This window comes from Panicum virgatum, chromosome 9N (assembly GCF_016808335.1).
Source record: "Panicum virgatum strain AP13 chromosome 9N, P.virgatum_v5, whole genome shotgun sequence".
NCBI lineage: Eukaryota > Viridiplantae > Streptophyta > Magnoliopsida > Poales > Poaceae > Panicum > Panicum virgatum.
The window spans coordinates 69570348-69640129 of NC_053153.1; the positions used below are offsets into that span (position 1 = coordinate 69570348).

Sequence of the window (69782 nt, forward strand, 5' to 3'; positions counted from 1 at the left end):
GGCCTACTTGATCAGTAATGTTAATGTGGACAAAAAAAAAGTAATCAGAGAACAACTCCTGAGAGAAAAAAAGTAGTACATTATATAGTTCTTGCAAAGTCTAGGAGGAAGCTTGTTTCCTCAGCTAATAAAGTTTCTTTTGCAGATCTGGCCAAGAAATGTTAACATGAAAAAAAAATCTGTAATCAGAGAACAACCCCAGTGAGCCAAAAGGAGTACATTCTATAGTTCTTGCAAAGTCTAGAAGGAAGGTTGTTTCCTCAGATAATAAAGGTTGTTTTGCAGGTCTCTTTCAGTGGGCATCATCAATGTTGTACAGCAAGAAATGTACTACTCAATAAACCTTGGTTTTGTTTCATCTGTTCTAAATGTAATCCACACGAAATCAACAAATATTTCCCAAATGTTTTTATTCTAGATGTGAAATTAAATGGTTAAGATGTGCAAGTACAAATGAACCCGCTTTCAAGTACGATCTAAAGAGACATTTCATCGAGCAAGTTGCAAGCATAAAAGTTCCTATGAGCATGAGAGCATCCAGCAAAGGGGAAGCATAATGTTACCTTGCTGCAGCAAATAAAAAAAGAAGAAGAAAACTTAATCCATGCAGCCTAATCATCTGCAAGAAGCAGCAAGGTGGAGAGAAATCCATGGCATAAATTGCATCAGATGATGTCATGGCCTCTCAAACTGAACGCAAGAAGAAAAACAAAGCAACATGAATCTGCTGATGTCCAATGTCCCAATCAATGCAAGATGAGTATGCAAGAATAGATTAATGAAAGATCGCATGTTTGCAGCGCATTGATGTTGGGAGCGGGTGAAGCCATGGCTGCAGAGCACATCTCCCAGCGAGGCCTGCACCTAGCACGCCATTTCCTTTCTGGAGCCCCACAAAAATGCGGAGGGGGAGAATGGAAGTCAAGAACTCGTAGTTGTGGTGCCCGTGGTCGAGGCCGGTGAAGATGAAGGGCGGCATGGGAACCAAGTTCTTCGGCAGGTAAGTTGTCGGGAGGCCCGTTGGGGCGGAGGATCCCGCACGCGTGGGAGTCCTCGTCACAGACGGCAAGGCCGGACAGGACGAGTTCCCCCGGCAGCGCAGCGGAGACGTTGGCAGACGCGGCGGTGGAGTCGGATACCGAGCAGAGCATCGCGCCCGAGACCAGGACGCCGCAGGTTCGGGCGCCCCCCGCGGTGAGGTAGCGGACGAAGGTCGCGTCGGCGAAGGCCGCCTGCACGGCGCTACCGCGTGGGCCCCAGAAGCGGACGGCCGCGGAGGCGTTGGCCTCGACCGCGCAGGAAAACCCATCGCCGGAGAGCGGTGACCAGAAGGTCCCACCGGCCTGCTCGGGGAACCGCCCGCCGCGGCGGGGACGGCGACAGCGCGGGATAGACGACGGCAGGACGATGAGGCGACGCAGAAGCACGGCGGTAGTGGGCGCGGAGGGGTGCGCCGGGGAGAGCATCAGGTGCGCGAGGCAGGGTGCGTTCAGCGCGGCGGCGGCGACGGCGGCGCCAGGCGCGGACGGTGAGCGAGGATACGAGAAAAAAAGGAGAGAAAGGAAGAAATGAATAACGCGCTCGGGGTTCGAACCGCGGAGCGAGCGTATACGGCAAGGGGTTTTTCGCAAAAGCGACGGAGGGCGGGTTTTTGCAAAACTACCGTGAAATTGGAAGTTTCGCTTCTTCGTGTTCAAATATTTTGGATATCAGGGGGCTATACGTAAGGAAAAAAATGAAGTTACTGTGCACAGAGGGGTTATCTATGTTGTGGGTTAAATTTGTTGAAGTCGGAGGGTTGTTTTGCAAATTTCCACGCTCCTGCCTGGGTGCACCAGACGGACGGGATCGCGGCCGCCAGTCGAGGCGACGTAGCGGCCCTCCGAGAGCGTCAATCCCAGCCCAAATAGGGATTTGGATTGCGCGGCACTGCGGCAGGTTTGTATGAACGGCCCACAACTCACTTCGTCGTCAGCTTGGCAGCAGCTCTTTCGGCGATCCGCTCGCTCCTCCTCCCAAACTGATTGGCCCATTCCGCCCAACATCGAAGCGAGCTTTGAAGGCCCGCCCAGTAGCTTGTCGTGGTTCGGGCTAATGCTCTTCGCCTCTTCGGATGGGCCTTCCCAATTTTGAAACCTCTATCTTTCCTATTTCAACAAAAAGGGTCTGTATTTTCCCGTCTTGTCCAGGAATGTGCATGCCGTGCAGGAGCAGCCAACGACGGTCCACCGGCCGGCGATGTCCTCGCTCCCTGGAAAAGCAGCTGTTAGCGCCACCCGTCGCTGCCGTCGGCGCTCGCTCGGCTCCTGGAGTCAAGCCTGCCCGGTTGTCACGCTTTTTTTTTGTGTGTTCACCCTTGATCTCGTTGCTATTTTAAGCTCGCGGATCACCACCTTCCATGAATCTGAAGGTCGATGGAATGGATTATGGAATGTAACCGTACGGATACGATCATCGTTCCATTCCACAAGGGGGGAAAAGAAACGATGGACCCGGGAACGATGCTTGCATCCCAAACGGGCACTCCAGTGGTGTAATAGCTGTATTTGGCACGACCTGCAGGGCGTCCGGGCGTCAGCCCGGTGAGTGTGATCTTTGCATTCCTGGCACGTACGCGGAAGAGTCAAGTCGGCGTACACCACCAGCAGCAGCAGCGCAGTGCTCGGCACGCGGCGCGTACGCTAGCTTCACTACTACAAAACAGGCCTTTGTTCCAGGCCATTTGTCCCGGCAATCTTTGGGCCCGGGACAATAGGTGGCTTTTGTCCCGGGTCCAACGGCTAGCCGGACTAGCGAGAGGACAGAGGTCTTTTGTCCCGGTTGGTGACACCAACCGAGACAAAAGAGAGGCCTTTTATCCCGGTTGGTGGATACAACCGGGACAAAAGGCTACGCGGGCCTTTTGTCCCGGTTGGAGACACCAACCGGGACAAAAAGCCCCCTTTTTGTCCCGGTTGGTGTCTCCAACCGGGACAAAAGCCTCTTCACGGACTGACTTCGATTGACATCCGTTTATTTATTTTCACCGCTCCTCTCTCTCCATCCCTTATCTCTTTCTTCTTCCCTCGGCATCTTCTCCCAGTGAACTAATTTCCTCCCCTCCCGCACTCACCCCTCCCACTCCTAGCTCCCTTCGATGCGCCCCTCCCCGGCGCGGGCAGGGCCTGGCGAGCCGCCGCACGGGCGCGGGCGGGGGCCGGCCAGCCGCCGCGCGGGCGCAGGCCGCCGCGCATGCAGGACGGCGAGCTGCCGCCGCTGCAGGCCGATGGGGATGGCGCGGACGGGTGCAGGCCGGCGGGCGCGCCGCCTTGGACGGGTGCAGGCCAGCAGCAGTCGTCCAGACCGGCAGCAGCAGCCTTGGACCGGCCAGCAGCCGTAGGCCGCCAAGAGACGACCAGACCGGCAGCAGCAGCAGCCCAGACCGGCGCGGGCTGGGGCTTGACGAGCCGCTGCCGCAGCGCGTGGCCAAGCGCAGGGGGCGGGGACTCCTGCCGCCGTGGGCCGGCGAGAGCAAGGACGGCGACGAACCGCGGGCTCTGTTGTTGATTTTGTTTGTTTGTGAATCTTTGTGATGTGAATCAATAATTTTAGATCTTGTGTTTTCTTGTGTGTGAGATAAGCATATTACTTGTGTGTTATGTGTTGTATGAAGTACTGATGCGTGATGTGTTATGAATTTTAGATCTTGATTCTGAGATTGCTTAGATCTTGATTTTGAAATTACAGTTTTGGATAAATTTTTTGATTTGGAGAACCGGCTTGCAAACGCGGAAGCGGGAGCTAGCTATCCGATTTTTTTTTGTTTGTGAAAAAAGACATTTGTCCCGGTTGAATAGCTGCCGGGACAAAAAAGACATTCACATTTGTCCCGGATGGATAGTCCCGGTTGAAAAACCGGGACAAAAAGTAGTTACCAACCGGGATAAAATAGCGATTCTGTAGTAGTGCTTGTGGCTGAGTTGGGGCGCCCGGTCCTCTCGTCTCCTCCATGAAAGCAACTCCGATCAGCGGGCGAGTCCTCGGCCGGCCGACTCCTTGACCCGGGCAGTTGCCTCGCCCCTGCGCCAGGATGCACCCAGCAAGGGCCGGGCCGGGCGGATGCATCATGCATTCATGTGCGCGCATCCTGATCAGAATTCAGACACGGCTGCGGGGCCGGAGGTCGTCACCCCGGGCGCCCCGGCTCAGGGCGATAGGGGCCCCGAATTAACTGCTATCGCTTTCTGATCCGAACGTCTGATGCTACGCTTCATGTGCGGCCATGGCCGCCTCCTCACTGCAAGTTGTTCTTGCCCGTCTACTCGTCTCTCAGAACCTGATTGATTGGTTTTCAAAATATGCGGTATTGAAACGTGGGCATATCCATGTTTTAGCATGCTAATATTTTGGTATTGATTGGTATAAAAAAAACACCCCACCGAACCAAATGCTGTTTTAAATTTGCCAAAAATTTATTTAAAACATAGGTATATCCATGTTTTAGCATGCTAATATTTTGGTATCTAACTAAACAATACCTCACTTATAATCTGGTGCTAGATCACGCGTCTTAGCGTCGTTCCGAGGCTAAGGATGGCTGTCCCTTCCTCCATCACAGACCGGGTCTTGTGCATGGTGGAGTCGTCCAAAAATCCGCACGATGACAGAGGCCCCTGCGAGGACGTGTACACGCCACGCGGGCCAGGAACAACGGGACTACTGGTACGAGACAGTAGCTGTCAGCAACTGAATCGACCTACCTAGTATATATTATATATAGTACGCCACATGCGGTAGTAGATGGAGGCAAAGATGACTGTATAGCTCCAGTAACAAATTAAACGTTTCCACTGTCCTCCTCGTTGCGAGATGGAGATAATAATTCCCCACCCCATTTTAAAACGAGTGTTATGCACAAATAGTATTGCTACCCTTGGAAGCTTCTCGAGCTAACTAAACACGCGAACGCCTGCTCGTCACCAGCCCCCGGTCCCCGGCTGGTACGCAGTACACGCGCGCGCACTCATACGAACACGTTCCTGAATTCCCCCATACGTAATCGCAAAAAAAAATCAGACGCCAGTAATCGTTGGTTCCTGCGGTGCAAGGTAGCTCGCCAGCCACAACCGCAGGGGACGACTTCCTCGATCGCTCGCTCTCCCCTGACAGGGACGTCCCGAACTCCCAACCGATTCCTGAACCCTGACGACGCCCCGGCCTTGACGAAGCGAGTAAAAGCGACCACGCGCGCAACTTGCTGCGACTATCACACACGCACCTGTCACCTGGCCGCCACTAACCTGCATCGCCCTCTACCGCGCGGCGCGGCGCGCCACGGTTTTTCTCGACCCCGCCGGCGACTTCCGAGCGCGCGCGCGCCCTGCCTGCGAATGCGAAGGCTCGTCGAGGGTGAGGAGGCATCGCCGCGCCGCCGCCGGAGCCGAGGCCCGAGGGTGGCAACAACCAAAAGGCGAGCGCGACTCGGAGGTTTCCGATGTGATTCCGCGGGGGCCGGCGGGGCACGGGCACGGCACCGTGATCGGCGACTCGGCAAGCGTCTCCAAAGTTTCAAGCCGGCCGGTGGGGGCCCTACCAACGCGTCCCCATCGCGTGCCTGTGTTTCGCACAAATCCGTGGCGGGAGCACTGCAGCCGCACTGTGCTATTCGCTGGATAAATGATTGCGTCTTGTTGGATGTTGTCACCAGACACCAAATAAAGCACGCACGTATAAACTAGAACCACTACTTAAATCCGAGAGAGCGTATTCATGTGGCTGTATGTAGTGCTGGGTGTCACATGTCGTACTCGTTTAACTGGAATGCTTAAAATCGATAGATACTAGTAGCACGCTCCACAAGTTGAGCTGAATAAACTGGCTGTACTGAACAAAATACGGCTCAAATTAGGAAAAACTAGAGCCAATCTGTGTCGTACTTCTCCAAATTGGAACGCCATTTTTTTTATTCACACTTGATCTGATTATTTACTATAGAAGTTCCTCAGAATTTGCGTGTCCCAAAAATTACTACAAAGTTGCATATAGTAGCAAATATCTTTAGCCAACTGATGCAATTAACATAGCGGGGCCCATAAACAAGACCCGTGAAAACAGTGAAAGAAGGGGGCATAGTTTGACATGATCGTAAGTAAACCATAAAAGGATCTGAACGAACACCTTTTTGGTGACACTGTACATTTTTGGACAAAAACACAATCAAATCTTTTTGTACTAGTACTACTCAAAGACGGAACTTGCAAAATCGGAAGAAGAGACGAAGGCGTGAAGCGCATGGAAGCAAAAACATGGGGTAGAAAAGAGAAAAGGGAGAGTTTTTTTTTTTTTAAAAAAAGAGAGAGAGAAAGAGAGAAGAGGGAGATGGAAAGAGGCGCCTTGCCCCTCCATTAATGAGCTAGACCGACCCCACGGTTCACCCCACCACCACCACCCTCGCTCGCAGGCAGGCAGCAAGCCCGGCCAGCTGCAGCCATGATTCTACATCTCCTTCCAACCCAGCAGAGCAGCGAAAGGATGACACCACAAGCCAAATAAACCCAGGCGTCCTACTGCTTCTAGCTCCCTCCCTGCGGCCGGCCGAGGCGAGGAGCTAGGAGGAATCCAGCAGGGGAGCGCCACGCGCGGCCGCCTCGCGTAGGGGTTTTAGTTGGTCCTCTTTGTTCCTGATGGGGAACTGCGCCGGCGTGGAGGGGAACGCCGAGATCAACCCTTCCTTCAGTGCCCCCAATTCGTCAGGTACTGAAATCTCGTTTCTTGGGCACTCGGAGTGAGCGTGGTTGAACCCTCCATGTTTACTCTGTTGTTTCTAGCAAAGATTTTCTTTGTTTTCTACTGGGGGGATGAGCGTTTACTGGGTCCTTTTGTTGCACTTGGAAAGAACAAAGAATAGTCGACCTTGATTCGAATAAATTGCTATGTTTTCATGCCATCCCGAGAATAGAACAATCTAATACTCCATTTCGGGCTTATTATGTCAGAATTGGTAAGCGAAAATACTCTTAGGTGAAGAAAGTAGAATGCTTTCAAGACGATTGCAACATTTTCTTTACAACAATGTGAGATTTATTAGGCAAGAAGTAGTAGCGCTTCAATTCTGGAAGCATAGCATCTGAAGGGGCAGACTAATATAGTAGATGCTTGTAATCCAGGGACCGGTTCTAAGAACAGCAGCAAGAATGCAACCGACACCAGCACCTTTGGTACCAAGACATCCGGCTCTTCATCGTCGGTGCCACCTACTCCTCGTACGGAGGCAGAGATTCTGGAGTCATCAAATGTCCGAAAGTTCACCTTCAGTGAGTTGAAAGGCTCCACAAGGAACTTCAGACCTGACAGCCTGCTCGGGGAGGGAGGCTTTGGCTCGGTCTTCAAGGGATGGATGGATGAGCGCACGCTTGCACCTGTGAAACCGGGCACTGGGATGATTGTCGCCGTGAAGAAGCTCAAGCTCGACAGCTTCCAAGGGCACAGAGAATGGCTGGTTGGTGCACCCCCCCCCCCCCCCCCCCCACTCCTATTGCATCTGTTTGACTCGAAGGTGGTCTTGAATTGTGTCTGCAATTACTTTGTAGGCTGAGGTAAATTACCTAGGGCAGTTGTCCCACCCTAATCTTGTGAAACTTATTGGGTACTGCTTGGAGGATGAACAACGGCTTCTTGTTTATGAGTACATGCCAAGAGGGAGCTTGGAGCATCATCTTTTCAGGAGTAAGCTCTCAAGTTTTCTTTTGCGAAGTCCTTCATTCTTGCCTTCGTGCTTATGAGAAGGACTGAATGCTATGATATTACAGGAGGGACGCATTTCCAACCGCTCCCGTGGAACTTACGGATGAAGGTTGCACTTGAGGCGGCCAGAGGCCTTGCTTTCCTGCATGGCGACCAAGCTAAAGTTATCTACCGTGATTTCAAGACCTCCAATATTCTTCTCGACTCGGTCTGTATGCAAATCATTCACTATAAAATATGTGCAAGTCAATTGAACTTTGATCTAAAGATATTTAATTCTTTATTTGACTTTTTACAGGAGTATAATGCAAAATTGTCTGATTTCGGTTTGGCAAAAGATGGTCCAAGTGGTGATAAAAGTCATGTCTCTACTAGGGTCATGGGGACACAAGGATATGCTGCCCCTGAATATCTTGCAACAGGTAATCTTGCAGCATGATTTGCCAGCCAGTAAATATCGGTTTGCTGTTGTTTTGACACTTTATAATTAATATGCTGAGAAAGTGGGTAAATGAAACTTTGGTGTTTCATCATAACTGATTCCTTTTTAGTTATTTTGTATTTCATCAATCCTCATTCTCTTTTTCATTATTTCTCAATTTCTCTGATGTTGAGAAAAGAAATATTTTGAAAGACAAGGATACTGATTGTGTGCATGCAATTTGTATTAGATTCATTTATTCAATTTTATATGGCATGGTCCTGCATTGTGCTTAGATGTACCTTTTGTTTAAAGCAACTCATTTATCAATTGCAATTGGGGAACATAAAATAATTTGTGTCATCAAAGAGCGCAGCATGTTGCTGTACAGTCCCTTCTTGATTGGCATTTGTTGTCTTGTTCGTGTGCTCCTTACGATTTAAAAACTCAAAGAATAAGTGTATGATGTATGGCATCCTGTAAAGGGGGGAAACATCGAGGCATCACATTATGCTACTTGAAAGGCACTTTATGCTGTGCAATGCCTTTGATTAGTCCAAAAAAAAATACAACTAGATTCTGTAGCTGGTTTCATGCATGAACTACCATGAAATCAGAAGTTATGGTACAAGTCAACGCACGAATTCTGATTACTCGACTGCTTCCAAGTTGCTATTGTTCTGTAACCTACAAATTTGCGCACATGATCTAATGGTTTAAGTCTACATGGCTTGCATATGTATAATTAATGGCAACGTCTATTGTGTACAGGCCATTTGACCGCGAAGAGCGATGTGTACAGCTACGGTGTTGTTCTTCTGGAGTTGCTGTCTGGGCAGCGTGCTCTGGACAAGAACCGCCCACCTGGCCAGCACAACCTGGTGGAGTGGGCTAGACCTTACATCACCAACAAGAGGAGGGTGATCCATGTCTTGGACTCGCGGTTGGGTTCCCAGTATTCCCTTCCTTCAGCGCAGAAGACCGCAGCCCTAGCACTGCAATGCTTGTCGATGGACGCACGATGCAGGCCTGGCATGGATCAGGTTGTGACCGTTTTAGAAGGACTTCAAGACACCAAGAGTGCAGTGAAATCTGGGAAGTAGGAGAATTGCTAGTTACGGTTGTCCTTGCCTCTCTGAAGAATCGTCGTCTTGTAGTACTCCAATGGAGTAAAACGGTGAACGGATGAGGGATTTCTGGGGCAACTAGCTTCTGAAGAGTGTATAATATATCTTGCTTTGTGTATAGCTAGCAGCTTCGTTGGTGCAACTTTTTCCTCTACATATGTATATTTTAGCAGTCCACTTGTGTTTTATCGAAGTTCAAAAATAGTTCCTTTTTGGTCCAGCTGCATTTTCTTCAGATTCTTGAACTGCTTTGCTGCAGAATCGTCACTGCAAATTGCCTGCCAAGCAAACAATACCTACCAATACTGTGCTACTAAAAAGTAAAACAACAGCGAGAATGGTTTTATTATTTTGATTTCAATAAACATGTACTTTTATTGCTTCAGAGAACATATAACATGAATGCATAGCAGAGAAACAATGACATCCGTATTCTCTGGTTCCTCCACAAATTACAACTAGAAGGAACTCAATACTAACATATCAGTGACATGGATTGTAGAACAGGTTCTACAGGCGTTTAGGTTTCAGGAGATTGAAACAAAAGCTTCTAAAGCATCGAGTACATCACGGCAAATTGGGATAAGCCGTGATGAGCTCAACATGTGTGCAACTAATAAACACCTAAAATCTCCGGCCACCAGAACTATAAGGACGACCACCAGGGTACTGGCTACGGTGTTCAAAACCACGACCCCGACCTCCGCCACCACCATGGAACTCTGGGTAATCAGGTCTATCAGTGAAGGATTCATACTGGCCATGGCCAGAAGCATAACCCCGATGAGCTTCTCCATAAGCACTTCCAGCTGCAGCGGCAGGTGTGGCTGCTGCTGCTGGATGATAACTATGCTGTTCGCCAGGCAAAGCTGTTGGGTGATAACCATGCTGCTCCCCAGCCACGGAGTTATTGGCATAATGGCTTATGCTGGCCTGCTGGTATTGCTGCTGGCGTGCCAAGGATTCCTTACGCAGGAATTTATCTCTATAGTTTGCTTGCCGAGACCGAAGTGCTAATAGTTTCTCCTGGTACTGCGTATTTATCTCCTTCAATCTCTGCAAAGACACATAGGAAGCATGAAACGATGGTTGTCTTGGTTTCAAATAACACATATAAGTACCAATAAACAGAATGCAACAGCAACAGCAGATAGTTCAATCAAATATAGCAGCTCCAGATTCCAGAGTGCTGTAAGGGTCACAACATTATACTAAATCCCTGTGGCGATTTCCATTTCCCACAGATTACTTGTTGAATATTAGAAATGCATATGATCAGCAAGCATACAGTGTTTTTAAGAAAAACATGGAATTTAAGTTCACGTGGACCCGTCACCTTCAGTTAGCTGATTCGTCCATTATTATAGGAAACAAATCCAAGCATGAAGATCCCTTGAATCACAATACAACAACAACAACAACAACAACAACAACAACAACAACAACAACAACAACATAGCCTTTTTTCCCAAGCAAGTTGGGGTAGGCTAGAGATGAAACCCGAAAGAAATAAGTTCAAGGTTCAGGCACAATAATAGGAAACAAATCCAAGCATGAAGATCCCTTGAATCACAATAATAGGAAACAAATCCAAGCATGAAGATCCCTTGAATCACAATAATAGGGTAAGCCAATGAATATATGGACAACCATATGAAGGGGCAAGATTACAATTCCAATTTAGTAAGTGAACCATGCTAGCTTTCTAGGTGTGGGATGTTCTTATATATGTCATACAGATGAAAACCTGAATGGTAAATCTGCTTAGTTCATTGCAAGCAGTTTGGTCATGCTAGCATGTACAAGCTGATATATTTGCATGCAAGTTGAAAATGTGCATAAAACTGACCAAGTTATGAGATACAAAATAAAAACCAATGGTGTTAAAGTAGCAGTTTACCAGCATCAACATATGCATTTGTTTTCCTCGAAAGGCCAATTGTACCAAATTGAATTAGATAATGATATCACTTGGGTCTTGAGAAATGGACAAGGACCTCATTTCAATGGTCAGAAGGAAAATAAAAAATAGGAGTAAACAACAGCAAAGCATTCAAGCAAGTTGATCAAGGCTAAAATAAAATTCAGGACAATTCAATGAAAAACTAATCAAACAATTAAATCTGTATACTGCAATGCAACTATTACTAGGTAGGGGACATAGGGCAGAATCATGCATTACTTCAGTCGTCGCATACCAAAGGGGGAAAATACTGTACATTTTGGCATACCTCCATGTGTCTAGAATTTTCAGCATCCTCTGCATCCTGTAGTTCCTTGGATAGCATCATAATGTCCTCATGAAAACTTTGCTCTAGACCTTCAAATGTCCGAGGAAGATTATAATCCTCGTATCTTGTTTCAGTCCTATCTGTACGGGGCTGGTCCCTAGTTTCCTTGCTGGGCTGCTTTTCAAGACCTACCTTTGGATCAGATCTCTGTCCATCGTAAAAGGACTGTGAACCCGCAGCACTTCGACCTACATCACTAAAGGTCAGCATAATATCACAGAACTGTAAGCAATTGCTTACTAGTTACTTCTGCTTGAACATTCCCAAATAGAATTACCCACTCTATGATTCCTATGCAACCACCACTTCAACCCTCCATCAAATATATAGGGTGTGCCAGTGCAACTAGTTGTATTTTGCAAGTGATAAAGCAGGACTATATGATAGAAAAAAGAAGTAAAAGTATCAAACTAATAAGAAGCAGTACTTGCCTTCCTTATATGCATATGATGGAGCCTGGCTTGGCATGTCTGGTCCACCTCGATCCCATTGACTCTGCCTCACCTTTGGGGGAGTGTACTGGTGCTCCCCAGAAGCTTGCGCAGGATCTCTTCCAGTATAGCTGTTCTCAGGGTGTTGCTGCACCCTTTGCTGTGCCTGGTAGTGATGCAACTGGGCAGCAACCATGGAATTGATGTCTTCTTCACCGTATTGTCCCTGTCGCCTCATTCTATCCTGCATCTCTGAAACAAAAAAGTACCAAGGTTGGCAACAAATTGTTTGAATTTCAATTAAAACAGAACACAGTTCGTGGGATAACCAATTGGGAAATCTAGACTAAACAAACATATTATGCACCATCAGATATTCAGATCATCGTCCCAAGAGCCCAAAACTAACAGCTTAGGCTAACATGATTCGATCCAACACCGAATTCCTCACTACTGCAGCGATATCTCCAAAGACCTAAAATGGTGAAATTTTCGAGTAAAGATTGGGCCACGTCATCAAGCGTCCATTCGATCTCCAGCGAATGAATCGGATGTGCCGCTACTGCTAGTAGATGGTGTGTATTCCACACGTCGAGACGGGCTTCGAGTCTCTTCGTCTCCAATGTAGCTCGTCTGCTTGTGCCTAGCGTCGCCCACCTAGTCTTCTTTCCAATACCCAAGCAGACAGCGTAGCAAACGATCTGTTCTGTGGCGCGCCGGCCATCTCCAATTCTCCATTGCCGCCGCCACCCTTCTTCCCCGACGGTCCGTCACCAAATTCGCCGTCCTCGTAAAGTTCCACTGCAATTCCTCGCAACCACGACCTTGCTGCCCCCTCTGCGACCCGTTTTGGCCTTAACCCCCTCCTTTAATTCCCCCAATCATGGAGGGCCCATCGCCGGAACTCTCTCATCGCCGCCGCCATCGTTTGTCGCAAAATCTCTCCGCCGCGAATCCCTGGTGACCGAGTATTCTTGCAGGCCCCTCGCTCAGCCTATCCGCTCGCTACAGCGCCACCCCCGACCCATTCCACCCTACTGACCGAGCCTAGGGGTAAGCTCCCAGGCCCCTCTCGCGCAGCCTGTGCGCTCGCTACCTCGCCGGCCCCGACTACGCAGCGCATCCTCGCCCGCGCTCTGGGCTTTGGCTGCGGTCAAAGCCGGCTTGGCCGCGCCTTGACCCGACCAGCGACCAGGATCCCTTGGTTACCTGCGAAAGTAAACATGCGAAAGCTTCAAAAACGTGTACTCTGCTTGAAAACTTCTTAGAACTGTGCTGCGCTACTACTTTTCCTGTTGTGTATACAGAAATGTTGGAAGTATTATCTGTATTTAGTAAGAAGCAATACTAAACATTTTTACTCTAACTGAAATTATTTCAGGATTTAACTAAGGGTCTGCTCTGTTCCAAATCAGCATACTACAATTCAACACATATTTACTTCTACGCTTTGTACTGATCTGTTAGAGCCAAGATATTGAGATATATGAAGGCAAACCTTGTCAGTATTAGCATAATCGATCTATTTTAATTTCAGTGGTCATGTAGTTTCCATAGGGCCCTAATGATATAACTGAAACAAAATATGATCATGACTAACAACCTCAAGTCAGAAACTCAAAGATTATTATCACTGTAACTCATTCCTAGAAATTGTTAAATAATCTGGAAGATATCATATACTATAATCTTACAAAAAAATTATATTTATTTTTTGTGTCTATTTCCAATACCAGACTTTAGTATTCAAAACAATAAAGATGCTCTAGATATTACAATATTATACACTTTGTAATGAAAAATTGTACTTCCACTACAGGCCTGAAAAATACAAAGGAGCAAACAAAACTGAAGACTAGAGATAACCACGTAACAAAAAGGTGTGCTCTAAAAAAATGTATATATTTATACTTCATGTTATCCTTACATCTATTACAACTGATCTAGAATAATAAAAAATTTTAAAGAAAATTGTTGCCGCAAGCATATTGTCTATAAAAGATCAAATAACAGTTTTCTATCCTTAGTGTAATGCAGTGGGGACAAAATATATTAGGGTATTAAATAAATAAATATAATTTATTTCAACTACTACAACTAAATTTAAACAGATTCTAGAGTTTCAGTTAATGTACTCAAATCTGCCACATTCAGGTCCGGATATCTCCAGATTTTGCTACTGAACATTGAAACTCCCAAGTCAAAGATGTAGAGGGTACTTTCCTCTACACTTTTCGTTACATGCTCTTCCTTTCATCACCCAGTATCATATTTAAAAATCACTCTGAACATAACTGTTTTTACTGGAGTCCAGTGTTTCAGCTAAAACTGTCAACTTTAGGTTCACATTTCCTCTACACTTTTCGTTACATGCTCCTCCTTTGATTCGCCATGTATCATATTTAAAAATCACAAATCAATGGAGAAATTAATGTCATGTAACTCATTTTTTTCAATAAAAATTGTTTCTGCCCCTATTATTATAATTTGCTTTTTTACTGGTTTCTTCTACAATTTCATCAGTTCAGACTGCGATATACAAACCCAATAGGTTGGCCCGCTCCAAGGAGGGCGCGCAAAGGCACACCGGTGTTTCTAGTCTATCATCTAATTGCAGAATTCAACACCAGCACAAGGTGATATTTCCATGCTTCCTTAGACGACTGCCCACAGAAGTTGCCGAGCATAGTAGCCGCTAGTCCTTGGGCGGGACGACAACATTAGGATCTCAGAATCGAGTCGACAAAAGCATCAGCTTACCAATGGAGCAGAGGGGGCCAAGCGGGCGGAGACAATGACAGGCTACGGGTCAGCCTTAAAACCTAAGAGGACCAGCTAGACGGAACCCTTAAAATCGATAACGAAGCGGGGGCAGAGACTCACCTTCGATTATCGTGCGCGGTTGCACCGGCGCGGGTTGAGACGGTCCTGCCGGCTGCCGGGACCTGGCGCCTGGCGGTGCGGTGGCGAGGGCGGCGGGCCTAGTTCGGAGAACGGGGAGATTGGGGTGGAGGGGAGGGGCGCGGCCGCCGGCGGGGAAGAGCGGGGGAAGGGGGCCGACTAACCGAGTCGCGGACGGATGTCAGGTGGGCTTGGCGGCGACAGCCCAAATTTGTAGCGGCTGGTGGCACAGTTTGATTAATGGGCTTGAGATTCGCGATTTTTTGTTGAGGCGACAGCGTGAAAGGTGGGCCGTGGCCTTCCGTTTCGGCGGACCTCTGCTTTGCGAGCCTGGGAGGAAGATTTGAGGGCACCGCCTTCTGGGCCAAAATTCACCACGGCTGGGCTCTTACCTTGTCGAAGAAGATCTGGTCTCAGGTCGAATAATGGGCCCCAGAATACAAACACGTTGTTAGCGTCAGTGCGGGAGGCCCATAGTAGTAGTCGTGCGTGAGCTTTCATTGTTGAAGAAGAACTGTAGTACTAGTCTGTTCGCCTAACAAGCTCCCTCTCCTTTCTCCCCTTTTGAAACAAGCTCTCAAGGTTTGGCACAAAGCCATCGGTGCAACTTTCCACGGAGCTAGAATGGTAGATCAGTCCATTTCCTTTCGTACCAGTTCGGTGCAAGTACGAGAACGTCCTTCCATCTTTATTATTCATTGTCACAAAGAGTTCAGGTCAATGTTTTGCACCGTACGTGCTTTCCAAAGTGGCAAAGGCTTCGTTCTTTCGACAACTCGCCTGGTGCTTCGAACGCAGTGGAGGATCAGAACACATTCCAGAACCCGTCGCACGGAGGAGCAGCGCTTTGGAGTTTCGGAAAGCAGCCGTCACACACTGTCATGCCAGAGCACGCAGCATGATCTGGAGTCCGTGGTAACGCGTTGGGCGAGTCCAAATCGTCCTGCTCCGCGTCCGCCCCGTCGCGTCGACCACCACGTGCGCGGGTGCCGGCTGGTCAAAGGAAATGGTACAGCGCCACCCCTCCCGCGCGCGTCGCCGCCCGCGTGAGGACGGCTGGACGGGGAGAAGAGAAGCTTCCACCCCATGCTCTTCTCGTGCGCGCGCAGCTAGCTAATCTAGGGACGGCTAATCTAGAGGCCACCCGCTGACAGCGACCATGCATCCCCCGGGCCCGATGGCTAAATGTTACTACTAGTCGGCAGCAGTCTTCGGTCTCTCCCCCCTATTGCTCTCGGAAAGGCTTATCGGTAACCAGTTTTAAGCAGCTGGTAATACTAGTTTGACGCTGTCTTTAATTTCTTGCAGCGCGTCAAGATGGACTACCGGACGAGCAGGCAACCCTGGGCGTCCGGTCGTTGGTTGGGAGTTGCGAGCAACCGTCTTCCTCCGTCTGTAAAAGACCAAAAAGGCCACGGAGCTCGTCTTCTTCACGTGTTCCACAACGCGGCGCCAACTCTCCCTTTACCTTGCCTGCCCAATTCGGACTCAAACTTGGAAGATCAGAAGCGTGTGCTACTTCTTTGTACCTATCTATATCCTATCTATAATTCTACCGGCAGAGAAGCCGGCGGGAACCCATGCGGCGCTGGCTCATGGCGGCACGCATGGAGCCTTTGCCGGCTCGGCACTTCGCGCATCATCTCGCCAGTTCCCGTGCGCCCCGTCACCTCCGAAAGCGATTCCGCAGGGGTTGCGTTGCGTCCTCTCGGCCCAAACGTACTTTATTCCAACAGAGTTTTTTCAGACAAGGAAAGAAGGATGAGTTGGGCAGCCCGGCATGTGTGCTTAACGCTGTGCTGTTCTCAGCAGGGCGAGGTGTGCACGAAACAGTAACCTGCAGGCAACGAGCTGGACGGCAAGATTATTCTCTGAGTTCACCACCTTGATCTCGTTTCTGAACTGATTTCCAAAGTTTAATCGAGCTGCAAGTTTTCTCTGGAGAAACGTCGACAGAGCACATGGCGGAAGCGTGTAGCTCGCCGATTAGCTGAATAATGAAAATGAAATATCAGGACCCCATGGCAGAGGAGATTAAAATACCAGCACTAGTACTAGCAAGCTAAGCTACTAGGGTCTTGTTTGCTTTCTCCACGCTATTCCATTCTAAAAAAGAATTTTATATGTATGGTGTATCAAATAAAGTCTATTTGTAAAAAAATTTCAAGAATAAGTGTAACTTTTCGCGATGAATCTAATGACGGTAATTAATCGATGATTTGCTAAGTGATGCTACAGTAACCATCGTCTAATCGCGCGGTCAAAGGTCTCGTTAGATTTTTCAAAGTCACTGGCGCGGGATCTGAAGTTGGTTTTGTAAATGGGCTTTATGTGACACCGTAATTAGTGGTCAAAGTGTCACTATTCCCTAGCACGCCGCAAACCAAACAAGTCTAGGCTGCGATTTTTTTGGGTTAATTGGAAATATACCATTGCAAGAGTTTGAAAAATGCTACAACAACTTTTAATATTTTACATATCCCTCTCTCCGACTCTTCAGTATGGATCGTATCGCCCTTCTGTCGTACGTCGCCATCATCAACACTCAGATCGCTACGTCGCGTCGATTGCCCTAGCGCCGCCGCCGCAGACCCTTGCCGCGGACGCGCAGGCGGCAGGCCCCTGCCGCGGGCGGCCGCTGTTCCCTGCCGCAGGCCAGGCCCTACGCGGGCGCCTGGGTACGGCCACTGTCCCCTGCCGCAGGCCAGGCACCTGCCGCGGGTGCCTGAGCTGCACGGGCGCAATGAATGCGTGGCGCTGCTGGTCGAGGACGGCGCCGGCGTGTAAGAGCTGAGCATGCATCTCCAGCCGATGATCCTCGTTCCAAGATACCTGAATGGTGAATGCCATGTGGTGGGGTTCAGTGGTTGCATCGTAGGACGCTGCAGAACCTGGACGGGAAGACGCCCATCGACGTCGCCAGGCTCAACAACCAGGAGGACGTCCTCAAGCTGCTCGAGAAGCACGCCTTCGTACAGACGCTTGCTCGCTCGCTTTGCTTTGCTTGCTTTCTCGGCCCAAACAAGTCCCTTCTCTATCATCCAATCCTGCGCCCGTGCAGCTCAGGCACCCGCGGCAGGGGACAGCGGCCGTGCCCCCAGGCGCCCGCGGCAGGGCCTGGCCTGCGGCAGGGAACAGCGGCCGCCCGCGGTAAGGGTCTGGGGCGGCGGCGTTAGGGCAATCGACGCGAGTGTCGATGATCGGACAAGCGACCTACTACATACTCCCTCCTTCCCAGTTTATAAGGCATACACGTATATCAAGATTCAAACCTTCTCATCTTTGACCAATAATTTGACTATTAAATTTTTGTTTTTATAATGCAAATTTCATATGATTGGATTCATAATCAAATATAGTTTACAATGATTATAAGCTTATAATCAAAAGTGATATAATATATGATAAATAAATGGTCAAAGTGTTGTTTAGAAGACCGTGTCATGTTCCACCGTGCCTTATAAACGGGGAAGGAGGGAGTACTACAGAAGGGCAATACTTGCCCTGTTTGATGCGCGCTAGAATCCCAGCTTTAGAAGAGAATATTTCTCGCATAAAGGACTGAATGAGTCTATTTGTAAAATCATTTTAGGGATGGGTGTAACTTTTCGCGACGAAACTAATGACGGTAATTAATCGATGATTTGCTACAGTGATGCTACAGTACCATCCTCTAACCGCGCGGTCAAAGGTCTCACTAGATTCTTCAGGGTCACTGGCGCGGGGGTTCTGGAGTTGGTTTTTAAACTGACTTTGTTTGACAACGTAATAAACGGTCAAAATGTCACTATTCACTAGCGCTACAAAACTAAACGGGACCCCTATCGATGATGGGATAAGCGACTTACTCCCTCCATTCACTTTTGATAGCTATATTTTAAAAACTCAAATGTTCACAAATGATAGCTATATTTGCTAATAGTATGGGCTGTGGCATTAAATAGCACTAGTAACGATGAGTTTCCAGTTAAAGCATTGGAGGACCAACAAAAAAGTCTGTGTTGTATTTATTATATGATAAGTAAAGTTATTTTCCTTGGTCATTGTGTCAAGATGAAATATAGCTATCAAAAGTGAACGGAGGGAGTACTACAGAAAGTCAATACGATATATACGAAAAAGCCAGAGTAATACGTACCCTGCGGTGGATCCAAAGTGTTGAAAGATGTATGGGAATAGCATATCTCTAATATTAAAAATTATAGTAGTGTTTCTTCAAATTTTAAAAGTTATAATGATGTGCTTCCAAATAACTTTTTTTTTTAGAATCTGATCGGCGGCTAGCAGTAGAAGAGGGTTTGTTCGCTCGCGTCGAGACAGATTCAAATGTCAATCCGCACCAGGCCAGCGCGGGTGGTGGCGAGCGACGACGATGATTGCCTAGTAATAATCAAAGAAAGATCCCTAAAAAAAATAATCAAAGAAAGAAAGGAGGCAATCCGCAATCAAGCGCCACCGCGGACCAGTGGGGTAATGTGGTAAGCATACGCCACTGTAGCCGTCGTCACCCACCACCGCCAACTACTCCGCTCGAATTGACCTATGGCAAATGGCAACTTGCAAAGCTAGGCCTGCAATACTTTGATCATAAAGAAAAAAAAACTTTGATCGAGAAGAAACCGATCAACAGGATGTTTCTCATTATTTTTGCATCATAAATGTCTGAGTTTTTCCTGATGGAAGCTACATGAGCCTGCACCGTCAGCCGGCTCAAAAAATCCCTAGACCAGTTTGACCTTAATTAAAGCACCAAAAATTAAATCCGCCGAAAACAGTGTGATATTTCCATTTTGTAATGTTTTTTTTGAAACTCCATTTTTGTAATGTTGGAACCATGCATCTCACCCGCCCCACCCATGCCGATCGAGCATTACTGTAGCAATTTAGCATTCAATTATGACCTAATTAGGTTCATTAGATTCGTCTCGCGATTTACATGCAAACTGTGTAATGTGTTTTTTATTTTGTCTAGATTTAAATCTCCATGCAAATGCCGATTTTTTTAAAAAAATTTGAACTTTGCAACTAAACAAGAGTCAGATCACGGCCACCAGATAGGTAGGATCGGGCGAGCCCACATGGAGGGAACATGGCGTGCGGTGCCGTGCCGTGCCGCCCCGCCCGGCCGCCCGTCAGATCAGCCCCAAAACACTCGCATGTTGGGCTCGTGCTTAACACCAACGACGGATCCCGCATCCGCATGCTGTTAGCTCATGCTAGCTAGTCTGGGGATACACGGTACGCGGGCGTGACGGGTGCACGTTGGCATGGGCAACGGCGACGGCCAATGAATAAGTCCGGCCGGATGGGTACATGCAGCCGGCTATTGCCCACAGTGTCGTGCGAGCGCACAGCAGCGGTCGACCATGGAAGAGCTAGAGCTGGGGGCCCAGCTGGTGGTGCGGTGCCGCGCGTTAGGAGGGGCACGAGCACTCGCCGTGATCCGGCGTGATCTGATCTGATCATCCCAGCTAACGGTTGATCCATCCATCTGGCCATAAAAGGGTTTCTTTTTTTTTTGAACAAAGCCATAAAGGGTTTCAGCAAGCAAGCGATCGAGCTAGCAGCTGGCCGGCGTTGTTTTTTAACGAGCCAACGGCACAGGAGCGGGGCGTCGGTGCTCCCCCTCTCCTCCTAATCTTGCTTCCAAGCAACAGCTAGCTAGCTAGCAAATGCGTCCCGCCTGGGCGCCGGCCGGTTCTCCGCTCGCCGCCTCTCTCCCGGCCATGGGGGCGCTTGTGCTTGCTTGCATCTTTTCTAATCCGGGATCACACGCCACCGCTCCACGCGTGGGAATATTCCGGGCCTCCGCCCTCCAATCCTCGCACGGCAAGGCGCACGCGGTATTCTCTTCTTTCACTATACGGAACGGCGGCCAGCAGCCAGCTCCCGTCGCCGCCAGATGGGCGAGCATGCTTCAAGGGATCATCTACTAGCTAGGCCACCGGCCTGCTGGTGCTGGCGGTAGATTTTTTTGTTTTTTTGGCCACCTAGGGTCAGAGGTCAACGGTTTAAACCTTTGTGATCTTTACACGTAACGGGAAAAATCCTCATGCAACATGTCAATTGCGAGGGACTTAAGCTGCTCGTATGAACGTAGAGGACCGGAAGTCAACTTGCTTGTCGTGCCGATTCAGAATACTAGCTGGAGTAGTAGTTAAGATACCATCTTACGCCTTGGTGATTGGTAATTACCGGTAGCGGTTGATGTGAATAGATCAAATCAGTGGTGGTGCGGCGTCGGTAAACTTTTAGCACATGGGATTATGATTGGGGCTAATGGATAAGAATCTCCAGTAGCAAGAGCCCGGCGGCAGTGCTCTGACACAGGACAAGAAATTAATAAGCACCTGATTGGGGCCTGATCCCAGGCAGCATCACCTGCTGAGTCTCGGCACAAAATTAATCACAGGAGGACTAGGACCATAGTTTAAAGGAAAAAGGACACTGTAGCATACAGTGGTATAAAAATTCTTTCTTTTTCATATTGTTAATCTCGATCAATTACAAATTTGAGGATAACTACAAGATTGGTGAAGTAACATAGTACAGCTACAGTATAAAAGAACGGAAAAGTGAAGCAAAGATCCATCCCTCCTCTCCTACCATCACTCTCCACTAACAAAAGAATGAATTCAATAGAACAAAAGAATCTGAAGCTGCTTTCGGTGCCGCTTTGGCCTCGCTCAGTCTCAAGCTAAGGCTTCTTTGCTGGAGCTTAAGCTCCCAAGCCTAAAATCAACAAAGGCGAAGCTACCCTCCTTTTTGCGGCTTCTGTGGCCGTCTCTATGAGTGAGTCAAACTATGAAAAAGGTAGGCTGCACTTCAAGCCTAATACACTGAATTTTGGATTCGCAGCTTCTGTAGTAGGAGGCAACGACTTCTTCAAAGCAGAACCCAGAAGCTGGAGCCGGAGCTTGGTCGACCAAGCAGCACCTTCATTTTCTCAACCACAATTGCAAAAATTGTGAGCTATTAGTAGACACTGCAGATCTCAGTTCATGGATCATCTTCTTCTTCTTCCATCATGAACATGTACAATTTGCCAAAGAAATACCCTTTCCTTTGGTTAAATTCACAAGGAGAGAGAATCCTGGCTTAAAGAATAACCGGTGGTGAGTAGATATTACAACAAATCGGTCAATGCTTCTTGTACCTTATATATGTATCCTTTTTTTCTAATATCTTCCTTAAACCTCCTGTAAAGGGACTGACTGACTTACTGACTTTATACAAAGGCTGCAACGGCCTCTGAGGAGGCCATCAGCCAGGATCATCGAATTATTAGGTGAGCAAGCGAGCCTCAGCCAGCGGGGGCGTCTTAGGCTGGAGCTTAGCTTGCTGCTGGGACCAGTAGGCCTGGGCCGCCAGGACCCGGTCGAGCAGCTCCTGCGGCACCGGCTCGCCACGCCGCTGCTGCGGCGAGATGCTCGCTGTGTGCACTAGCGTCTTCCACTTGTCCTGTTCACATCACAATTTCGACACGGTTAGTTCATTGCCTGTTCAAACTCAAAGTCATCGTCAAATTTTGAACAGAGAATGTAGTCAGTTGAACTTTCGAAAAAAAAATGTACTAGTCAATTGCCAACAGGAGCAACAAATGCAATGCAAAGCACCCAAGAAGCTTCCAGTCTAAAGTCCGGATAGGGTTAGTTGACGTGAAAGAATGGGTCTCCTTCGTGAAAGAACCGTTCTGATACTACAACCCACATGACCCATCCAAACAACAAAGCTGGTGCGTGGGGACAGCACTAACTGAATCACAAGGACAAGAGGCTTCTAAGAAAAAGAGTCTGGCTGAAACCCTCTAAGAACACAAAAACAGCACGGTCCTGTCGGGTGAGGAACCTAAAACCCACAAGCACCAAACTACTGGTTGAATCAGACAAGTAACCTAACCCACTAGAGATTTTGCATAAACCTTAAGTATGCAATTCCGTGCGAAGCCTCCTTTTCGCAGCAATTAAAATGTTTAGCAAAAAACAGGAAACCATGAGGATCAATCAATAAATTAGGAAAGGGCAATAAGGAAATCAATGAACAGATTTTGACAAGTATTGCAATGCATACATATTTACTTAAGTCTTCAGTTGAAGTCAAAGTCAAGCATTTGGCAGTTATTACCTTAAGATCAACATATGTCCGGTGCTTTGCATTGTCAAAAGCACGGAGTTTAACATCTCGCCACCTGCAACGTATCCATAACTATGCTGTAAGATTACAGAACCCAGGAAAGTATAAATGTCACGTCAAATGAGGGGAATAGGCAATTATACCTTCCAGTTCCAAGCTTTTCGACTGCAAGCACAAGTGCTTCTACTTCAGCAACAGAGAACGGACGCCTGATTCGGCGTTGCCCCTGCTCTGGTGACCTCTTTGACCTATTCACTGGAACTACAGCCCCTGCATTGGGATCTGCAGGGGGAACTGGAACTAAAGCTCGCGAGTTTGTGGACACTTTATCAGGCGATGAAACACCCCCAGGGGAGTGTACAGAATCATGATCACTGCCCTGATAGTTCATTGCTAAGGGGGTTAATGCAAGCTCCTGGGAGACATCTACCTCACCATGCTTGGAAGAGGAGTCAGCAGGCGCAATCCTGTATCAGAAGTTCACAAGTCTGGTTAGGGTGAACTGTGAAGGCATACCAGTGAATTGTTTAGAAGCAAAGCATTGCTTTGTTACCTTGCAAGGGGTTCAGTAGTATCAATGGTTTCCAGGAAACTGATATCTTCAGGAGCTTGGACTTGCGATGGGTTGTGTGTACAGTTTGGTTCAAGTGAAAAACCAAGGTTGTCCAGCATGTCATTCTGACCAATCCCAGCTTGCATTAAAGTTTTACTATCGTCTCTGACTTTCTTTCCATGGTGAAGAACACCCACGCGCAGACCACCTCCAAGAATGGCAGTCACCGCCTCAAGAACAGTTTTCTGCATTGGGAATATTTATTAAACTACAGGAAAATCCCTTGAGCAGAAAAAACCTGCAACCTTTTTACACATTATACTAAAATGTCCTGCACATACCTTTAGTGAGCCAACCGTTGCACTTTCTGGTATTTCAACAAGAAGTTCAGGCACCTTGAAAGACTTAATTCTAAGTTTGACTGCAAGAATAAAGGATATCTTAGGACCAAAACTAGACATTAGGAGATTAAATGAATTTGCTGGGGAGTAAAATTTTACCATGGCAATCGTTTGATGCACAAGATTTCTGGAATGGCATTGAATTGGTGCCCTTGTTTGCTGCAGAAATATTATTACCCTCAGATAAGTAACAAAAGGAAGTAGCATGAAGAGGAAATTCCCGTGTGGAAGTAAAACAAACCTTCCAAAGAAGCAGCATGGGAGTCTCTTCCAGTAACCTTTGAGTTTCCCTTTCCATTTGCCCTACCAAATTCAGATGCTAGAACTGCATGACGATCAAAGAGCTTCCTCCGCTTAAATGTACTCCTTTGTGTCCTCTGTCGTGTATAATGCATTTTCTTGTTGCGGAAAGAAGGCTTCCGCTCAACATCTGATGGGATTAATGAATTCAAGTGAGATATGCAGCTGGTTTGAATAGGAATTCCATCAATGTTGTGCTGCTGAAAATAAAAGGAAGGCCAAGATTTTCTGTGCTTACCACTATAGGAAAGATCTGATTTGTGCATCCTAGCTGGAGCAACTTTCCTGTACTTAGAAGTGAGCAGCTTCCTTACCCTACTATTATCAGCTGTACAATTGGGCCTGAAATCCCTGTTAGTGGTGGTGCTCGGATGAGTGCACCCAGAGGACTTATCGTCGTCATCATCTCTATCTACAGCATACCCCGCCACACCCTTTGGCCCCCTTGGTAAGGAGATTGAGCGGCGAATTTTATCACCATACAATGGCATCTCACCGGTGCTGTCAGAGCTCACCAAAGGAGGAGGCTTCACGTCCACATCCATTGGATCGAGCAAATTATACATGTCAGGTGCATTCTTAAGAAATCCTACTGTGGCCACCTGCATCAGGCTCGCTGCTGCATCTCCTGTGAAGGCTCCTGATTCCACGGATTCAGGAGACCACCTATCGGCAATCGCCCCGAAATTGCAACCCAATTCAGCCTTTGTGCAGCTGATCATAGAGGATTCCTTGCCCAGGGCTTCAGACTTCGCCTTTGGATCCTCATTCCGAACATGATTCACCGACCGCGAAAAGACAGTGTGGGGAACAATTGCGCTCTCATTGCAGCTATCCTGATCCGTCACCTCGTGCTTGAAATGCTTCATCGCCTCATCACACTGCTCCTGCTTCACGCGGACATCCTTCGCGCACGCAGCCAAGGCCGGGGCACCCGCGCTCATGTTCCCGAGCGATCCCTCGCCTTCATCAAGCAGCTTCCCGGCTACCGTCGCGAGAAGGTCGAATGCGCACATCATCTGGCCCGAGCTCTGGGCCTCCTTCTTCCGGACCGATCTCTTGCCCTGCACATTTCACCGAACAAGAAACGTCATCGTTGTCAGACTCGCCGACCAAGGGCAGCGAAGCGAGGTCCGAATCGATGCGCTGAAAGCCGCATACCCTCGCGGACTTGGGAACGCGCGGCATCTCCGCGACTTGGCCTCCACCGCACGACTCCATCTCTGACGACGACCTCTTCTGGAACACCATTTCTTGAGCCTCGCTTGGGTTGCTTGTAATTTACAAGAGGGGTTGCTTAGTTAACAACCGGTGGTTGCGCTGTTCATGGCTTGTCCCCTAACACAAATCTGCACAGCAAATATTCAAGAACCCAATAGCAATCAGCAAAAGGAAAACTGGTACTAGTCAGCCGAATAAAAAATGAAAGGAAATCATTCATTGGGATCTCCGCAAGAACATGGGATAAATCTCCGATAAACCCTCGACTAGTTAAACAGGGAACGATCATGGTTTACAGTGTAATTAATTAGCAAAATTTAGAATCCCAAAACCCCAAGGCGAGAGATCCAGACGAGGAACGGCCAAAATGACATGAATTTTATACTGGCTGCGCTCCAAAAGCGAATCAAAACCAGCATAACCGAAAGAGCAAAGGAAATGGAGAGAATTCATACTTGCACTCGTGATCCGAATTAAGACATCAGAAGACAGATGAGAAATGTTTTTCCTTACGAAATGGTTTCGCCGCCGAATTTAATGCACCCAAGCAAATAAATTCGCCAGGTAAACCAGCACGCCAAGCGATCAAAAAGAAAGGGAGAGAGAGGAAGAAAACTTTTTTAAAACCTCGTGCATCGGAATCCGTGAGGATTAAGCAAAGCAACTGCCAAAAGCAAAGCGGGCGCGTCGGTTAAAAAAAAAGGGAAGCGAACTGAAAAACCCGCAGGCGCACAAGAACGTCCAAGAAATCGCAAATCAGGCGACGCCAGATTCGATCTCGGCACCCGATGTGCTGCAATTGGAGGCGGAATTTGCCAAAAACCGGCGAATTGAAACCGCAACCCAGAAATGTAGCAGAATCTCAGGAGAAACGCAAATTCACCTCCTGCTCGGAGCCCAGCGCCGCGGATCGGACCGACGCAAGCAGAATTCGGACAGGGTTGGACCAAAACAGCACGGAGGCAAAACCCCAACGCAGCAGCATCCCACAGGGGGTCGCCAAAACGCGAAACCCAGCCCCGGAACCGCATAATTTGGCTGAATTCTCCGGAATTAGCACGCCGGGCTCACCTCGCAGGCGCCGACGCGCTCCCGCCTCCGATCGCCCTCGGATCACCGCCTCGCCGGGCTCCTCCGCGGCCGGAACCGCCGAGATCCCTCGCCCCCGCGGAATTATTCCCCCTCCCCCCTGGCCTCTGGGCTCTCCCTCCTCCTCGCCTTGCTTCGCCTCTCCTCTTTTATTTTTATTTCCCTTTCCCCCCGTCTCCTCCCTCCCTCCCTCCCCTTGCTCTCCTCTCCGCCCTCCGCCTGGTTTTTTCTTCTGGTGGTGGAGGTGCGTGGTGCGGTGGTGTGGGTTGGCCAAAACCCCTCAAAACCAACCCCCTTCTTAAACCCCCCCAACCCCCCCTCGCTTACGCCCACGCCATCGTCGCACCGGGGAGAGCCGGGGCGCCACCGGCTGCTCCCGGTTAAACCCCACGCGGCCCGACCCAACGACCGGTTCCGCCCTTCGCTGGCGCCCACGCGATCCGACGGCACCGGGCGCCTGTCCGGGTTTCTTACAGCGGGAGAGGCGTCCCCCGCGCCCCCGCCACGTGCCGCGGATCAGGGCCGTAGGTGCAGGGAACGGACGCACCCGCCACGCCGTCGGATCCCGCGGGGGCCCTCAAGTCCCTCGTGACCACGAACGCGAGGAGTGATCCCTGTTAACCGGTGGGGTTTAGGGAGGAGATTAGCGGTGGCGTTTTTAGGAAAGAAACGTGGGGGGTTAGTAATTATGAACTGCATGCGGGCCCACTCCACAGTCTCTCTCACCTTCTCTTTCACGGAATTAATTCGGGACTCTCCGTTTTTTAATTTCAATTCTCTTTTTTCCGTTTTTTGCATGGGGGTTTTTGCTGTTTTTCGGACGGGACGGAATGAGAGGCTGTGTGGTGTTGGTGGAGGAGAATGTCCAGGGACGATGCCCAAAAAGGTGCTAAGATTACGGAGCCGCTTCAACGCAGCAGGACCAGATAATTTTTAGATAAGAAATTTGTGGTCTTTGTGTTTCTAAAATATAGAAAGACACCTTGTTGGAAAATATATATAGTAGGTTCAGCTCACATGCATCACTCGGCCGTTGCTCGAACGGCAAGTGTGGGAGAAAAATAAATGGAGCATAGAATTTCTAGGGTTTAAGCAAAGATCTATTCTTTAGGTTCCGAAATTTACCGTGATTAATTATGGTGGAAATTGCACGAGGGCAAAACGCATATGAGTTTTCTATACTGGCCAAAGTTTTTTTTTCCGAAAATTATCAAATACTATGCTGTTGGAATCTACAAGGATTGGGATGTGCTAGATGAAGTTGCTAGTCGCTAACATGAAAATATGTTTTCTTTATTTTTCCATTAAGGTATCAATAGTATAAATATCGACTCAGTTCTAGTGTAGCTCAAAAGTTCTATTAACTTACTACTATTTTTATATCAACCCACTACTTCTGTAGCTACCTGAAATCTGTTAGTTCGTTAGGAAATAATCATGAAGGTGCTGCTTTTTTAGAATGAACGGAACCACTACTGCAAGCTTTGCCCTACTATCTTTGCAAGAAGAGACCACAGGACTGGGTTTCCACTATTAGCATCTTGAGACAACAGTGTTGGAAATATTTCAGTTAAGATATTGTGATCTTCACTATTAAGGAAGCGTTTAAACCATCTAAACGCGATTAAGGAAACCTAATGATAAAACCCTAATGGGCTGTGATCAGCAGGCCCATTAGGCCCGTTTCCAGAGGCTGGCCCCCAGCCCCACAGTGCCTATAAATATAAGGTCGTGGTTAGCACCTTAATCAACCCATTCACGTCATTCTAAAACCCTAGCCACCGCTAGTCTGATCGCTAAAGGCACTGGAGGGGTTTGGAAGGCCAAGCACTCCCGTTTGGCGCCTGAAGGATGCCGATTCGCTGCTGCATCCCCTACACCGACAAGAACGCCTACTTCCTCTACGGATCAGGCGTAAATGGCTGCTGCAACTGCTAACGCTGGTATAATGTTTACCAATTTATTCCGCATTAGATTGATTTGTCATGAACTAGGTTATGTTAAGATCTTGGGTTATTAGCCTCTAATGTTTAAGCCTGGCTAATTCTAACAATCGGTATCATGAGCCATCTTAACCTAGTCATGCACGGTCAATTTTGAGCCATGTTTATGCCTCTGATTTTCGTCGGTTTAAGATGCAATTAGATCCTGCATAATGGCTTTTATGTGTTATTCATGCGTGATTAGATCTAAATCATGGTTAATTAAGTTTCTGATCACGAGATTAGATCTAATCTAATTCGGTTTAGGTCAAATTTAAAATTAATCTTGATCTGTTAATGCTAAGTGTCTCGGATTAGATGCAATCATGCCTGAGTAATGAATCAGTTTAAGTTAATGTCATGATTAAAACAAGTAATTAAGGTTAGGGTTTAAGTTTGCTGACTGTTTTCCCCAATTTATGCCTCTGTTAAGTTAATTTCCGCGAAATTAGATCCAAACTCATGAGATTGAATGCATCAGTAAGCATTAAGAAGGAGGGGAAAAACAATCTTCAGATCACATAAGAAATCTCCAAATCCCGTGATGAACCCTAACCCTAAGATTGAATCTTACCTTGTGACCATAAGTTGGTTCACTGAGAATAAGCGAGCACCGGCCGGCGCTCATGGCGCGGGGCCCGCACAGAACCGCGAACCAAGGCGGCGGCCGGCGCTTGCGGCCGGGGTGGGCACGCTGCCGTGGCCCGCACACGCGCTCCTAGCGGGTGCGCAGAGCGGTCACCAGGCGGCGCCCGAGCCCGCGCACAGGCAACGCGGGGCCTGCTGGCGCGCAGCTCCCGAGCGTGACCCAAGGCGGCGGCACAGGCGCTTGAGGCGCACGACGCAGGCGCTCCCGCGGGGCCCGCGCATGAGGCACGCGGCCGGCGACTGCGCGTGAGACGGCCGGACGGGGTCGCGGGGACGAGTCCGCCCCACCAGCACTGGGCGCGCGGCACCCTGGCACGCGCTCCGGCGCATGAGAGCCAGGCGGCGGCCGGCTCGAGCGCGTGAGGGGCAGAGCTGCAGCATGTGGCAGCAGGCGCCACCACCAAATGAGGCTGCGACGACCCGGGCTAGAGCAGCTGCGTTCACGAGCATGAGTAGCGCCGGCTGCCGGGCAGAGCAGCGCTCGGCGCTGGATCTAGAGGATTGCGGTGGCTGCTCTGTTGGAGTGAGGCGAAAGCGAGTGAGGCTGGTTTAGGTTTTCAGACCTAGCTCATCGTTTTATACGGCAAAACATCAGTTCTGTACCGTCCGATTTGATCAACGGTCTAGATCCACCCGCATTAGGGTTGCTGGTGGGCAGGCCGCTGATGGGCCAAGCAGCTTAATGGGCCGCGCACAAGGGGATATTTTTGGGCTGTTTTTCATGAGTTTTAGCCCATTTAATGTTAAAGCCTTATTCTATTACTGTTTCTTATGATATTAGCTCAATTTAATTGTTGTTATGTTTAAAGGCTTTAATTATTTCTGTTGCACTTATTATTACCAGCATTATGTTTATTTAATTTTTTTCATGAGTTATTTAAATGCTTTTAATCATATTTTAATTGCATTTATTCACTGAAAATTATGTTCATCCACCATAAGCAATTAAGATGCACTCTATTTAAATGGAACCATCGGAAAGTTTATTTAGAGCACTTGTAATTAATTCTGACCATCGTTGATTTAATTACGAGTTTTAATGATAAATTTCGTTTGTTTTCCCCATCGGTGATGCAAATTGAAAATTATGTATGATTTTAATCAGACCATCGTAGGGTTAATTTCATACTTTTTATGCGCATCTTAATTGTGAGTTTAATTAAGTTATTATTCTCATGATTTTCAGTGAACACTGTGACGGGCTACCTGAAATCCATTGAGCCCCTGAATGGCACCAACTATCCAAGCTGGTATAAAGATGTTCAGGTGGCCATTGCTGTGTGCGAGTATGATCTCGCCTTACGTCAAAACAAGCCAGCAGAGCCCGCTGATCCCAATGGTGATCGTACTGCCATTGAGAAGTGGGAGAGATCAGACAGGATGGCCAACATGATCATTAAGAACACGATCACACCGGCCATCTGTGGTGCTATTCCTGATAAGGACCAGGATGGTAATGAGCTGAGCGCCAAGGCATACCTTGCCAAGGTGGAGGAGAACTTTAAGAGTTCTTCCAAGACTTATGCTAGCACCCTGATCATGAAGATGCTGACTTCACAGTATGATGGGCAAAGTGGAATCAGGGAGCACATTATGAGCATGTGTGACATGGCAAATAAGCTGAAGACACTGGATATGGCTATCTCTGATGGTTTTCTGGTGCACTTCATCATGACTTCTCTGCCAGCACAGTACAATCCCTTCAAAATAAGCTACAACACTCAGAAGGCGACTTGGAGCATGGCTGAGCTCATTAGCTACTGTGTTGAGGAAGAAGAAAGGCAGAAAGCTGAAAGGATGAAGGATGCTGTCAACATGGTCAGCGAGCGCTTTGGGCGTGTTAGCATGAGCAACACTCCTAAGCATCAGGCTGAGTCTGGCAGCAGCAGGCAGCATAAGAGAAAGTTTAAGGGCCATAAGAGCAAGGCCGTGTCACATAAGAAGACCTCTAATGAGAGGCTGTGCAAGTTCTGCAAGTCACCTAAACATGAGCAGAAGGATTGCCATGGATTTAAGGAGTGGCTTAAGAACAAAGGTACAATTACTGATTATGTATCTTTTATTGATGAATCATTCTTAGTGAATTTTTCTCCCAATACTTGGTGGATTGACTCAGGTGCCACTGTGCACATTTCCAATTCACTGCAGGTATTCAGTTCGATCCGAACTATAAGAGAGGGGGAGCGAAGTCTAAGAGTGGCTGATGGCAATGAAGTGAAGGTTGAAGGCATTGGGAGCTTCAATTTGGAGTTACCAGGCGGCTTCAACCTTAGTTTGCATGATGTTCTTTATGTTCCCAGTTTGAAGAGAAACCTTATTTCTGTTTCACGTTTAGATAAGTCGGGACATATTTGTGAGTTTGGCAACTCAGTGTGCAACATTAAATTTCATAATTTAAGTGTGGGCCTTGGTCATTTGCAAGGCGATCTTTATTTGCTCTCTCTTGATAAAGTTTATTCTGCAATGAATGTGGATGATGTATCGCATAAGCGTAAGCGTGATGATGAGACTTCTTCGAAATTGTGGCATTGTCGTTTGGGCCACATTTCGAGGGGGAGAATTGAGTGTCTCATAAGAGAAGAGATACTCCATTCATTAGATCTCTCAGACTTACATCAACAATGTGTTGATTGTATTAAGGGGAAATTCGCTAAGACAATTAAGAAAGGAGCTACTCGGAGTTCGGGCCTATTAGAAATAATTCATACTGATATTTGTGGCCCGTTCCCAGTAAAGTCTGTTGATGGTTTTGACTCGTTCATTACCTTCACAGATGACTTCTCTCGTTATGGTTATATTTACCCCATTCGTGATCGATCCGAATCATTAGATAAATTCAAAATATTCAAGGCTGAAGTGGAAAATCAGCATAATGTCACTATTAAATTAATGAGATCAGATCGAGGTGGTGAATATTATGGGAGACATACTCCATTCGGCCAAGTACCTGGACCATTCGCTAAGTATCTTGAAGAGAATGGCATAAAGGCCCAGTACAGTATGCCGGGCGAACCACAGCAAAACGGAGTTGCTGAGCGTCGTAACCGTACACTAATGGACATGGTACGTAGCATGCTTAGTTATTCTACTTTGTCTATGGAACTGTGGATGGAAGCATTAAAAACAGCTGCACACATACTTAATCGTGTTCCTTCCAAATCCGTGCCAAAAACACCTTATGAGTTGTGGTTTGGGAAGAAACCATCGCTTAATTATTTACGTGTGTGGGGCTGTCCAGCCGAAGCTAAGTTATTTAATCCACAGCAAAAGAAATTAGATGATAAGACGGTGAGCTGCTATTTCATCGGATACCCTGATAAGTCTAAGGGATACCGATTCTACTGTCCTGATCGTTTCACTAAGTTCGTTGAGACCAGGCAGGTTGTATTCCTAGAGGATGCAGGGATCAGTGGGAGCTTTCCGAGGAGGGAAATAAATCTTGAAGAAATACGGGCTGAGCTTCTCATCCCGGTGATTCAAGAAACAGTAACACCTCAGTTAGTACCGCTGTTTGTTCCTTCCGTTCAGAGTACACCATCTGTTCAGATTACGTCTCCTGTTCAGAGTACTAGCGCTGCTCCGCTGTTGAAGTAGCTCCTGAGCCTGCGAGCGAACAACAAGTTGAGCAAATGGCACCTAATGCTGAAGTTGAAAACCCTGTCGAGGTGCCTCAGACTGCACCTCAACCAGCACCTCAGCCTGTTGAACCATTAAGAAGATCACAGCGGGCTAGGAAACAGACAGTTTTCCCTGATTGTGAAACATACTTAAGTGAAGACATGTATGATATTGGGAAAGCTGATGATCCTAACTCGTTTAGAGAGGCAGTATCATGTGAGAACTCTGCTAAATGGGTTGAGGCCATGGAAGAAGAGCTTAAGTCCATGAGTTCCAATGATGTTTGGGATCTGGTAGATATTCCTAATGGAGTCAAACCAGTAGACTGTAAATGGGTCTACAAGACTAAACGTGATTCTAAAGGGAATGTCGAACGATTCAAAGCAAGGCTTGTAGCCAAAGGTTTTACACAAAAGGAAGGGGTTGATTATAATGAAACTTTCTCCCCTGTGTCTAAGAAAGATTCATTCAGAATCGTTATGGCGCTAGTGGCTCATTATGACTTAGAGCTACATCAGATGGATGTCAAAATTGCGTTCCTTAATGGTGACTTGGATGAGACTATCTTCATGGCACAACCGGAAGGTTTTGTTGTGAATGGTAAGGAACATTTGGGATGCAGACTTAAGAAATCCATTTACGGGCTTAAGCAAGCGTCAAGACAGTGGAACCTTAAATTCGATCAAGTGATTAAGAAATTCGGATTTAAGGAGAATGATGTGGATAATTGTATCTACACTAAGATAAAGGGTGGTAAATTTATAATTCTAGTGCTTTATGTGGATGATATCCTATTGGCGAGCAGTGATAAGCGTATGCTGCATGAGACAAAGGGATTTCTTTCATCCAATTTTGATATGAAAGATCTTGGTGAAGCCTCTTATGTTCTGGGCATTGAGATACACCGAGATAGGACCAAAGGAGTACTAGGATTGTCTCAAAAGGCATATATTGAGAAAATGCTTAAGAGATTTAATATGGATAAGAGTAAGGCCACACCTGTTCCATTAGCGAAGGGCGATAAGTTTAGTGAAGCCCAATGTCCTAAGAACCAATTGGAATCAGATGAGATGAAGGACATACCTTATGCTTCAGCTGTCGGAAGCCTGATGTATGCACAAGTCTGTACGCGTCCTGACTTGGCATTTGCTACCGGAATGTTTGGAAGATATCAGAAAAATCCCGGAAAGGTCCACTGGGTTGGTGTCAAGAAGGCATTACGTTACTGCCAAGGCACTAAAGACTTCATGCTCACATACAGAAGATCAGATAACCTTGAAGTTGTGGGTTATACTGATGCTGACTTTGCTGGATGTGTGGATAGTAGGAAATATACATCAGGATATATCTACACGTTAGCTGGTGGAGCTATATCATGGAAAAGCTCTAAGCAAAGTTTAGTTGCGCGTCGACGATGCAAGCTGAGTTTGTGGCATGCTATGAAGCAACTGGACAGGCTGTTTGGCTTAAGAATTTTATTCCGGGCCTCAAGGTAATTGACAACATTACGGAACCTATAACGTTATACTGCGATAATCAGTCTGCAGTATTCTTTTCGAGTAACAACAAGTCAAGTGGTGCTTCCAAACACATTGACCTTAAGTATCGTGTTGTGAAAGAAAGATGCCAGGATCGAACCATTAAGATTGAGCACATAAGAACTAATTCTATGTTAGCGGATCCACTCACTAAAGGCTTACCACCGAACGTGTTTAAGCAGCACGTTACTAATATGGGTTTGGTGGATAGTCTTTAGGTCCTGGTTTAGGGCCATTATGACTCCCAACTAACGAATAAGCGTTCTACCGAGGTGTTTCAGTGAGACTGTGGGTAATGGGGTCCCAGTAGTGCATCAAGCTACTGACGACGCATTGGTCCGGTACTTTCTGTTACTACTAAGGGTGAACATTAGTATGATACGAACATTAGCCTTAACCGTTCGATCAAGTGGGAGAATGTTGGAAATATTTCAGTTAAGATATTGTGATCTTCACTATTAAGGAAGCGTTTAAACCATCTAAACGCGATTAAGGAAACCTAATGATAAAACCCTAATGGGCTGTGATCAGCAGGCCCATTAGGCCCGTTTCCAGAGGCTGGCCCCCAGCCCCACAGTGCCTATAAATATAAGGTCGTGGTTAGCACCTTAATCAACCCATTCACGTCATTCTAAAACCCTAGCCACCGCTAGTCTGATCGCTAAAGGCACTGGAGGGGTTTGGAAGGCCAAGCACTCCCGTTTGGCGTCTGAAGGACGCCGATTCGCTGCTGCATCCCCTACACCGACAAGAACGCCTACTTCCTCTACGGATCAGGCGTAAATGGCTGCTGCAACTGCTAACGCTGGTATAATGTTTACCAATTTATTCCGCATTAGATTGATTTGTCATGAACTAGGTTATGTTAAGATCTTGGGTTATTAGCCTCTAATGTTTAAGCCTGGCTAATTCTAACAAACAGGCCGTCCCCAATGAACAAATATTGCATGCCATACCATTTTTAGGAAACAAATGCTTCTCGAGTTCTTTATTGGAAGTTTGAAGCCCAGCCAACAAAAAAAAATACAATCTTGGTCCTCGTGTTATATATTTAGTTTACATCTAGGTACAACTTTTCAATTTTTTTAAGGTTTGCTTCTTTCAATTTTGCAGTTTAAAACAGAAACATTTACATGGGTGAGTGTGATCTTCCGTGAAAAAATAGCGGTGATCGTGGTGTACATTCGTATGTTGTAGCCAACGAAAAAAAGAAAACAACAGATTGATGAGTTATTTAGAATTGTATCGGTCAACACTCATAAATGATCTTTTTATGTAAAATGATATTGTCAGATTTGTCATTAAAGTGCTTTATGCGTCATAAAATTATCGATACAACATTACACACCACAAAAAAAGATTGTTAGATTTCTCATCAAATTATACTACAAGTGCCATCGGTCATCTGCAAAATAGCCCTTCCAAAAAGTTGGATTTTTTTAATTTATGTTAATATTCTTCCATTTTAATTGTGAAAATCAAGTAAAATAATGTTTACATTGAAAATAATAGCTAGTCATTTATCCACATGTTATGCTTGTTTCAACATAGTTAGATCGAGAATGCACAGTTTACTCCGCCTCACTCTAGATTCATCATCCAATATTTAGCAGGCACCATAATATTATGATATTCTAGATATTCTAACATATCTTGAAGGTTAGGAGAGAAGCAAAAAAGGTGTTGTTTGACCATTGAGTTGATACAGTTCTCCTTAATATAAAAACATGCATGGACATGTCCACGAAGAAAAAATCGATCGATGCTAGTAAAGGTATCCCAAGCTGGCCGGTGAATCAATTCCAAGCATCCATAAAATCGGTTATTGACAAAAAAATAGTTGGTATATCACTCGATTTTTTCTTTGCTCGATAAATTGCTCCTAACTTCTAAAATTATGATGTTTTAACATGGATTGACAGAAATTAAAATGAGGATACTTTTTGAACGGAGAATAATAAACACACCCTCACCACTATTTACCGTTTGAAAGGCCTAATTACCACTGTAGTGAACGAAGTTAAATATTTGATCAATCGAAACAAAGCTCCACAGGAGGGCGAACAGAGGACCGGTGCTTTTCTTGCAAATTTCTATTTGTAGCAAGTAGCAAGTCCCCGGCCACGTCGGAAAAAAAAGGAGGCGACGCGTGTCGGCCCTGGACGACCCCATTGGTTCCTTTCTCCCCCTACGCTTATCCGCCTATCCCTCGCCCCTCCGTTGGCCCCGGCGCCCCGCGGTCCGGTGGTCACTTTTGGCCAGAAATTCATCCATTTTCCTGGCCCTCGTTATCTCCCACGGCGAGAAGGGATAATAACAACGAGAAACATTTTTCTGAATTTTTTCGGCGCTCTTCGGTATCGTGATCCTCTCCGACTACGACCACAGACGATGGAGGAAAAAAAAAAGAGCGTCGGATGAGACCGAAAGAAAACGATGCGGGGGGTTTTTTTTGGAGCGATGGGAAAAAGCCCCGACGTGACGTGACGCGCCGTCCGGGCGGTCGCCGGCGTCAGACGCGACGGCGGCGTGGCGGGCGCGCCGGCCACAAACCGGGGACGGCGCTCTGACGGCGTGGTGGCGCGCGGGATAACGACGGGGTTTCCACCGGTGGCGCTTGTGGTGGCGGAGGCCATCCCGGGCGGGTTGGCAAGCCCCGCGAGTGACGCGAAAAGGAAATCTGCTGCGACGCGGGGCCCGCGGGGCAGGAGCCAATGGGCGTTCGTTCGCGTGGAGCCAACAGCCAACCCGGGGGAGGACCGACGGGACTGACGGCGGGGCGAGGCAAACAGAAGGCAACTGCCCCGCGTCCGGGTCCGTGTGCGGCGGGCCTGGGCGCGGGCGGGCGGGCGGCGCGCGGAGCACATCGGGGGAGTGCGTCGCGTCGTGTCGGCCCCGCCCCCCAGCCTGGACGCGCGAGGGTCCGCTGCAGGCGGGCCCGGGGGCACGTGGGCGGACAGGTAGGAAACGGGCCTGAGCGACACGTATCGCGGGAGAAATCTGCTGGAGCGGTAGAAAAATGGCCGGCGAGGCCAATCGGATGGATGCTCGTCGCGGGCAAGATAACCACTCGCAGCTCCCATGGCTGGTGGGCGTGCTCGTCGCTGTAATTAATAAATGTCTCACCGCGGTATAGAAGATTCGAAATCGCACCGCGCGCTTGCTTTAATGCTGCGGGGCCGGGCCGAACCGGGGCCTGTTCGGATGAGGGTAGGACAAGTAACACAAAAATTTTGACCAATGATTAGAATATTAAATAAAGGTAATTTATAAAACTAACTCTACAGTTCTGTACTATTTCGCGAGACGAACCTAATGAGGCCTTTAACCGCATGATTAGAGGATGGTTACTGTAGTATTACTGTAGCCAATCATCGATTAATCACTATCATTAGATTCGTCGTGAAAAATTACACCCATCCGTGAAAAAGTTTTGCAAATAAACTTCGTTTCGTGCTTCATGCATGTAAGATTTTTTTCTCAAGAATTATGTGCTAGGCTACGCTAGAGAAAAACAAACAGGGTCCGGGAGTTCTTCTTCGTACGGAGTTCGGGCAGTCCAGCCGCTGCCGGCAGAGGCCATCATTGCCTCGTTTGATTTTGCAACAAAACTACCACGCACGTTTTTCGAAAAAAAATCACACATGCACGAGGTATTAAATGAAGTCTATTTACAAAATATTTTTAGGGATGAGTGTAACTTTTCGCGACGAATCAAATGACGATAATTAATCGATGATTAGCTACAATGATGCTACAGTAACAATCGTCTAATTGCGTGGTCAAAGGTCTCATTAGATTCTTCAGGGTCACTAGCGCGGGGTTCTGAAGTTGGTTTTGTAAACTGGCTTTGTTTGACACTATAATTAGCGGTCAAAGTAATACTATTTCTAACACGGTGTTGACACAAAAAATCAACACACTGGAATCCGAGGGCAAGTGTTCGCCGAGTCACGAAAAAGTCAACCAAGCGTGCCAGTCAATTTGAACTGGAATTGATAAGGGATAAAACAAAGTCAAATTCGAGAGCGTATCGGCTGAAATTCCGAATATCTCTCAGATGGGCGTATCGGCAAGCTTTGCCGATACTATAGACGATAAAAAGATATTAAATGCGAGCGCGTAGTAAAAGAGTGTATCGGCAGAATCAGCCGATACACTAGGCGACAAAACCGACTTTTTAAGCAGCCGATCGCGTATATATGGCAAGATCTAAGCTACGAATGTATAACTTAGATGATGCGAAGATAAAAACATATCTAAATCGACTCTTGAGATAACAAAAGTGTCACTCCAAAACCTAAAACCGATCTAGTATGTTTTTAGATGTGATAATGGCCAAAAAACATAGGGAAAACCTACAAATCTAGCCGATATCGATAATTGGTGAATAAATCTAGACGAGACGACAGCGATGCGCCCGGAAGTCAAAGCCTAAATAAACTCGATAACTTTTGAATAGATTTGAACGAAGCCACAGCGATGCGCCCGGTAGCTAAATCTCAAATATACTCGGTAAAACGAAAACTCACCAGCAAATCAAGTCGCTCGAATGTGAGGCGTCCTTGATCAACTCGAAAGAACTTGTCGAAAAAAGAAGTGAAAAGGCGAAGTCGCCGAAAAAGTGCAAAAGAATTGTAAAGTTTGTTGTATTAGATGTGTATCAAGTTTTTCCGGTCCCTTACAACTCATATTTATAGCCTAGCGCTATCAAATCCTAGCCGATTACGGCAAAAATTAGTTGACTCTAAAGAAAAGACTATCTAAAAGATAAACTACTTAAAATATTACAACCGAATCATCAAGATTTTCATAGTCCGGATCCTCTTCTCCTTCCTTGACTTCATCGGCAACTTTTGCATCGGCCGAGCACCAGAGCTGGCGGATTAGCATCTTGGCAGAATATTCCCCTGCCCCATCGGACGGACTCCCATCGGCCGATTCCTACTATGTACATCTTTTGGTTTCTTTTAAATCGGCCATTTTTCCTTCACCGAAATCACCTTCCTTGGCACGTGTCAAAAAAACGGTGTCAACACATGCCCCCCAGTTTCGGAGTAATTTTTTTTTGCTCCGAAAATAACTCCAGCAAACGTTTAAATGAATCTCTGTCTTCCAAACAAACATAGTGTCAAACTCCCATTTTGCCATTGAGCAAAGGTTATAAATATCTCCATCTTTTTCTCTGCTGGCATCTTTCTTGTAGCACCTCCGCTTCCTTCTTTGTTCAAGAACACACTCGCTCTGCCGCCGCCACTGTAGCTTTCTAGGGTTTCAAGGATCCAAGTCCAAGAACTCTTCCTCCGGCAATGGCTTCCATCTCCGAGATCCCAGAGATACGTCTTTTCCTCCATCTGCATCTTTGCCCCCATTCTTTTTCCGATCCCCTCAATCGCATTTCTTATTTCCGCCTTTATTTTTCAGAATCTTAGGGGTAACGCAATTATCCCACTAGAAAACCAATGCGGCATGGTTTGCTTAGGTCCCATGGGAGATCCAGATCCAACTAGTGTAATTAATCTGAAAACCAGCAGGATCCCTTTTAAGTCTTCCAACATGAATCTAGATTGGACTCTAGCCTTCAGATCTTGGTCGAATGTTACTCCCGGATGGAGAAATTGGTTCCGCAGAATAGCAAGTTCCCAAAGGACCAATTGGGAACAGTACGATATTAGCCAATGCCTGGACTTATCTTTATCGGAGATGATTAGGAACGAGCCGATGCTTATATCGGCTTCTTACTTTTGGTCTGATGCACTCAACGCATTTATGTTTAACCATGGACCAATGACACCAACCCTGATGGATGTTGCGATGCTTACTGGCCTGAATATTCATGGTGCCGATAGACCTTTTCGTTTGTTAGAAAAAGCATCTTTCAAAATTGAAACCAAAAGCATTGGCGGGTGGAAAGGATATATCGGCAAGAACATGAAGACTAGATCAGTGTCTGTCAGAGAGCATACTAACTTTCTAAACATGTGGCTCGAGAAATTCATCTTCTGTGGCAAAGCTGTTGGTCCAACAAATAATAATCTCAAGCTGGCAGAAAATCTGGCTACTGGCAATCCTGTTCCTCTCGGTAAATATCTTCTGGGCTCAGTTTACCACCTGCTTCATCAAGTATCATCCAGACTCAGAAAGAACCAGCCGATCACCAATTTGGGAGGCCCCTAGTGGTTTATTCAGTTGTGGCTGCACATTTATATGCACAAAACTATGACAGTCGAATTGTTAGAGATAGAATTCCCATCAGAAAACTTTTCTGAAGAAGAAGAGACCGTCACTCGCCGATGCACATCATTTGGTGAAGCAGCTATCATGATTGCCAATGATTCCAAGACCCTCGGCATTACTGACTTTTTCAAGTCCTTCTACAATGGGTTACCAGAAACCTCCAATATCTGGTTTGCATATCAGGATGAAAAAGTCATGTATGAAAACCCCTTCAAGCTTCAGCTCGATTCATGGAAGACCGATGAAGAAGCCACCAAGATCATGAAGGAAATAATTTACCCAAGAATTCTGCCAATTAACTTCACAGCTGGCAAAGATACTCCTAACTATGAGTTTTATAATCCATCAGTGGCAACCAGACAATTGGGATTTGGCCAAGTGCCCCCTTTTTCCTTCTTTGCTAGTAAAGTTCAGTTTAGAGGAACCCTAGACAATAGCTCTCTCTCTTACAGTCGACTGAAAGATCTGGAGCCTGACGTAGATATGACACTTCTAGCCGATTGGCAGATTTCACCTTTTACGACAACCCCTTTTACCCAATGGTGGTCTGAATGGAAAGAACATATCTTCTGCAAATCGACCAATCTATACTGCATGGCTCTGGATAACAATTATCCATCAGGCGAAAATGAGGTAAAAATTAAAATAACTCCCATAATATCTCTTAACATCTTTTGCTTGCAGCCTTTAACCTCTACTCTTTGCAGGATGATGATGGGGATCCTCCAACAATCAGTAGGAGTGGGCAGCTGATCAACTACGCCCTGCCAGCCGATAAACCAAATATCTGCTATGGTCCTCCTACTTTGGCAGATGTGGCCACTGGGAGAAAACGTAAGGTATCTTACACCAAGGTGACAACCCGTAAGAAAAAGAAATCTCCAGGCCAATCTTCAGCAGCAGCAGCACCCCAAACAGACACTCCGATCGACCTTCCTTCCTCTTCTTCAGAAGGTAAAAGCCTAAATCCCAAGTCTTCACTTTATCTAAATGCTGATCATACCCTGACTTTATAATTAAGATATTACTGAACACCAATCTGGAGGAGAAGAAGACTCTCATAATACACTCCCTCATACATTACCCATTATCCAGGTATGATCCTCCTTACTCAGTAAGTATTTTAAACCTTTTCATGATCCTGAATCTGGTATTGTTTCCTTTTGGTTTCATCAGTCACATCATTCACCTCCAACTCCCAGGAAATTCAGGGCAGAATCTCCATTGATACAGGTATGATTTCAGAACTTGCTCATGAACATATTCTATATATTTCTAACAATCATCCTTCAGCTTGCCGATCATGCACTATCTGAATTACTTGGCCAGCCAAACACTGCAATCCCGAGCTCTTCATCACAACCCCTCGTTTCTGTTGGCTCCAACATAGAGGAAATACGCCTGAAGCAAGTAAGCATCCTTCCCCTTGGCCGATTTCATCATCCCTCTGCCTTCATCAGCCATCCTAACCATATATCCCTGTCAGGCACAAGAATCTCCAGACAATAGTCTGTTTTCTTTTCAAATTGGAGCCACTCCCCAGGAAGAAGAAGAAGCAACATCAGCCGATCCAGTTGTATTGTCGGATGAAATCAGGGCCAAACTCCAAGAATCCCTTCAGTTTCTAAATCAAGACATCGGCCAATTAATCAAGAATGCACAGCCGATCCGAGCCATCTTGGAAGAACTGGAGGGTAAGCTTTCAGAACCGATCGAAGAGGCGTTAATTCCTGCAGCCTTTATCGAGAGCCATCATGTAGAATTCAACAAGGCCCAGAAACAACTCGCCGATCGTCTTCGGCTGGAAGAAATCATCAAACAAAGTGATAACCTCAAAGCTTTAGCAGAATCGGCCATTGGTGAGATCAAATCTCTGAATGATACCCAGGCCAGCATTCTGAGAAATAAAGCAGCATTGGAGGCTGAACGGAATCGTCTTCTGCAAGAACTCAACCGGGTAAAACAAGCAATAGACATCGCAGATCACGACCTATCTCAGATTCCACCGGCCATTGCCAAACTCGAGGAGGATAAGCAAAAGCATGCTCGTCAACCATATCTACTTCACAAGAGTTTGCGGCCGATTTCTGGTTCATCAGTAGATAACAACCAAGTAATTGAAAACATTGATCAAATTCGCCTGCGTGCGATGAAAGTAATCCAGGAAGCTCTAGGATTACTGTAAGAATAAGTCATGTAATGTAACCTCCAGAATTAGCAGACAACGTGATCTTGATCCCGAAATTTATCTTTATGATTTATTGCTCTAAGGGCGACCCATATCGTGTCGGCCATATTACAATCGATGCATCCAACTCGCGAATCGGCTTTTATATATTTTTGCACTAAAGGCAATACTTCCCAGTATTGGCTATGACTTACAAAATTTGGCCGATACTACAATCGGCCATATCCCTCACTGATCAAGACTCTTCCGAAGAATCTCCCGACTTTTCTGATGTAACTTCATAATCAGCCATCCAAAAGAAATCCTTCTCCTATGCTTGACCAGAAAGACAATTCATCCGATCATAACTCACTATATGGGCTTCGGCCGATGCCACACTGAATGACGAATCGGCTGATACTATTTCAACAGTATCGTCAACCCACTGAATCAAGCATTGATGCATAGTAGATGGAATGCAACAATTGGCATGTATCTAATCCCGACCCAACAGAAAACTATATGAACCTTTGCCATTAATAACGAAGAAAGTAGTGGGAAGGGTCTTACTGCCAATTGTGATATCGACACATAATGCCCCAAAAGCAGGAGATACGACTCCTTCGAAATCCTTCAGCATCATATCAGTTTTCGTCAGATCATCCTGATTCTTCCCAAGCTTGCGTAGCATAACATAGGGCATTATATTCACAGCTGCACCTCCATCAACCAACACCTTCGTAACAGGCTTGCCATCAACGAATCCCTTAAGGAACAGTGCCTTAAGATGCTGCCTCTTATCATCTACTGGCTTCTCAAATGTTGCTGGCAATGGTTCCAAATTTAACTGTGCCATGACTTCCTCTAATTCTGGCTCATGATCTTCATCATCTGGCACCATAAATTCTTTCGGCATTATGAAAACCATGTTAATTGGTGCAGCCGATGATCCAGAATTTTGATCACTATCGGCTCTGGGTTTGGCGCGCCAAACTTGTGACCTGATCCCTTTCTTGTGCAGATTCTGTTCTTGTTCTTCCTCAATAATCTCCAGCTGGTGTAACCTCTGAACACGTCGCTTTTGAGACCTGGTCAAACCTTCTGGACACCATTGGGATTGATCCGTGTGATCAGGTTCACGTTTTGGATCTTTCCGCATCGGCTGATCGTCTTGTACTCTATCATCGGCCATCTGTTCTTGCCGATCGTGTACAGGCACTCTTCTCCCAGCAGGATCACATAGCATTGTCCTGCCACCCAGTCAATCATGTACCAATACTCTTTTTCCTAGCCGATCATGCACAGGAGTGCGTTCACGCCGATAAGGCTCATGACGCGACCTTTCATATGATCGGCTGCCTTGACCATTGCATTCGGGACAATCGTATGCCGATGGCAACGTCAACCCTTCTTCCCAAAAGTAGACAAAGAAAGGACACCTCCAATGATCTTGCTCGCGTCGCTCCTCTTCTTCTCTACGCTGCCACCTTTCACGATCACGCTGAAACTTGTTCAACAGCATTTGAGACGTTACACGTCTACATGGTGCCGATGAACGTTCAGTATCCCTCAACGGACCCTTTCCTTTGACCTCATCAGCCGCTATCTCGGCTTTAGGATCAACAGCTCCAGATTTCTTGACCGATGATGACATCAGAATCTTAGCTTGAGAAGAACCTTCATCTCTAGCCACATCAACCATGTTTGTGGCGAAAGGATGTCCGTCGATCTTCATCGTTTTCTTGGGAGCCTCGAATTTCAACCTCCCTTGTTCGAAAGCCATATGAATCTGCTGTCGGAAGACCTTGCAGTCATTTGTATCATGCGATGTGGCGTTGTGCCACTTGCAGTATTTTATATTCTTGAGCTCATCCTCCGATGGAATCTTGTGATATGACTTCAACTTGATCAAACCTTCCGACAATAATAAGTCAAAGATCTTGTCGGCTTTGGTGATGTCGAACACATACGACTCAGGCTCTTTCTTTCCAAACGGACACGTCACCGGCTTTTTACTGTTCTATATCCACTCAGACGATGCGACTGTTTCTTGCTCCTCTTCAGACTCATCATTAGCAGAATACTCCACATAGTTGATCTTCTTCTGAAAAGGCTTTTCGGACTCGTAGGATCGAGTCTCTCCTGTCATCCGACTTGCGATCTGGCTAATACTTTCAAACTCCTGCGAAGCATATTTATCTTTAATGTGTGGCAATAGTTCATTAAATGCTGCATCGGCCAACTGCTGATCGGACAGAACTAAACTGTAACATTGGTTTTTGACATCTCTGAACCTCTGGATAAAAGTAGCAACCGATTCATCATTTCTTTGTCTCAAGTCGGTCAAATCGGTCAACTTTAACTCAGTAATCCCAGAGAAGAAGAATTGATGAAATTGTCTTTCTAGATCGGCCCAATATAATATGGAGTTTGCTGGTAAAGTGGTGAACCAAGCAAAGGCCGATCCAGATAAAGACAAGGAGAACAAACGGGCTCTGAGTGCATTCTGGTTGCCCGCTTCTCCCAACTATAGAAGGAACCTATTAACATGTTCCATCGTAAAAACTTCTCCCTGCCCTGAGAACTTTGTGAAATCAGACATCTTGTACTTGTATGGGAGATGAATCTAATCATAAGCCGGAGGATAGGGAGTCTTGTACATAACGGACTGTTGTTTTGGCCTCAAACCAAGCTGCTCCCTCATCAATTCAGCTATCTTCGTGCTCCAGTCAACTTGCGGCTCAATTATTGGCATTTGCTAAGGGGAAATCGTACTCGCCGCACTGGTCATCATCGCAAGTTGTTGAGCTGCATGGTTCATCGGCTGTCCAGCCGATTGCATATGTTGGGCTTGCTGAGCTATCCGATTGGGAGTTTGCTGAGTCATCATCGGCTGTGTAGCTGATGGGTTAGCCGATTGTTGACCAGCAATATCCATGTACGGCACATTAACACACCGTATCTATCCAGTCGCTTGATTGTGGAATATCCAGTTGATTCCCTTCTGATGCGGAGATTGAGACAATAACACTTCTGAAGGAGACTGGGGTTGGAGCAGGATAGCAAGACGCTGTTGTGGGGCCATCGGCGGTGGCGCCGATGCATTAGTTTGTGTCATCTGTTGTGGACTCCATGCGCCTTGTGCATTTGGCTGTGTTGCCATTGCGTCCTGCTGTGTACTCATCGGCTGAACGGCCGATGGATCTGGCTGAGAGGCTATCGGCTGAGAAGCCGATGCATTAAACTGCATCTTGGGTGGCGTAGAAAAGAAATCCGGATGCATACCATACCCAGTAGCAGGATCCCATCCCTTAGGAAAAACAGACGCAGATCCACCTTGCACATTTATAGCAATCGGCGGTGTGGTTGAGTAGATAGGATTTGTCGTACCCACCGATGCTGCAGTAGTCATCTAAGGTGGAGTTTGATTATTGCTCGTTCCTGCCTGGCTATCTTGAGCTGACAGGGCTGCTACCATAGACACCTCCAAAGGAGTATATTGCATCTGATCTGGTTGTATATAGCAAGGACCCATGCACACTGGTAACGTGTCTTCAGCAAAAGTCTTGACCACTGCATTGTGCACCGTGTTGCCCATAACTGTTGCACTCTTGATGAAGGCTTGTGCCACAGCCTGGCCGACTGCGTCTATCATCTTGCTTTCACGTTGAGCCTCTGTCAATGACTGGAAAGATGGAAGATTAAACTTCTTGATCACCTCACCAGATCTGTTGATGCTGTATGACTTGAGGCATTCATATTTGAATTTCTCCACCAGCTCTTCAAATTCCTTTTTGTTCTTCTTTGAGCTTATCTTCAGGAACAGGAATCTGGTTTTCTTCACTAACTGCAGATTTATCTGTGAGTTCTACCATGTTGAAGCTTTCGTGTCCCACTGGGCGTGCCAAAAGATATGTTGACGCAAAAAATCAACACAATGGAATCTGAGGGCAAGTGTTCGCAGAGTCACGGAAAAGTCAACCAAGCGTGCCAGTCAATTTGACCTGGAATTGACAAGGGAGAAAACAAAGTCGAATTCGAGAGCGTATCGGCTGGGATTCCGAATATCTCTCAGATGGGCGTATCGGCAAGCTTTGGCAATACTATAGACGACAAAAATATATTAAATGCGAGCGCGTAGTAAAGGAGTGTATCGGCAGAATCAGCCGATACACTAGGCGACAAAACCGGTTTTTTAAGCAGCCGATCGCGTATGTATGGCAAGATCTAAGCTATGAATGTGTAACTTAGATGATGCGAAGCTAAAAACATATCTAAACCGGCTCTTGAGATAACAAAAGTGTCACTAAGCCGATCTAGTATGGTTTTAGATGTGATAATGGTCAAAAAGTATAGGGAAAACCTACAAATCTAGCCGATATCGATAATTGGTGAATAAATTTAGACGAGACGATAGCGATGCGCCCGGAAGTCAAAGCCTAGATAAACTCGATAACTTTTGAATAGATTTGAACGAAGCCACAGCGATGCGCCCGGTAGCTAAAGCTCAAATATACTCGGTAAAACGAAAACTCGCCAGCAAATCAAGTCGCTCGAATGTGAGGCGTCATTGATCAACTTGAAAGAACTCGTCGAAAAAAGAAGAGAAAAGGCGAAGTCGCTGAAAAAGTGCAAAGAAATTGTAAAGTTTTTTGTATTGGATGTGTATCAAGTTTTTCCGGTCCTTTACAACTCATATTTATAGCCTAACGCTATCAAGTTCTAGCCGATTACGGCAAACGTTACTTGACCCTAAAGAAAAGACTATCTAAAAGATAAACTACTTAAAATATTACAACCGAATCATCAAGATTTTCGTAGAGTCCGGATCCTCTTCTCCTTCCTTGACTTCATCGGCAACTTTTCCATCGGCCGAGCACCAGAGCTGGCGGATTAGCATCTTCGCAGAATATTCCTCTGGCCCATCGGACGGACTCCCATCGGCCGATTCCTACTCTGTACATCTTTTGATTTCTTGTGAATCGGGACTCTTTCTTTCACCAAAATCACCTTACTTGACACGTATCAAAAAACGATGTCAACACACGGGGGAAAATCAAATAAGGCCAATGCCTCCTCCTGTATGTCCTCCAGGCTCCAGCCCCCGTCACGGCGTGGTAGCATGCACGGTAGCGAACGGGGTGGGGCATGCAGGTCTGCACTGCAGTGCACTAGGGCACCGCATCTCCCTCCCGTTCTGGTCCTGGGCCTTGTTTGGTTTTGCAACAAAACTAGTATGCACGTTTTTTAGAAGAGAATCTCGTATGTATGAAGTACTAAATGAAGTCTATTTGCAAAACTTTTTTAAAGATGGGTGTAACTTTTCGCGACGAATCTAATAACAGTAATTAATCGATGATTAGCTACAGTGATGTTACAGTAAACATCCTCAAATTACGCGGTCAAAGACCTCATTAGATTCTTCAGAGTCACTAGCGCGGGGTTCTGAAGTTGGTTTTGTAAACTGATTTTGTTTGACACCGTAATTAATGGTTAAAGTTGTTACTATTTCTAGCTAATTGTCGCGCGAACCCTGGATTCGCTCGCTGATCCTTCCTATTGACCCATCTGGACGAGCCTCCCACCTTTTCCCCATGAACAACGCCAATCATGAGCGCTCAGCTCAGCGCCTAGCTTCGTACTCGATCTGCATGATGCATGCATGCACGCTCGCAGAGCGGAGAGGGGGCCCCAGCGCATGCATATGCATGCGTCGTGGGAAGACATGCATGCATGCAGATGCACTTGTTGCCTTGTTGGCAAGGGCGTGGGCCGTGGGGAAAGGAGGTGGGGCCTGAGAGGCGGGGCACTCCACCATCCCGTCCCGTCCCGTCCAATGCACGCACGCACGGTGAGGCCAGTTCGTTCCATTCCATTCCATCGACCTGCATGCACCTCCCTCCCCTCACGTCGCGGTGGGCCAAGGCGGATATGGGCAACGTGCATCACGCGAGGGGTGCTGGATCGGATGTGTGCCAACGAAAGCGATGGACGTCGCGCGCGCCACGACCTGCTCCTGCGCGCTTGGTGGTGGCGTCGCTGCTCCTCCTGCTGCTTGCACCGACAAAACCCAAGGCGTTACGAAAACAGATACAGTACAAATTTGAACCGAATTTGATCCTCCGACCTTACGAGATGGCTAAAAACCACCGCGTTCTTTCTAATCTCGAGGTCGGTGGGCACATTTTTATTTATTTATTGGTTATGAATGTCAGGAACATGCGCAATTGACGAACTTGCAAGATTGTTTGATTGTTTCGTTTGTCACTTTGTCCCCAATGCATTCACGGCGTAGAAGACGCTAACCCAAAAACGGAAGAAGGAAACGGAATGGCAGGGGAGGGACCACGTGCGCTGCAGCAGCTCTTGCTTGCTTGCACGTAAAGCGCAGGGGGGGCGGCGGCCCTGGGGTTTTGCCAAAGCGAGCTCCATCCAGGACGCCAGTCGCCAGAGATGCCAAACGTTCCGGGAAAGGGGCGGCCCCCTCGCTTTCGTTTCGCTACCAGCACCTGCACCACCGTGCCGGCCGATCTCGCCCGATGCCAATGATACCAATCGTTGTTCCAACGCCTCGTCGTCCTGCCCTTTTGTTTCGACGACCCATGCATCCGACCTTCCAAAAAGCTGCCGATCTAGCGGCCTGCCGGCCCCTCAAGCACAGCCTTGCTTTAGAAATAGTACTGCCCTGATGTGGCACCTCGTTGTCTGCATATTTTAGACGGGAACCTCCCGTATATATGATATATCAATGTCGTGAGAAAAAAAAGAGCTTAATTCCATTTGAAAAAAATTAGGGGCAAAGATACGATGTTTTTGTTGTTGCCACCGATGGGCGTGCCGCACACGGCCAAACCTCAAGCGACACACCTTTCTATCCTGCGAGGCTTTGCATGCGCTGGGTACTGTGTGCCCACGAGGCACGGCAAAGATACGATTTAATTTATGGGCACATACTTGCACCATTGCTAGGTATATATACAAACGATCGATGACATATGTTCTATGGCCACATTATTATTTTTGCTTAAACACATTTATTTGATTAAAATAGGTTTAAATGATGGACATTATATTCATACATTGAGGGTTGCCACGAATGGCCCTCAACCATATGGATGAAAAAACAAAATAAACCAATTTTAATTGAACAATCTGTTGCTTTTTAATTTCTTTAAAAAAAATCAAAGGCACCAGCATGGAGTTCCCTGCACTCTTGCTAAACCCCTGCTCCCACAGGGTCAAAACACCGTCCGAGACTCCACACCTTTCCCCTTTACCCTGCCGTCACGGGAACTCGTTCCTTGAGACCATTCACCCCCTCGGTTCGAGCCGGACCCAGCCGCCAGCGACACGGGCGCGAGCGGTGGCCGGCCGGCCGCGGCCCGCGGCCCCCGCAGGCAGGCAACGTGGGGAGGGGAAGGCTTGCTTGACGTGTACGGCCGGCAACGTAGCCAGAGGAAGCACCCCGACCGGGCTGCGCTCCCGGTCCGGCTCCGACGGGGAGAGCGCGCACCCCGCGGCTTGCCCCTGTTCCGTTGGGTCAGCTGTTCTCTTCGGCCGTGGATGGTAGATCCCTCCTGCATTCCTCCCTACGCTCGATCGGCCACTTACCAAACCGGGAGGCAACCTTTTAGGCTGGCCATGTGCCCTTTATTACAACTGTGCTGGTACTAGTCTCTTGCGTTTACATCCTTGGACATCGCCAACCTTGCGGTTTTTTCCCTTTAATGTAATCTCGTTTGGCGCTGCCTGTCACATCACGCGCCATTCAAGTTACGGGGCCTTGTTTGGTTCACCCTAGCACATCTAGCACTAGAAGAGAATTTTGTATTCACGGAGTATTAAATGAAATTTATTTGCAAAATCTTTTCACAGATGGATGTAATTTTGCACGACGAATATAATGAGGCTAATTAATCCATAATTTACTACAGTAATACTACAGTAACCATCCTCTAATTATGCGGTCAAAGGCCTCATTAGATTCGTCTCGCGAAGTAGCGCAGGGTTGTGAAATTAGTTTTGTAAACTATTTTAATACCACTAATTGATGGTCAAAATTTGCTAAGGAACCTAACGCTACTAAATCAAACAGGCCCGGAATTCATCCTGCCCGGCTCACCGCCGGTCTGAACCGTCGACGGCGTCCAGCAAAAAGCTAGTAGTAGAGAGGCTACGCTTTGTTACCTGTGGTCCATGAGGACACTGGGACAGTAATGATCGGGTTGCAGAGTACCGATAGCGACATAGGGTGACTTGATGGTAGATAAATTAGCTAATTTGTAGTATACTTAGGCTGGTTCCAACAGTGGGTCTGCAGCCCCAGCCCGCAGCCACAGCCACATCAGCGCCACGTCAGCTCTCGCCAGCCCACTCGACCCCAGCGCTCCATCAGTGAGCCTGCAGCCTCAGCCCACAGCCACATCAGCGCTACGTCAGCTTTTCCATTCCAGACTTAACCATTTCAAAATGCGTTCTTTTATAATTTAAATGGACACAATAACCTCATTTTATTAAATTTAAAAATTCGGAAATTACATAAAAATTTGAAATAAAAATTGGGGACGAAATTTGTGATTTTTTGGAATTTTTTTCGAATTTTTTGGAGTTCAAACGGTCAAAAATGGCTAATTGCAACGGCTAGCTGACGTGGTAGCCGTTGGCCAATCACAGAGCGCCATGTGGCAGCCGACCGGACGCCGGGTCGGTACCGACCGGCCGGGTCGGTATCGACCGGCCGGTACCGACCGCGCGCGGCTCCAACGCCGGTCGGTACCGACCGCCCGGCCGGTCGGTAGCGCTACCGCCCCGCGCTCTCGGTTTCCGCGCTTACCGACCGGCGCGGGTCGGTAGCCGGGTCGGTACCGACCGGCGGGGGTCGGTACCGACCCCCGTTGGAACCAGCCTTATACTACTGTTACTGGTAGGGATGTACTGCTCCTGTGTGGCTGCTAAAGGCGCGGTTAGTTGAGCAACGTGCGTGCCACGACCACCCATGCGGCTTCCAATCATTCCTAACCCTCCCTCCCTCCCTCCCCGAAAAAGAAACCCCAAGTCCATCACCGCTGACACAAGATGCCCGATGCCCCTCCTCTTATCTATCCTCCTATGGCGCAAGGAACGGCCGGCCAGCTGCAACCGTCCCGCTCTCACCCAACCGCATCCATCTCCTCCACAGAAACGGGAAACCATGCAGCGCCAGGCCAGGCCAGCATCACCCCGGGGCAGGCAGGGTCGGAGAAAACGAGAGCGCCCCGGAAAGGCGTCCGTTCGCAGGCGAAACCGGGAACGGCGACGTCGTCCCGGAGCGGAATGCGCCGGGGCTCCGTTCCCGGGCACGTTCACGTCCCGCTGCCGCCCCCGGCCCGGAGTTGGGTGGGGTTAGCTTGCATGTTGGCGGCGACGCCACCGCCGACTCGCCGTCGCGCCGTGGCGCGCCCATTCCAAGGGCGTGTGAGCCGGCAGCGCCTGAAAGCACCGGGCCTAAATGCCCGACGCGTACGCACCGATCCCTCCATCTGCAGCGCCCCCCTTCGTCCGAAAGTCTAACCCATGTACTCAAGCGTGCTCCGGGACCACCCTTCCTCCTTGCTTTTGCGATCGGCTAACCTTCTCAAATTGGACCTTTCAACATACTCCAAGCCACCCTCTCCTCTCCCTCCTCTCTCTCTATGCAGTCTGCACCACATGCTGGACATGGTCCGTTGGACAATTGAAGAGGAAAGCAGAAGGGCTTGCTAATGCTAATCATGTCACCCATGTCGTAACAAATCTGCATGGGTCACATGCTTTGACGCTCCATCCATGTTAATACGGGAGGGATTAGCACCGGGACAGAGTTACGCGTCAGGGGAAGCTAATTAAGCGAGTAGGTCTCGCTCAGCTCTCACATGGCGTGGGAGCCTTTGCGATGAGTATGTTTGATCCAACCGCAATCATAGAACGCTTCAAAAAATAGGAAAGGTCTCGGTCGCCTCAGATCTGTACTGCACATATACTAGCAGCAGCAGCAACAATAATAATAATGTCAGCTTGCATTGGGCGAGCTCAAATTGACGGCCCATGCTATGCCATCCGTTGGGTGGTCAGAATCGGCTGGTGGTTGCCAATCTTCGTCCAAAAATAAAACTCGATGCTCTGGTCACTATAAATAATAGCGCAACAACCATACTGGAAAATTATCTGTTCTGGCAGCAAATCATAAGAAAATCCAGCCCGGTTAGACTTGGATCTGCGACGACGGACTGGTAGAGGATTTTAACCCACCCACACATAAGAAGTTCAGAGAACTACAGTTAGCGGAAGCGGCACGGTAATTAACCTGGTGGTTTGCGTGGAGTGAGATCAGAGAGCAGAGCGCTTCATCAGTACTGACCACAGGATCCTATGGCACTGCCAGAAAAGTATTAGTAACATATTGGGCAATCATTAAGAGATTCCTACCCTCTAATTAGGGCCCCATCCATGGGGGAGAAAGGGAATAATGAGGCGTGCATCACATTGGTTGTCTACCCCTGTGGAGAAGTACCTGAGGCCCTGTTTGGTTCCCTAGCACAAGTTGTGCTAGGAAACTTTGACTAATAATTACTAGTATTAAATGAAGTCAGTTTGCAAAATTAATTCCACAACCCCTGCGCTACTTCGCAAGACGAATCTAATGAGGTCTTTGACCGCACGATTAGAGGATGGTTACTGTAGCACCACTGTAGCCAATCATGGATTAATTACCGTCATTAGATTCGTCGCGAAAAGTTACACCCATCCCTGAAAAGGTTTTGCAAATAAACTTCGTTTGGTACTCCATGCATAGAGATTAGCACAAATCACTGTTCATTAGCACAACAAACCAAACAGGGCCGAGACAGGGGGGGGATGCATGGCTCCTATTTTATTGTGTATATTAAGTGATGCTATAAGCCACTATTTGTTTTTCTCTTGTAGTAGTATAGTTTACTTCTTGTGTGTATGTTTATAGTGGATATTTCCCATTGGATCATTGGGGTAGGAGGGGTTCATGAGAGGGTTTAACAAGTGAAGAAGGCTCACATGGCTGGTGTGAGCTCTAGTGGGCTGATCACATGCTTATGGAAAGGGGCTTCTTCCTAGTTGCTGCCCGGGGAAGGGCAGGATCTTGTCCCTGTGGGTGCAAAATCTACTCCAATCTCCTGTAAAACCTCTAAAGTGGTAAGGATTTTTGAGAGCGATACTTCAGGCATTGACTTCGTATCGTTTGGTTAGCCTATTTGTCACTGAAAAGGTCAACTTGACAAATATTTAGGTTTCTATGATTCCAAAATTGGATGATTGTTTTTTTTTTTTGCCTACATTGGAGGCCATCACTCCTGGCTGGTGCGCTCTCACCTTGATCTGGATGTGATGCCTAGCTATCTCCTACCTAAGACTGCCCAACAATCCCATTGTTGCAGAGAGATTAACAAAGTGAGCTACCTAGCTGCCCTACACCAACTAGCATGAATATACTTCCCGAATTCCTTGTTATCTTTTCAAAGTAGGATAGTACAAGATATAGAAATGCCCACTTGGTAGATCAATATTTTTGTTCTTTAAAGCAACGACAAGAGATTACAAAACTAACAGTCTGGTTCTCTCCGTATAGATTAGAGGTAAAGTAAGGCGTCATGTGAAGGGAGCCTGGTGTTACATGCTACTCTACAAGAACAGGTTGTTGCTTGCCGGAGGAACAGGTCACGCTTATGATCAGGCTAGCCCATGAGATCAAGGTATCAAGCAATTAATTAGATATATTCATTCATCTCCGGTGACCTTTTTCTAACTCTTCCTTTTGTTGAGCAAATGTTGGCCAGGTTGGGAAATCACATGGATCGATACGCTTAAGGTAGCTATAGCTGTTATCAGATCACATGCATCGTGGGAAAGAGAAATTATTCCTCCTTTAGAAGTGATGAAAAATGCATTCTTTGGACGCTCCTGGACGTTTATTATCATATTATGAGTTTAAGACACAAGCTTAAGCAGACTAGTTCGCGCTTAATGTATACTTCTGAAAAGGCATAGTTTGCTAATAATTTGCATTGGATGTGCATTTAAATGGCAGCTGATCCAGATATTCTAATATGTTTAATTTGCAATAGATCTCCTGAAAAGCAGACACCAAAAATCAGCATGGCAATAATTGAGGAACATAATTGCAATTAAAAGGACAAAAAAGATAAATTCATAAATATATGCAGTGGTACAATTTAGTAGTGCTGTGCCGACTTCACAGGCACTTATCTCACTTTATGCTCCCTCTTTTCCTTAGTTCAAATTGGCCCTAGTTGGCTTCAGGAAGGGCATATCGGGCATATCCTTTTCTTGGGGGGTCACATCCAACCCATCTGTTTCGTAGGGAGGGAAAAAGGGTGAGGACGAATTTACTTACAGCTAATGCTACCTGTTGCTGAGTACAGTTGTGACCTAGTGACGCGCAAGTGGGGGCTGGTTCCAGGAAGCCAGCTGCAAATGCTAGTTTAAGTGGCAGCTGTTGCATCTGGATTAGGCAGCTAAGGCTGTGAGATGATGAGATGAGATTGTTTGGCTGCCTGATGGCTGATGTCTCCATGCAAAGATTCCATCATGCGCTGCTGCCTGCAGCAGGCCCCACACCCTAACGGCATGAAATGAGAGATTGAGAGCCAAGCCGATCGGATAAAGAAACAAACAGGGCAGCGAGTGTGCCTGTAGTCGACGGTGCATGATCTGTTCTGTTCCTGCTTAGCGCTTACAGCGGCCGACAGTTACAGCCAGGTGGGCGGGCGGCGTCTGCAGTGTTCCAGCTCGCCGAACTCCGGTGTTTGGACGATGATTGCGTTGCGACATCTTTGGATAGGCGAGATGGAAATGGTTATTTAGATGACGATCCTGCGTGCTGAAACCCCTGTGTTCTGAACTCTGGTCCGGGAAATTCGAGAGCTTGGTTGGCGTCCCAGTTCCACCACAGATGATGGATACGGACGAACAGAGCCTCGCCTGAGCCTGATCCCTCATCCGTGTGTCGATCCACCCATCCAGAGTGGGAGCCAATAATTCGTCGCCCCCAAGTACACATGGACGCATGTGGCATTCAAAACATTTCGCTCCCTTTTCCCTTCCAAACTAAGCTCCGGCCAATGCCAGTGGCGCTGGTCCCCCTCCCTCTGTCCGCGGTGGGCATCTCCGTGCCTAGATGCCTAGCCTGGTAGTAACCGAGCAGCAGCCACCGGAGCCGACGAGCCCAGACGGAAAGAGCGGCGAGGGGGCCGGGGGACGACGACGGGCTCGTGCCGGGCCAGCGCGGCACACATGCCGAAGGAGGAGGAGGACGCTTTGCCGCGCCGGCCCCCAACGCGATCCAGTGAAAAGGAATGGCAGGAGGAATATCCCTGCGTCGCCCAGGGCACGTAGTAGCGGAAGGGCCGGAACGGCGGGGGCCCCGTCGGTGGCGGCGGCATTCAGGTCGCCGAGTGGTGCCCTCCGCGTCATGGGGGTCATGTCATGTGTGGCTGCCGGTGCCGGGCGCGCCCGCTCGTGCGCCGCGCTGTCACGTCCCGTGCGCGCCTCCAGTTCGATCCAGGGCGCGCGGCGGCAGGGCCCCAGCCCGGCATGGGCCGAGCGGGGCACAGGGTGTACCTACCCAACGTGCTCGGCGCGTTCCGTGCACCGGCGCTCGCGCGCGAGGCTAAATTTGCCATCGCCGAACCGTTCGTTTACGTCGCCGCCATCTTTCCCCCTTTTTCTCGCGACGGCGACGGGGTTTCGCTGGGAAGCGAAACGAAATGTGCGCGTCACTACCCGCAAAAAAAAAAAAGTGCTCGTCACGGTCACAGGGGGAAAGAGCGGGGCGTCACGTACCCGAAAGGTGCAGTCCAAGGTAGCAGGGGAGGAGGGCCCGGGCGAGGTGGTCCATCCACCGTCTCGTCTGTCCAGGGAGGTGGGGAGAGAGGGGAGGAGAGGCCCCTGACCTGACGGAGGTGGTTCCGGCTTGGGTTGGGGACGGACGGATGGGGATGGTGGCCGTCCAGCTAGACCCGAGAGGGACAGTTGCCTTGCGTTGCGTTGCGTTGGGTTGGGTTAGGCGCCTGAGTGAGCTCCTCCTCCATGCGTCTCGGATCCTATCACGAACCGCACCTGCTTCCGGTAAATTTAGCTTCGGTTCAGGCCGCAGCTGAGCTTCGTGCCAGGGTTGAGCCGTCGTCCCATGCACTGCGATTTTTTGTAAGTTCGGAACCGGAGCCGGATCTCGAATCTTTCGCGGTGACAACGATGTACGTGTGTGTAAGTGTATTACGTAGTAGTAGTTGCAGCGGCGTCGTTCGCCTGTCCGGGCCGGGGCTCCCGGTAGTTGCAGGCTTGTCGTGGCGAGCCCACGCGCGCGTCGGGACTGGCATCTGGCGGAAGCGATCTGAATTGGGCAGGACCACCCCCCCCACCCCTTCCAATCATCCAATCGTATCCTAGAGGAGCGAGGACAAGTGGCCACCGTTCCTGGAATCCTCCCAATCTCCTCCCCGTCCGTTCCTTCGCTCGCGACGCGCTACACGTGACCGTTATCGCCTCGTCCGTTTTCCCGTCCCCGTCGGTTCGGCGGATTCTCGTTTCAGCTAGGCAGAGGACCTGGTGTTAAGCTGTTAACCCCAATCTACGTGAGCTCTCAGCTAGGCGGAGGGTTAGCCTCCAATCCGCGCAGAGGATTTCTGTAGCTAGTCACGGCATTCCCGAAGCAGCTACAACTGACACTGGCATGCAAAAACTGGTCGTGAAGGTTCGAATGGACTGAGAGTTTCTAGTTGCAAGTTTCTCAGATTTGAAGATTCACGAGTTTTTCGTTGCAAGTTTCCACGGAGCCGCGGCTCTGTCTGGAATGCTGGAATTTTCTGAACTCCTGTAGCGAATAACCAGCTTCTTGTAAGTTTTCTGTCGTTCTCTTTTTGTTAACTCTGAAGACAATGAAATGATTTTGTTGAGCATTATCAGCGCAAGCTGGGCCGGGCGGGGCCTGCACCAAACGCATCGCTGCAAGACGCCAAAGGGGCAGTAGGCACACAGGTCCACACCCTATGCATCACAAACAGTGCCATTAGTGATGCTGCCCATCGAACAGAATGACCCACAGCCGCTTGTCATGCACGACTCATCAGCCAACCTCTGCCTTCCTCTGATCAGATCAAGTACACAGTTCAGACGATGACACGATACAGCGGGCCAATGGCGCCTTTCACCTTTTGCACAGATGACAGACAACCCTTCTCCACAATCCACAGTTCCCCACCACAGTGAACACAGGCAAACGGCCAGCCGCAGATCAAACACAACGCAGATTGCTCCTTGTTATCAAAAAAAAAAAAACGCAGATTGCTCCGACACGTCTAATGCGGTTTTTGGATCCACTGACTAAATTTAAATTTTAGTCGGTTCTAATTAGGACTAAATATGAGCTAAATATAAAACTAATTGCATAAGACGAGACAGATTCACGGATGCATCTATTAAATCTAATTAAGCTACCATTAGCATATATTTACCGGATGCATCTATTAAATCTAATTAAGCTACCATTAGCATATATTTACCATAGCACAACATAAACAAATCAATGAATTCATCTTGCGAATTAGCCTCCATTTATACAATTAGTTTTATAATTAACTTATATTTAATAATCCTATTTTGTATCGAACATCCAATATGACAGGACTAAAACTTTAGTCCAGTGGATCCAAACGGACCCTGTATGATTGTATGAGCGTCGTTAATTTCACATATATCATGCCAAAATACAACCACCGAACGGTCAATGAAACTCTGCAATTTCTGCTAGATTAATGACAGTACAGGAACTACAGCAAATACATTACTTCCTGAATAGTTGTAGCACAGGGCACGAGGAAGGAGGTCATAATACTACAAAGAGGCATGAAAACCGCTGACAGCACAACAATCAGCGCAAACCGAGGCCAGGGAGCGTTTTACACAATAACAATAAAGCTTGGCAGCTTCGGAGTTCAGACCATGATAAATCATTGGGAGGACGAGCTGCCGTACTGCCATGGGTTGAACTCGATCGAAGTGATATCTGTCTCGTCAGAAACATTGGAGCTGTCAATGGCAGCCCGGTGCTCGGTGTATTTGCCATTGTATTCATAAATCTCCAGGTCACCCCATGGGGTAGAGCCGACTTCATCTGTCAAGTTAAACCATCTGGGAGTAAATTGCTCACCCTTGGCCTCGCGAGCTCTTTTCTCAGCTCTCTGTTGTTCCTCAAGCCTGAAAATTTTGCAGAAACCCAGGGGTAAGATGAAAATTGGAAGGCAGACAGCATGCTATCATAAAATGAGACTGCTAGTGCTACAGATGAGTGGTCTGAATTCAAGACAAAGGGGCAATACCTGCTCTTTTCAGCGCCAGACTTCGACATGTCACCTTTCTCAAGGGCATATCTATCAGGCCTCAACCGGGAATCAGATGGCAACAGCTTCTTAGGTGCTGTGTCAAAACTATTTATTTTGTGAGCAAAGTGTGTGTACTGGTATTTGTCATTCTTTGGGGTAGGAGCGATTCTCCAGATCTGCAGTAAGTTGTATAAGCAGTTAAGTGGATTTGACATCCGCAAATATGAGACAGGTACTGCATATATATAACAGAAATCCTTAATCCTCCCTAGAAATGAAAAGTGAAAGAAACTATGACCTCCTTCAGCTCGGTGCCTGGAAGAGGTTCGCCTTCTTGATCACATGGTTGGCAACTCATAGATGTATTCCATTTCCCTGTAATCATTATTTTGGGTTCTTCCTCTGCACTGTACACATACCCATCCACCTCGTACCGACCAGCCCTGGAATGTACAGTATGTCAGCATATTGAGACAATCCCTTGGCAAAACATAATTGAATGAACTGCCCCCACCCTCACAATCAACGGTTAAATGAAACGGGTGTGCTATAATACTAAAATTAAATAATTGGCAACATCAAGAGTCACTCAACTACAAATGCAACAAGAAATTGATGGTCAATATCATACCCAAACCAACCACATGGCTGGAAATATAGCACAACTTTATCTCCAGTTGTCAGGTTTGTCATGACCATCTCTCCAGGTGAATCAATCCAAGTGCGCCCAAATATCAGGTTGTTAACCTTTGTTGGTGGTGGCACCAAATCAAAAACAATGCCAGATTTTTTAAGTTTCACCCTAGTCCTGTGATACAGAAGTTTATAACAGGCATTAGATTTGGTGGTTTCAATAACTGATTCCAACACAATCTTCAAAAGTTTTGCTGACTATTGTGTTAACTCAGCACAAGCATTTCAAGATATACAAATCTCCAAGAAACAAATGCAATTCTAACAACTCACCATCCAACTGGGTAAACTTCCACTGAATTTCCCAAGAATTTGGTCTTCAACTTAGACGTGATGTCATAAGTAAAATGCTCGTTCTCACAATGAGCAACACCCATTGGAGGATGATGGCTTACCTAACAAAATAAGGGTAAAAAATTGCAGAATTAGCAATATATTTTATGGAAGTTGTTCGCATTAAAGATTTCTGAAATGGTATTCTTAGAAAAAACCTGCTCTGCAAGAAATGTGATGCCCTGGTGGTTAACCATCTCATAAGTCTCTCCAAGGATCGGGTTGAAAGGCTTCCATGTACGTTGATATGCAAAGTAGACCGAAACAGCCCATGCAGCTGAAAAGTTGGTTAAAAGCTCAGCCAACAATTACATGGCATTAGAGTGATGTTGCAGGTGAGGGAAAGAGGGAAAAAACTCACAAGCATAGGCCATACGCATGTATGGATCCTCACATTCATCTGCTTTGTCTAACAACTCACAGTATTCCATCAACTGCCCTCAGCAGGAACAGGTAAAAACATAAGCACAATAACATCACATGAAAGATGATGAGGCTATTTTCTGTATGGGGCTCATTAAGAACAGGAAGAGACTTATATCACAGAATGGACAAATAAATCACAAGCTTTTCACGCCAACAGATAACAGTATCTCATGAGATTATTTAGCTCCATATTTTTTTTATTCCTTGACTTATATGTAGTTTGTAAACAGAGATGCAGGACAACTTGAAGTAGTTCAGCATGACAAGTAAGTTACTAACAAACAACCATAATGTAGTTTGTAAGATCGTTTAACCAAACCTATTTCATTGTTTGGCAAATTGGAAAGTTTAACCAACCATAATCTACAGTTTACGCACAGAAATATTTTTAAAGTTGCGAAGGATCAAACAACTGCAGACACATCTTTATGGCAGCAGGGCCGTGATGTAAATCTTGAGAGCTCTAATTCAGAAGTTAACAGTACAAACCTCAGCCATTTTCTGAAGCATTGTCATTGGTTCAAAAATGATGACTGGAAGTGTCACCAGCGATGTAACATCCGATCCTATGTATTTATGCATCATCTTCCAATAACTATCACGATCCTGCAAATTAGCCGCAGTGTCAAAAAACAGTACAGCAAGTGCAGTAATAGACACAATCATTTTCGAACAACTAAAATACACAGTCCAAATGACTCATTACATGCATTCATAAACCAAGAAATTATCAGAGTTTTAGTTTTATCCAGAAAGAATTAGTGTGCAACAGGAGTCACTACTGATTGATATAAAACGGTGGACATTACTATGTTTTAGAGTATAGCGTTCAAAATATCCATATTCACATCAAACTGTGAAAAAATACAGAATTTAAACCAAGTCACTCTCTACTTCATGGCCTACGAGCAAGCCTGCAAACAGTGAACAGGACTACGGTAAACATGTGGTTGTGTAGTCAGAGAAAATCAAGGTAGGATGCCACTGACTAACAAGGTGATGGTCTGACAACCGAATGAGTAGATTCATATCAGACCAAGAAGAAGTCTCAGACTGGAAGACGTTGATTAACCCCAAAACAATGAAATGAAACTGTAAGCATATATAATGTACTCATGAAAGATGAGGGAACATTGCACTACTGCAGTAATCATTTAAGCATGTTCAAAGGTTTTGTGATATCCAACTGGGTAGAAGTAGAATATATCCGTGCACTTAATGAAAAAAGGCAAGATTTAAGAAATCAACTTAGCAGAAAAAATGTGTGTTCCTTCGGTGTTGAGCTATGTTTTTTAGCTCAAGTGGCTGATATCAACATAAAAGGGAACATGAAATTTATATATGTCATTAACTTTGCTCTCCGGTGCGTAATGGGGTTCTTGAGCGGGTCGATAATGTAAAGAGGGGTAGAGGTAGACCTAAACTGACGTGGGATGAGTCGGTTAAGAGAGACCTTAAGGATTGGAATATCTCTAAAGAGATAGCTTTGGATAGGAGCGCTTGGAGACTAGCTATCAATGTGCCTGAACCTTGAACTTATTTCTTTCGGGTTTCATCTCTAGCCTACCCCAACTTGCTTGGGAAAAAAGGCTATGTTGTTGTTGTTGTTGTTGTCATTAACTTTGCTCTGCAGATGAAGAAAATCACAAAAATAATCAATTTACCATGTAGAATGTGATTATGTGAATATCCATCCAGAATACATTCCAATTTGTGTAGTGTTTAAATACAATTTATCCTCGTGACTTCATAGCAACACACTATTCAGTGATGATTCACTTATCCTCACCTCCTGCTTCCATCGCCCCCTCAAGGCCTCTTCTTCAGCATCATCCGTGCCTCCATCAGGGTTAATAACTTCAAGGCCCTCATAACCGAGCAACCTACAGACATTAGGTAACAGCTCAATACAACGTGGAACGCAACGGCAAACCATTTCACCTACTATAAAACAGAAGTATTTACCAAGCAGATCAATGGCAGCCAATACACCATGTGCATTTCACGAAATTCAGGTTGAAAAAGGCAAATCATAAGCATAAAGTAGAGAGAGAAAAGGCTAAGTGAAGAGGGAACAGATGCCACGTGTGCCAAATGAGGTCCATTTTCAAGCAAGTCAAACCAAAATATAGCTTGAACTGTTGACATCGAAATAAAGTACTGAGCAAATTATAGAAACTTTAAGTTGCAATCTTACATATAAACTTCAAAGCAACACATGTTTGGTACTTTAAATTCATACTAGAAATTGTAATTCAACCAAGCATCCACTTTATCACTCTAAGTGAAGAATCTATGGCATCACACAAGTAGCACATAAATCACATAAATCACTTAATGATAACTACAAAGCTACTGACCGAACGATACCATATAGATACTGAATATCAAAGCTTGAGCTTAGTCAAAATATACAATTCAAAATTCGCCAGGACCACCCGGCGGGATCAGCAAAAGCAGCTGAGATCGGACTCAGGAGCGCCAGATCACGGGGCGTAGTGGTCCCGATCCCCGCCGATCAGCTCTCTCAGAGCTCCAACGGGGTAGCTCAAGGCGGATCTGAGGAGAGGAGCGACAGAGGGAGGACACCAGGGGTCCGGAAGACTCACCCGTTGACGGATTTGTGCACAGAGGTGCCCCAGTTGCGCATGCCGGCGGCGAACGAAGAGAAGAAGCCGCCGCCCGAGGAGGCGGCCCCTCCGCCCTGGTCCTTGGATCCCATCACCGGCGACCTACGTATGAAGTAAGAGGAGCGGAGCGGCGGCCGCGATGGCGACGTCGCCGCGTGGAATACGAACGCGAGGAGGAATTTGGAACGGTCGCCGGAGGACCAGAGCACGGGGGCGCGGGGCAGAGGCCGGCGCGGGTTTGGTCAGGTCGAGCCGCCCAGGCGGCGGTGGTGGTATTAACGAACCCGGCCGGGCGCGGCGCAACGTGGGGGGAGGGGCTTGGCCCGTCTCTATGGTTCTTAAATTTATATTAAACATTTGAATTTTAATTAAATTTTTATATAAATTAATATGGTTGATCTTTATAATAATAAAAAAATAAATTTCTGGCTCCGCCCCGGAACGTAGACGGGCGAGATGACCACGATGCCCTTCCCACTTTACCATTCCAGTTCTGTGATCAAGTCTGTCTCGATCATCATTTTGAGAAAATACAAAATGTCAAATTTACAACCGAGAAAAATTTAGTTCGAGAAAATTGAATTTAAAGTAAAAATTTAGAAGCATTGCAATTTTGAACTGAATTTTTCATTAATGGTGCCATGTATGATTTTTATCGCTCGGAAGAGATGGTGGTTTAATAAATTTTCGTAACATATTTATGCAGAAAAAATAATTACGCTTCTAGAACAGGGAAATACTAGAATAGCCCTTTCTTGTTGGAGGCGAATAGTAAAGTCAGTGAGGAAACAGGACAGCAAGGTTTGGTTATTTCGGTTCCAATTATGACCTGGCTGGCGTTTAGAAAATCTGTCGATCCCCTCCAGCCCTTTTGAGGTGGAGCACGATCGTGGTCGCACAGTGCCAAAACGGCAAGTCCACCGATCCTTTTCCGCTTCCTCCTCTTGTAGCTGCACATGCGAAAGGAAGCTGGCCATCAGCTGCCGCCGCATCTTCGCTGGAAAAACGCTGTTGCCATGAGTGTTTACGTGGGCCACTAGTGTACCCACATAACCACCGATGGCCCGATGATTGTTTTGGGCTGCCCAGTAGGCGCACATAAATAAACTCCTGGCCTCTCGCTATTTCCGTCCGGATGGGCCAGGTGCCCGGCCCGACATTTTTTTTCTCCTTTACTAGGCCACCGCCGCTGGCTGCTGGCTCTCCTGGCTGGCTTCTGCCGCGTCTCCCATTTTGCTGGCGTTGCGGCCGCGCAGCGATTTTTTCTTTTTTATATTTAAAAAAAATCAAAATTTCAAAACTATATGTCCGTTTCGAAAAATTTCAAAAATATACCTCGGTCGCCCTTGGGGGGCGACATGCTCTTAATATAATTTTTCTTCTTCAAATTTGCAAAGAGATCCCTGGCCGGGGGCGTGTGGGGGCAAGGGGGCTGTCGCCCCCCGGGCGACTGGCGGGCCCCGCCACGGGTGACACGGGGCCTGTCGCCCCCTAGGGCAACGGGGGGGGGGCTGTCGCCCCCCAAAGGACGATCGGGCCATTGTCTTATGCTGCAATATCAATAAGGTGTTGTCATAATTTTATTCTAATTCATAATTAATTTAAAAACAAGTCTGTAATAGTACTGAAATTGAAATAAAACGAGTGTTCTAAAGCACCAAATTTAATTTAGCTAATCCGCTAATTAAATTAAATTGTTATACAATATCAATGGATTCATACGGAAGTTACCGGTAGATCACAAGTGCACAATTTGGCAGAGTTTCGCCGCTTTTCTTCTTCTCACCCCTCTTTTTTTCTGAATTTTTGGTGTAATTTTTGGACTCAAATGAGAAAGAAATGGAGGCCAGGGCTTATATAGGGTGGGAGACCCCCTGTCGCCCAGGGGGGCGACACCCGTTGGGTGGGGGGCGACAGGACCCCCTTCCCTCCACACACCCCGGCCAGAGACCTCTTTGCAAATTAAAAAAAATACATTCAGGTCCTGTCGCCCGTTGTTTGGGCGACAGGCCCCCCACCCCCACGGGCGACCGGGGTATATTTTCAAAAAAATTTGAAACGGACATATATTTTTGAAATTTTATTTTTTTAATATAAAAAAAAGACGCGCGATCGCACGGTCCGGTGCAGATGAACGCCACCGTCCGTCGGCTTATCCGAAAAAGGACGCTGCGCCCCACACCCGGCTGACTGGGGCCGACGTGCCTGGCAGTAGCGGCGCGGTCCGATGGCCGACGCCGCCCTATGGGTTGTTGCCGGCGACTTGACGTCGGTACTCGGTAGCATGTAGCACCTCACCTTTGACGCACTGTGGACCCGTCACGCGCACGCGTCTCACACTGGCTCAGGCTCAGGGCAGGGTTGCAGGGGGCGCCGGATTCGTGGTGTCCCGATGGGACTGACCGATGACGGGCAGCGACTACCCAGGTAACGGGCCTACAGCGCTAGGCTGGCTACGCCATGCCAACTTGCCAGGCTGGGGTCGAGCTGCAACCCGCCGGAGACGACGACACACTTCGGTTCGGGGGCATGGGCTGCGCCTCCAGTGAAACATGACGCCTTGCTGGGCCTCTGGCTACTCCCTCTGTCTCGAAATAATTACAACTATAGAATTCAAAATTTGTTCTAAAAAAATTGTTAATTTTGACCTAACTACTACAAAAGATAAGACGATTTCGAAAGATTCCCATAAAATACAACTAACAACTGATCCACTCATCACAAATACAAGAGGTATTTTTGTAATTTTACATTTATTATTGGTTTACATGTTTAATCCTAAAATTATATTTATTTTGAGACGGATGGAGTACGCAGGACGACGATTTTGTAAGTTACTAGAATTATCTGCGCGGATCTTGACGCCCCCAACCAGTTTAATTTCTTTTAAAATAAATCATGGGAGCCTCTCGCTTGCCGTAGCAATCTGATCGGGTGATTCGTCTCGTTTCGGCGCCGTTTCACGATCAGAGCGCCCACCGCCGCGCAAGAGGTTATTATCAACATTCCCAAAAAGCACGGTACGAGAAGTCGAGTTTTCTAGACCCACCGTCCAAAAATCATCACTGTCGCAGCCAGTTACGTTGTGGACCCCAAAGGCATGACGCCACGCTAATCTAGGATCAACCTGACCCTCACAAAAAAAAAACTAGCGGTACACCACCAGTCCACCACGGAAAAGCCGCGCGCGAGTAGCATCAAATGGGCGCGCGGCCGCCCTCGTGCGCCGCACATCTTTTCTTCTGCTATCCTCTCCTGACGAGGGGAGAGTACGCCGCGGCGAGCACCGGGTGGGTCGTGAGTTCGTGACCGCCCGTTGTACCAAACAGCGCCGCCGCGCCGGGTTATTTCATCAAGATAAAAAAATATAAATAATATAGCAATAACAAGTACCACGAAACTATTATTTGAAGAGCCTATCAAATACTTAATATTCAAAATAATATTATTTTCTGTTTTCAATACATTTGTATTTATTAAGTATCTTAGGAACAATAAAACAACATGTAAATTTTCTCAATACCATTGAAAATTTAACCCATACCTTCAATATAATCGAAATTTAGGTCATTCCTTCTGTGCCATTGTTTTGCCTGCATTGTTAGATGGCTGAAAATGAAGGTGGAAAAGACAATAGTACCCCTATTGGGAAGAGATGAATATTTATTTCACTATTGCTTCTATGCCATTGCATCAAATGGGCGCTGAGTTGCATTGTTGTCTCTTCAATGATAGTGACGACGATGTGCTTGGGCGTGGCGGACGGCGTGCTGCCAAACCTCTTCAACCTTGGCCTCGAAGTGCATAGTGGCGGCGACGCAAGAGAAGCAAGACACGTCGGAGAAGACTGCAGCAGAGGCCGTGGCGGCGGCGGCGGCGTGTGTCGTGGACATAAAACGCGGGAAGTCGCGGCCGGACCGGTGCAGCGCACGTGGTGAGTGCGAGGGTGGCCGGCTCCTCCCAACGCAACGCGGAGCAAGCCTCGACCTGGAGCGCGAGGGGTAGTAATGCCCCAACCCCACACGGACGGCGCACCGAGGACGGGCTGCGGCGCCCCTGCCCCACACGAAGCCGCCCGACGTGAGGGCCCGTTCTCGGGCTCCCTTGGAGCGGCGCGATGGCTCGTGTGTGGAGGGGCCACGCGCATGGCCCCAGGCGCGGCGTCCGTGGGAGCAAGAAACGCGATCGGCACCGGGAGCCGGAGATGCAGGTCGTGGGAGCGAGGAGCGCGATTGGGCCACCGGGAAGCAAGATGATAATATTGAGATGGAGACGAGATGTCGCTGGTGTTGAGGATAAGGTTGGAGATGGTAAATCCTGAAAACGAGATATGATAGATCTGATTTACCAGTGTTAGGACAGTCCCAACCCAGATTCTACCATGGAGTCTAAGTCTCTTATTTATTGTGTGTGTTGCTGATGTGGTAGTATATTTATGGAAGAGAGAGAAATCAAGACTCCAAGTCTTATTTAGACTCTAAGTCTTCACGTAAATCAAGAATGAATGTGTGAGAGACAAGTGTGCCATATAAACCAAAGTAGCACACTTTGCATTGAGAAGTATAGTTTCTTGTGATGGAGTCTTTAAGATTTAAATTCTATAAGTGGAGTCTGCATTGGGACTGCCCTTAGGGCAATCCCAATGTAGAAACTGAGGTGGTTTCTATAATCTAGAATAGGGTGTCAAGAAACTATCGTCAACAAATGAAACATTTGTATTTTTTAGTTGAGATAAAAATTGTCCAATTATTCCCATTCTATCTTTATGAGAGTCACCGGATAGTCCTAGCATCAGCATGAGTAGCAGGCGACACAGGGTTGCGCAGCGAGGCAGGTTAGCACGCATGGGCGAGATGCAGCACGACAGGTAGGGTGCTACACAGCACGGCAAGAAGAAGCAGCAAACCCACGCGTACGAGGAAGTCGACGAGCAGCAGTGTCTTGTGTGACAAACCCGCCGAGTTAAAACGCTTAATTAAGCGTAACCGCCATCATTTGGCGCATTAGCTTAATTAAGTGTAACTTGACAGGCTGTTTCCAACCCACAGGCCGACCGAAACATACCAGAAGTCTCGCACGAAGGCGAGCACAGAAGGTACCAGCACGATAAAAACTTACAAAAATAGTAAATAATATCAAGGCTTTTTACAAAACAGCTTTAAATCTAAAATTTACAATAGAAAAGATAGCAGCGGAATAGAATCTAACTTACAGAGCATTTTTACTAGAGAATATTTACTAGAGAATAAATAGAACACACTAAATAAATCGAGAACTACCGAGACGTGAATACAAGGCGCCACCTCGAGCCCACCGATGGAAACCCTAGGTAGCTCCTATACCTGAAACAGGGTAAACAACAAACCCTGAGTATACTAATGCTCAGCAAGGCTTACCCGACCAGTGGGTATAACTTAGCCCACATATCTAGACATGCACGGCCTTTGGCTGGTGGTTTGTTTTGCAGAAAAAGCAACTAGAGGTGTATCCTTACTCCTCATGTTTTAGCCCCATATTTTAGATAGATAGACTCTTACTAATGTTTGCCTATCTAAACACTCAAGTTGGGGCATACAAAATTAAGATTTCAGAATAGTCTCCATTTTTATGTTTCTAATATTCTATCTCATTTGCTACGGTGTGACAAAGAGATCAAGGCCCTCATAACCGCGAGACACGGCGAATCGATCCGATTTAACCTTGCAAGGTGGACCTAACCAACACGGCACGTATTTGCCCCGTCGGACTATACACGCCAACCATTTCCCTCCCCGCCTCGAACTACAGAACCACCCCACCTTCATATAGTCAGCCGAGCTCAACGTGAGACCACCAAAAGTAAACATATGCATCCCGTTTCTCCGCGACTACTCGACTCGCCCTACGAGGTGGTGATGCAGTTCTGTACTTTCGAAGCGAGGCAGTACTAGGCTTACCGGTTTTGACTACCTCCTACTCCCGGCATGCGGTTAGTACAATTCAATCCCCGATTAGCACTGCCACAACGACCGGTCCTTAATCGACACGGACGGGGCTAAGACACCCAGGAACCATGTCCTGCTGCCATCTAACATCATCATCCCCGCCCGGTATCACATTTCCATATCCATTCCATTCCAAGTCAAATACTAAAGTACAAAGATAATAATGTATCTCGCGAGTAACTGGCAATTACTCGGCTTCTAAAGCTTTCCTATATCTCGCGAGTGACAAGAGTCACTCGACTTCTATCGCGACTATTAAGCATAGCACTTCTATCGTCCTATACATACTAGTATAACTCAGGGAATCCTAGGGGATCATGCAACTAAGGTTCCAAATAATACCAACACCTAATGCACAAGTAATAGAATATATACATAGGCATCATAATTTAAAATAGAAGGATGTGCACTGGGGCTTGCCTGAGGGTAACACTAAGTTAGTGTTAAAGCTATCAAGGCCTTGGGCCCTTCCGACCTTGGGGCAGATCTTCGGTTGCTTCTTAGGGTCCTTCCTTCTTCTGGAGATATCCGCCAAACACCGTCTTGTG

General features: G+C 47.2%; 5 protein-coding genes across 5 annotated transcripts; 2 read left to right on the top strand and 3 right to left on the bottom strand.

The window, feature by feature from the left end:
* The first annotated feature begins 6356 nt into the window (after nt 1-6356).
* Nucleotides 6357-9490, top strand: LOC120692578 (receptor-like cytoplasmic kinase 176). Its single transcript, XM_039975930.1, has 6 exons — nt 6357-6732; nt 7146-7477; nt 7569-7704; nt 7788-7930; nt 8021-8144; nt 8915-9490. Exons 1-6 carry the CDS (start codon nt 6663-6665, stop codon nt 9244-9246), a joined length of 1137 nt encoding a protein of 378 aa, XP_039831864.1. The 5' UTR covers nt 6357-6662; the 3' UTR covers nt 9247-9490.
* A 179-nt stretch (nt 9491-9669) lies between these two features.
* On the bottom strand, nt 9670-15071 carry LOC120692579. The gene is made up of 4 exons (XM_039975932.1): nt 14876-15071; nt 11993-12244; nt 11502-11749; nt 9670-10326 (listed from the first exon to the last, which is right to left on the bottom strand). Exons 2-4 carry the CDS (start codon nt 12240-12242, stop codon nt 9895-9897), a joined length of 930 nt encoding a protein of 309 aa, XP_039831866.1. The 5' UTR covers nt 12243-12244; nt 14876-15071; the 3' UTR covers nt 9670-9894.
* Nucleotides 15072-21353: 6282 nt separating this feature from the next.
* LOC120688661 (telomere repeat-binding protein 5-like) lies at nt 21354-26846 on the bottom strand. The gene is made up of 10 exons (XM_039971058.1): nt 26573-26846; nt 25442-25629; nt 24519-25344; nt 24222-24410; nt 24080-24139; nt 23921-24000; nt 23580-23824; nt 23170-23493; nt 23018-23081; nt 21354-22354 (listed from the first exon to the last, which is right to left on the bottom strand). The coding sequence occupies exons 2-10, from the start codon at nt 25529-25531 to the stop codon at nt 22178-22180; spliced, it is 2055 nt and encodes a 684-aa protein (XP_039826992.1). The 5' UTR covers nt 25532-25629; nt 26573-26846; the 3' UTR covers nt 21354-22177.
* Nucleotides 26847-29599: 2753 nt separating this feature from the next.
* On the top strand, nt 29600-31652 carry LOC120689304. Its single transcript, XM_039971603.1, has 3 exons — nt 29600-29726; nt 30407-31255; nt 31369-31652. The coding sequence occupies exons 1-3, from the start codon at nt 29600-29602 to the stop codon at nt 31422-31424; spliced, it is 1032 nt and encodes a 343-aa protein (XP_039827537.1). The 3' UTR covers nt 31425-31652.
* Nucleotides 31653-58514: 26862 nt separating this feature from the next.
* On the bottom strand, nt 58515-63559 carry LOC120689871 (oxysterol-binding protein-related protein 3C-like). Its single transcript, XM_039972313.1, has 10 exons — nt 63230-63559; nt 62410-62503; nt 61110-61226; nt 60556-60628; nt 60353-60471; nt 60135-60256; nt 59800-59976; nt 59467-59611; nt 59166-59344; nt 58515-59043 (listed from the first exon to the last, which is right to left on the bottom strand). The coding sequence occupies exons 1-10, from the start codon at nt 63340-63342 to the stop codon at nt 58797-58799; spliced, it is 1386 nt and encodes a 461-aa protein (XP_039828247.1). The 5' UTR covers nt 63343-63559; the 3' UTR covers nt 58515-58796.
* Between the last annotated feature and the right edge of the window lie 6223 nt (nt 63560-69782).

What these genes read in the sequence shown, in the direction of transcription:
- LOC120692578 (XM_039975930.1), top strand. Translation starts at nt 6,663, where the DNA reads ATGGGGAACTGCGCCGGCGTGGAGGGGAACGCCGAGATCAACCCTTCC. An exon ending in AAGGGCACAGAGAATGGCTG is followed by an intron (nt 7,478 to 7,568) that starts GTTGGTGCACCC and finishes ATTACTTTGTAG; the next exon opens with GCTGAGGTAAATTACCTAGG. An exon ending in CCCTGAATATCTTGCAACAG is followed by an intron (nt 8,145 to 8,914) that starts GTAATCTTGCAG and finishes TATTGTGTACAG; the next exon opens with GCCATTTGACCGCGAAGAGC.
- LOC120692579 (XM_039975932.1), bottom strand. Translation starts at nt 12,242, where the DNA reads ATGCAGGATAGAATGAGGCGACAGGGACAATACGGTGAAGAAGACATC. An exon ending in ATCATATGCATATAAGGAAG is followed by an intron (nt 11,750 to 11,992) that starts GCAAGTACTGCT and finishes TTAGTGATGTAG; the next exon opens with GTCGAAGTGCTGCGGGTTCA. An exon ending in AAAATTCTAGACACATGGAG is followed by an intron (nt 10,327 to 11,501) that starts GTATGCCAAAAT and finishes GTGTCTTTGCAG; the next exon opens with AGATTGAAGGAGATAAATAC.
- LOC120688661 (XM_039971058.1), bottom strand. Translation starts at nt 25,531, where the DNA reads ATGGTGTTCCAGAAGAGGTCGTCGTCAGAGATGGAGTCGTGCGGTGGA. An exon ending in TGCATCAAACGATTGCCATG is followed by an intron (nt 24,001 to 24,079) that starts GTAAAATTTTAC and finishes TTATTCTTGCAG; the next exon opens with TCAAACTTAGAATTAAGTCT. An exon ending in CAACGGTTGGCTCACTAAAG is followed by an intron (nt 23,825 to 23,920) that starts GTATGTGCAGGA and finishes TTCCCAATGCAG; the next exon opens with AAAACTGTTCTTGAGGCGGT.
- LOC120689304 (XM_039971603.1), top strand. Translation starts at nt 29,600, where the DNA reads ATGTGGCAGCAGGCGCCACCACCAAATGAGGCTGCGACGACCCGGGCT. An exon ending in GCTGGATCTAGAGGATTGCG is followed by an intron (nt 29,727 to 30,406) that starts GTGGCTGCTCTG and finishes CATGATTTTCAG; the next exon opens with TGAACACTGTGACGGGCTAC. An exon ending in GGAGTGGCTTAAGAACAAAG is followed by an intron (nt 31,256 to 31,368) that starts GTACAATTACTG and finishes AATTCACTGCAG; the next exon opens with GTATTCAGTTCGATCCGAAC.
- LOC120689871 (XM_039972313.1), bottom strand. Translation starts at nt 63,342, where the DNA reads ATGGGATCCAAGGACCAGGGCGGAGGGGCCGCCTCCTCGGGCGGCGGC. An exon ending in TGCTTCAGAAAATGGCTGAG is followed by an intron (nt 60,629 to 61,109) that starts GTTTGTACTGTT and finishes TGCTGAGGGCAG; the next exon opens with TTGATGGAATACTGTGAGTT. An exon ending in CAGCCATGTGGTTGGTTTGG is followed by an intron (nt 59,612 to 59,799) that starts GTATGATATTGA and finishes TGTACATTCCAG; the next exon opens with GGCTGGTCGGTACGAGGTGG.